The sequence below is a fragment of the Glycine max genome, chromosome 2 (assembly GCF_000004515.6).
Source record: "Glycine max cultivar Williams 82 chromosome 2, Glycine_max_v4.0, whole genome shotgun sequence".
NCBI classification, from domain to species: Eukaryota; Viridiplantae; Streptophyta; class Magnoliopsida; order Fabales; family Fabaceae; genus Glycine; species Glycine max.
The window spans coordinates 22,448,189-22,520,277 of NC_016089.4; the positions used below are offsets into that span (position 1 = coordinate 22,448,189).

The window sequence follows — 72,089 nt, forward strand, 5'->3', positions numbered from 1 at the left end:
TTTTTCGCGCTGTCCCTCCAGGGCCACTCTCCTCTGTAGAGTCTGCCTTAGACGCTGACATAATATCCTCTGGTAGATCAGGGGCGTCCATAGCAGGTTCAGGAGATAACTCCTCTGGGTCCTCTTCAAGATCCTCTTCAGAGGATGACACCTCTATCACTTGAATCGGCTCAACTAGTCGATATGGAGTGGGTGTAGGTAGTATCCATTCCACAGGCTGCTGAAGTGTGCACGCGGGCTGCTCCGGATGTACTAGCGAAGTAGCAGTGAGTCGAATTGTGCCACGGAATCGGCACCTCTCATTGCCTTCGAGGGTCTCCCAAACACCCTCTAGGCACTCCATCACAACACGATCATGGATCAACTGTGCTGCCATCGCGATCTACAAGATATAAAAGAAAGAGGGTAGACTCTTTCACAAGAAATCTAACTATACAGGTAACCATACAATGCGTCCCATAACGGCTATGCATACTAAAAAAATGTCTTTTTCAAGGAATTTTCTCTCTGGCAATCGATTACCAAAGTATGTAATCGATTACCAGTGCCCAAAAACGAATTACTCAACCTTTGCACATTGGAATCTACAAGTTACACTGTGTAATCGATTACACATAAATGGTAATCGATTACCAGTAGCAGGTAGCACTATGTAATCGATTACACACAACTGGTAATCGATTACCAGTGCCCTATCATACTGTGTAATCGATTACACACAATTGGTAATCGATTACCAGAAGCTACTTAACATCCTGTCTCCATTTTTAAACCCTATAATCGATTACCCACGAATGGTAATCGATTACCAGAGGGTAATTTTCAGATACCACCCAAGATACATAGCTGGCCAGCCGCCACACAAGTCTCCTTGCTTCGTGGACTTTGTTCTTTTATTGGTTGACTGCCAGGAGCTCGCCTGCTTAGGTACGTCACAGGTTCTCACGGACTGACTATGCCCGGGTTGGGTCGGGATTAGCCAAGCTTGGTTTTGGACAATAGCACCCCACCTGATGTCCCCAAGGTCTCCTGACTCCCGCGACATATCTCCAGTTACCACTCTGTGGTCAACAAACAAAAGTAGGAAGACTGACTCTTTCACGCTTTCTCACATCAAGCTTATTGGATTATGGGGCACCCATCATATGTGGTACTAGGTGGTGATCGGGCGATGGCGTAAATCAATTCTCCCATTTCCACAAGTCAGGCATAAACACACTATCCCCAGTTGCCCACCTTTACATTGAGCTCACGCACTCCTACGTAGCCCTTATCCTCGTTCCTCTCAGCACCGGGTCCCCATCAACCCCTCCAAGCTTTCACAATATCCAAACAATTCAATTTCATTTGTCATGAAACTACCCTAAACCAAGAAAAAAAATTGGAGGCAGAAAACTCTGCACAAAACTCATTCAAATTCCACAGTTTTTCCTACTCACATACCCCAGTAACATTCTCTTCGTTCTGATTCTTTAACCGTTGGATCGCCTTGAATATTTAACTGGAGGTTCCTAATACATAAATCTAAATTTTGACCGTTGGGATCTGCTAGAAAATATCTAGAACACGAGTTTTACTGCCTTTCCCGTGACCAGCACTGCACCACCATTTTTCTGCATAATAGGCAAAATTTACTGCACAAATTTGACAGCTTTTGCTTCACAATTTGGCAGATTTCGAATTTTAGCTTGCTTGTGTCCAATTTCACTCAAATTGGATCCTACAAGTCCTAAACCATGTCCAAATCATGTTCAAAACAAAAACAAACTTCAAACCAAGGTAAATCAAAATATAGGTATCCAAAACCCACCAATTTAGTGCATTTTCAAGGTTTGAAAGGTGAAAATGAAAATTTGGTAATTTTGGGGTAAACTCTCATCTTCATCAAGTCTATAACATTGATTTAGACTTGCTCAAACTGGTTTTAAGGTGAAATCTCCACCTATTCCAAATTTGGTCTCTCAACACCCAATTTACCCTAGAAATGGCTCTTCCCTTCCACATTTGTCATTCATTTTTCTCATTTGCTCAGACCAAGCTCTCCTACAAGTTCTAATTGACATTTTAAACAAGAATCAACTCACTTTAGACTCCAATTTCCACTAACCCCAAATTTGGCTTTTCTAACCCTCACAATTTCACACTTTTCCACCTACAACACTATCATTCTCACATTTGACTCTAAGTTAGCTCTCCTCATCATCTCTACCGGTTTTCTATCAACATTTTAAGCATACACATATCACAAAGCATCATTATAAAACCCCAAATCAGAATGGGTAGTTTTGCTCACATCAAACATGTCAAGTTTAGCATGATTTCAACAAATTCCTTCACAAATAACTACCCTAAGGCAATAACCTAGTAGCACTACCCATTATAGCTCCCAAAAATCCAACACCCACAAATTTCAAGTGAGAAGAAGTCCACCCTTACCTGAAATTTAAAGCCCCACGAAGTAGAGGTGTGCTCCAAGACTCCGAAAATGGCTTCTCCTTGCAATTTGGGGTAGAAAGGAAGAGGAATTTTGGAGCTTCAATGGAGGCACAATGGAGAAGAAGAAGAAGAGAAAACCAACGTGGAAGAGAGGAAGAAGCTTCTGAAATTTGCTGAAGGAAGAGAGAGAAGAGTTGGGTTTTTTTTATAAAAAATGATTTTCTTTTCTTTTTCCTTTTCTTTTCTAAAAATAATTGTCACATGTCCCATTTTAAGTGGAGCAAAAGGGCCCACCTTTTTCCTTTGATTTGACATCATACTCATCCATAAGGAAGAAAAAAATTTGACCTTTTGGATGCTGAAATCCTGCCTCGGTTTGCGTGCCGCCTCTCTGGTTCCAGTTCCTCGCGTTTCTCTGCACTCGTCGGGGCCCGTTTTCGAAAGTAGGCAATATATATATCAAAATGCTCAGAATGAGACCCTGAGCGTGGTTCAGAGGTTGGTTTTGTTAAATTTTAAGTTGCACGCAAAATGATAATTTTTAGACTAATTAATTGCGAATTAATCTATAACCGTCCGGTTATGGGTTACTCTTCGTTAATTAGTTTAACCCGCGTATTTTTCCCCCAATGTACATACTTCTACCAAGAATATATATATATACACTGAATAATATATATATATATATATATATATATATATATATATATATATATATATATAATTATTTAAATGTAACACTTACAAAATTCCGGGTAGAAATTATAGGATGTCACACCCGTCATCTATTGCAAAGCTTGGGAGGGTAAATCTCCTAAAAACACTTTTTTTCCTTCCACTTTTAGCTTTTTTGACTCTTTGTTGTCAAGTATATATGCTGAATGCTAAAGATAGTTATATGCAATCTTGTAATTTTCATTGACATGTTTTCAAATTTAGCCGAGGGTGAGCCTTGGCATAACAGTGAAGTTGCTGCCTTATGACTTGAAAGTAACGAGTTTAACTCTTGGAAACAACCTCTTTGTATGCGGGGATAAGGCTGTGTACATCTACCCTCTCCCGAGACCGAGACTAATTTATGTTTTTTTTGTACTTGTTCTCATTTGGCTAATTGGCATGTCCCCAACTTTCAATTAAGGTCATGATGGAGAGGGTAATGCTAATGGGATAAATTCACCCAAATGCTTCTTCATGACGTTAAATAAACAAGTTTTATTAAAGCTATTATTATGACAACATAAATGCATATATAATAAGTATGCAACAACCAACTAGTATATTGCCAAATCATACGATTGGTTTATTCTTTGGTTTTCTGAGTCTGCCATAATAAAATATTTTCTGCCCATATTAAATTATCTTACTCATAGAACTAGCTGCTTGGAGAAGAAGTTTTGTGACTGTAATGTTTGATTGGGCCAGAGATCCAAGGAAAGGCCCTAGGATAGATTTCGAACCCATGGACTAAGTATGAGCCCGCTTATCTTTGTAAATATTAGAATAGGTTTTTCCTTCGTTTGGGCCTTGTATTTTGGCCATTCTAGTAGTATAGGGTTTTAGCCTTGTATTTCGAGGCATTTTGAGTAGTCTTTGTAGTAGGGAATTTTTTGTATTTTCATGTATTTTGTCATGGGGGTGAGCTTAGCTATTATAGGGGGTGTGTAGCTAAGCTCTAGCTTCTCATCTCAAGGAGGTGAGCTTAGCTATTAGAGAGGTGTGTGTAGCTAAGCTTTAGCTTCTTTAGGAATCTTCTCAAGGAAGCTTCTCAAGGAGGTGAACTTAGTTATTAGAGGGGTGTGTGTAGCTAAGCTCTAGCTTCTCAAGGAAGTTTTCTCAAAGAAGCTTCTCAAGGAAATTTTCTCAAGAAAGCTTCTTTAGGAAGCTACCTAGTCTATAAATAGAAGCATGTGTAACACTTGTTGTAACTTTGATGAATAAGAGTCTTGTGAGACACAACTCAAAGTTCAACTTCTCTCCCTTTTTCTTCCTTCAATTTCATGCTCCCCCCTCTCTCTTTCTCTCCCTCTTTCTTTTCCTCCATTGAAGCATCCTCTCCAAGCTTCTTATCCAAGGCTCATCTTGGTGGTGAAGCTCCTTTTTCCATGGCTTATTCCCTAGTGGATGGCGCCTCTTCTCCTTTGTTTTCTGCTGCATCTCCATGGTGAAAAATCACCATTAAAGGACCTCATTGAAACTCAAAGATCCAACCTACATAGAAGTCCCACAAGCAAGCTTCCATCACAGATGGTTGCAACTGAGGCTATACAAGAGGTTGTTGTTGCTGAGAGTTTGCTGCAATGTCTAAGGTATGAATATATTCATATGAACAACTTTACTATGAACTACTCAATGTCAGATTAGTACTTCCCATCATTAGTGTTTCTCAATATATAGTACTGGTATAGGTATATTTTGGCACCTCTAGAGGATATGCAAAAACTAAGTGGTTTATACTCATACCAATGAAGTAATGTTGATACTTTGTGATGTTTCTGGCAGTGTATATGCAGAGCTTAGTAATTCTGCTAAGGAACAAAACCCGCAGCCTGTAGTAGAGGAGTTCCTAACTCTTCATGCTAGCCTGAATATTGCGCGGATGATTGTTGACTTGCTATCTAAATCCAATCCAGATGATTCTTCTCCAGATAATGAAAGAAGCATAACAGAAGAGGCACTAAAACTCAAACTAGATAGACAAAGGCAAGCAAACTCTTGGGTCCAGGCTACTTTATCCACCAATCTATCATCCTTTTCTGTTTATAACCGCCAACCTCTATCATCCAAGCTTCCAGTTTCAACCAATTCTCAAAACCAAAATAATATCCTGGGAAGTAAACCAATGCTAGTCATGGAAAATTCAAGTGAAGATTCATCAAAATCTCATGGAAACAGGTGATATAGGGCATGAAAATCGTTTAGACTGCCCATTACGCGGTTTCGCAATCTCCGCTTTGTCTTCCTCTTCACTCTTGATTCCATCAACGCTTCTCTCGTCACCATTTCCAAGAGGCTCAACAAGACTTGCGATTGGATTGTTGCCATCAAAGCCCTCTTGGAGTATGAGCATTGTGTTGTTGGATTGGTGTGTGAAGGCCTTTTTCAATTCAGTCCAAAGACTTGTCACATGAGTTTGCTTACATGGACAAAGACTTGTCACATAGACATATGACTAACAGTGGAAATTAGATTTTAAAGGTAGGGGCTTAGTTGCATAATGGATGTAAAGATAAAGACTATTTTTTACATTTCAAAAAGATAGAGACTAATTTACAAAATGGGTCAAAAGTCAGGGACCAAAATGCATATTCACTCCAGAGACATTTGATAAACATCAATTTCTCTTTAACTCATTAAGGTTCTTTCAAGTGTAAAATTGTCCGGCTGAGACTAATGTCAAAGTAGATAATTCTCTGAATGCAATGATCCTAACTGTTCTAAACCATATCTCGTTATGATCACTTGCTGAGATCCTCTGTATCATGCCTGACATGCTACCCAAACCAACATTGCGTTAGGTTGAGATTTTTTCTCGCACTGACATGTTTCTCGGAAGGGTAGAGCATGTAACCCTAGGGTGAATCACAAGATCCGTAACTGTCTAACTAGTTTTCTTGCCAAAATCTAAGTATATAAGGCACCCGTAAGTATGGAACTAACTAGATCTAACATAGCACACTATTTTCCTTCTAAGATTGACTTAATTGTGGAAGTGTTTATAGCTAGGTACTCAAACTGGTGTAGAAGTGAATCAAAGATGTTGCCAACTTTTTTAAAATAATAAATTTACAAAAATTATTCCCTGTGTAACATTATTGTATCGATAGATATTTGGTGCGTGGAAGGAACGCGCAGCAAAGGAAGTTGTGGATGCAGTTTGGTACGAGAAAGATGACTTGTGTGAAGCAGGGAAGAGGAAAACTGAGATGAGACAGATGCAACGATTCTTAACTTTGTGGTGATTTATTGTTTAATGATAGAATAAATTGAGCTGGAGATTGGCAATTGGCACTCTTACTTTAAAGATAAAAATTGGACTTGAATGTTGATAAGGGATCTATTACAATCATGCCAATTGAGTTTAGTTTAGATTCCCATTAATAATTAAGCAGAACAAACAAATGGTGGTGACCTACATGTCTATGGCAGAATTATTTTAAGGACTAATCACAAAGGGGGTAATGATAAAAGGTACAATGAATCAAAGATTTTTTTATTTTTTTTACTAAGAGTAGTTGATAAAGTGGTTCATTATTTTCTCTTAATGATTGAGATTTGAATTTTTATTTGAAAATGAAATCACGATTGAATTTTTTTATATTTTAAATGGGTCTACCCCATGGAAAAAACAAAATTAGATATTAGTATTTTTGTTATATAAAATTTGTTTAAGTTATGAAACTTATATATAATTTTAATAAATTTATTTTGAGAGAAACATAAGAGTGAATTCAAAAGTGATCAAAATGTGGACTAAAATTTGAGAAGTTGAATGGGTCGTCGAAGAATTTATTTTGATTGAAATCGATGACTTCAATATTAAGGCACGTGAGATTTGAAAATACTGATAAGCAAGATCTTTTCAAAATTCAAGATATTAGTTAAAGTGACTACCAAAAAGTTACACGAAAACATCAAATAACATTAGATATGTGTATTTAGGAATATTGTCGTACTCATGTCGAAATCATATAATTCGGCCATTAGAATTAGAAGTCTATAGATAAGATCTTTGACTGTCAATATTCAGTTGATTAAATTGTATCATTTAACTCTTCAAACAAACACCGATAATGTCTCACATTCAAATTGGCTATGGTTCAGAATGCCAACATGCATGTATTCATTCCCACCCTTTATGAATTCATGTCTTTTTACTTTATTGCATCTTTTTAAACCCTTTACTTTTTCCAATTTTTATTTCTTCCCAAAACTTTTACTTTTCTAATTCCTATTTTTGGCTACTATTAAAATTACTATCAAAGTATAATAATTATCAAAATTAATTTTTTAATAAAAAATATTATCATAAAATCTAGTTATAAATCATCGTACAAACCGTTATACAATATTACTATAATTATCTATAAATATCTTTATTGAAATTACTATGATTATATGTATTAAGTATTTGACAATTCTTTGATAAGTTAAAAACTATGATCTTGTTTGTTTAATTAAAAAGAACTTATAATTGAGAATGAATTCTATGTTGCATCTTTAAACATTTATTTTTTAATATAATCATTTAGTAAAAATTACTCAGTTTCGTATAAAAATATATTTCTTTCGAGGAGTAAGTGTAATTTTCACAATTAACAAATGTCAAATAAAAATATCAAATACCATCTAATTGCACCAAAAGAAAAAAATGGACATGTTTAAATACAGTTTTTCATAAACACAGAAGAAAAACATGAAATAATTTTTTTATAAGCTAAAATTAGTTTATATATTAGTTAAAAATAAACCTTTGAAAAAAAAATAATTTCTACAAATTAACTTATATAGAAACTAATTTTCTTTGATGTAAAAGTTTATCTTCTCCTTCTTATCTTCTCCTTCTATAGTTACTTATATAAAAAGGTTTATTCAAACATTTAAATAAATGAACAAAAGTTTAGTATCTTTTCTTATAGGAGTTGGAACAGAAAGCCCAGAACAAAAGCATTGCAAGAATATGTTGGCTTCAAAAATCAATTTAAAGCACAATCACACATGGGACACTAAACAAATTGAGGAAGAGATAAAGGATGCAAAGGATTCGGATTTATGTCTTCCTATTATTAGCAAAAATAAAATAAAATAGAGTGAATAATTATTGTCGCAGGGCTACTTTCTTTGGCAGCTTATTTATACACTTATTGAAGTTTGACAAGAAGGGTAGCCCCATGTGACTCCAATGTTTCAATTCGAAGGACATTATCATGGTGACAAGTGTATCTCTTGTAGCTATTATTACTTTTTGTGACATAAATATCCATGTTAGACGAATTGTCAAATAGTTTTTTTCTTCTTCATCATAATATTCTTTTTCAGATAATATTATTGCGAACTTAATTATACATGTTAAAGCTTATCACTTGCCTCTAGAGGTATTATTTTATAGGGATAAAACCTCTAACTCTTATCATAAACTTTGCCGGTAATCTCAGCTCTATCACATCCATTAAGTTCAAATAGTTTTATTGCACATTTGAATATATGTTAGATAATTTAAACTCATGTAAAAATGTTTGTGAACCACCAAGCGTGTGAACTAGAGTAGGGTTGTTTTATTAATGGTTTTGAATTTGACTACATGTCATTGCATTAAATATTTGACAGAAATTTTTATTGTTCACCATAGTTTTATCCGCCTTGAATATAATTTACTTTAATAGAAAATATACCTGTAGTCTAAAAAAATAACTAACATATCTAAATAATTTTAGATAAACATTCGCATGTATAATCTTATGTTAAAGAATTAATTTCAGATCCTAAGTTCATTTTAAATTGAAATCATTTTAGATTATTTTGTGTTAGATAAAAAATATTATATTAGTTACTTTATAAAAATATATAAATATAAATTACTTTATTTAAAAAATCATTTTCATTTAAAATTAATTAGGCAAATGTCGCGTTGCAATATACGATCACTACTACAAATGTGATGTTTTACGACACTGGTTCTAAGGCGGTTCTATGAGAATCGTCTTAAAAAATATTACAGTGGCAAATTTGTAATTAATGAAATGAGAAAAACTTTTTACGACTGACATTCTAATGCGGTTATTAAAAACCGCCTTAGAATGTATGTTAGTGGCGATCCTGTGCTTCTGTGAAATGAAATTACGACGGGTTTTACTTAAAACCCGTCTTCCTTCGCATTCCCAACATTAAAGTCCTACATACCTCTCTCCACCTGTTCGTTTTCCCATTTTTGCATTAATTCTCTCATATCTCAATCTCTTCTCTATACTTCAATTCCCTCTCATGTCTCCGCTGCAGCCCAACCGCGTCGACCCCAAAATCTGGCGGGCATGTGCCGGTGCCACTGTCCACATGGAGCATGCCTCTCCCTCGCATCACCTCAGCCCTCTCATCCGTGGCGCGATGGGGAGAGTGACCGCGGAGGCCGTGGCTAGAGCTTCTACAGTACAGACTAGCTTGAGCTCAGTGATTGGAGTTCTCTTTCGCTAGCTCGCCCAATTTCTCTCTCGTTGGTTCATTTCTCTCATCTCTACAATTCCTCTTTAATCCGTAATCTAGGGTTTATTGATTCACGCATTTTTTTTTGTTTTTTTTATTTTGTTAACAGAAAATAATAAAGTTGCAAATAACTCTCTCCCTATCCCTGGTTCGTCTCTCTCTCATCTCTGCATTTCTTCTCAAATCTAGGGTTTAGTACGGTTTTCATGGTGCACAAAAGATTTCATATGTTTATCTTGACCCATTGCATTTAAATAAGTATTTTATTAAGTCTGTATCTTTTACTTGTGACCTACTGTATTTGTTGATATTATACAGGTCATAATTCTATGATATATTTTGTTGATGATGTTGGTCCTTCTCCTTTGGCCCAAAACGTTGTGCTCCGTGATGTGGGTTAGCATTCACTCTGGCTAACCATTTTTAATTTCCCATGGCCTTTTCACGGATAATTTACTGATATTTATGGAACTGGTGGATCATTGTATTACATGTTTTCAGGTATTATTTGTTTCGGATATTTGACTGTAACCCAATGATTTTTGCCGCAGATGAAAGGGAAATTTGGTATGTTCAAATTCACATTTTGGTTTTCTAAGATTGGCGTTATCGATGTGACTTGTCGAATTTGTGTGCAATATCTAAATAATTGTGCTTTTGATTATCTTTCTAGGTGGAAGAAAAGCGATTATTTTGGTTCCTCATTTATTTTTCCTTCTCTTTTGATGTGTTTTTTTTAGGAGTTTTGTCAGATATTTGGGAGAACGAAAAGCAGCATCTTCTGGACCAAGATACGGCTCACAGGTAACTGAATTTCTTGCAAAAGATTCTTTAATATTGAGCTATGAGAAACACGAATTTCCAGCTCGAAATCAATTTCATTAATCTTAATGCCTGGCATGGAAATACTCATGGAGTTGTAGCATGGGTAGCTTGATATAGAGAGAGTTCTTGATCTCCGTAAGTCCTTAATACATTTAGATTTGACAAATTAGAAAGATCAAAGAGAAATATCAGGGAAAAATAATTCTGCTAGCTCAAGGGCACTATAACTTCCATTTTGATGTCTAATGAATATACTCTTGTCATGACAACATTTAGTAGAACCCCACTAACCATGAATTTTTTTTAAAGAATCTATAAATTAAAAAAGTTACTAAGGTACATGGATAGGAATCTATAGTTGAGATTTGCTGATTTGGCTTCTAGTTGTCCTACTCCCTACACAAGGCCTGACATCACTTCATTGGTACTTAATTTGCTGTTTTCACAATTACTACATTCTTTTCTTCTCGCATTTACCTTCCTTCTCTGTTTATCCCCTGTTTTGGTTGGAGGGATCTTTTTAGGAATAGCATTTAACATTGTCATTTTGATTTTAATAGGATGAAGGAGATACTATTTTAGAAGGTTGCAGACACCCTTGTGTAGAGCCACAAGACTAGGTGAATTTTATACCAAATGATTGCAAGCTTGTAAGTATTCGAGACTCATGAGATTCATGGAAAGTAAGCATTTGTTCATTTAAATTGGGAACTTATAAGTTTCATTAGTAATTTGTTTGGAGTGATTTTGGCATGTAATCAATGTTGAATAAGTTACCCCTACTCCGTAGTCTAGATGACAGAGGGCCCTCAGGAATTATAGATGTCAGGATTGTTATATTCTACTGCCAGTTACCCTTGAATATGAAAGATTAACATGGTTTACATATTGTCTTGATCTTCTCTATGTTGTTTTCTTTCCCTTACCTTAAGTGAAATACTTGTAAAGATGAGGGGTTGATCTAATTAAAAAATGATAGATGAGGTGTAATTAATAAGGCAACGTGCTGGCCTAGTTTTCAATAACTTTTTATTCAATTTTAGTCTTCTCATGGATAAAGTTTTCATTGTGGTTTTGAAATAGGTAATAGTATAATAACTTAGGCTGGCACATGTGTCCCACTTTGATCAATTAGGTTTGTCTATGGCAATTGGAGATGATGAGAAATTATACTACATACTTGTCACTCTCTCTGGCATAGTGTTATTTATTTTTATTTTTATTTTTAAAAGCCACTCTCTCTGATAAATTTTAGGGAGTTTTCGTTTTATTTGTCAGTCATGTTTTAGCTCTATAAAGAGAAACAACCTGCTTGTAATTTGTGAGCTGGTTTCAGATTTTTTTTTCTTCCATATTCTTTCAATATAACAACAATTTTCTTGATTATGTATGAAACAGATTGGTCTGCAACAGTATCTATAGATGATTTCTATTTGACGACTGAAGGTCAGGTATATAGAAGCTGCTATTTATATTTGTCTTGATTGTTGTAGCTTCTCTTGCTCTTATTTGTTTGGCATGACAAATAGTGTTTGGACTGTAGAATAAACTAAGAGAAGCTAATCCAGGAAATGCTCTTCTTGAGGTAATTATTCCCCTATAAGCTAAGGGATAATTGTTTTTTTTAAGTATTTAAGGCATAGGCATAGTATAAATAAGACTTCATTTTAAAACCATTCATTAAATTAAAATAATTATATGTCAATACATCCACGTGTTTAATGGTAACAAATAAGTTAAAAATAAATAAATATAAATGATACACACTAATAATTAATGGATATACATAAAAGAAAATAGTCCAATTTACATAGCTACACGGAATTAGATTATTTCACTGTTTAGGATTGGATGCACGTTTCAGAGCGAAAAGAAGTAGAGGAAATTGTTTGATTATTTTAAGTAATTAGTTTTTTTTTTTTTAATTTGAATGATATGAATAAAATAAAAATATTATATAATTTTTTTAGTTATTTTTATGTTATTTAATTTAAAATTAAAAAAGTAACCATTGATATTCTATTTTCTCTATTTCTTCTATCCAAAGGTGTCATTTCTCTTGTCCAGAATGTGCCCCCTCCCATTCTCCTTAGGTTCCTGCGGGAGCATAGATCAGAATGGGCAGACATTTACTAACGTCTATCTTATTCATGCTAGTTTTTGGAAGTCATTAAATTGGGAGTTGCTCATTCTCCTGGAGACTCAATAATGCCCAGAGAAATGTTTCTTTTCCAAGTAAGTTATTTTTGTCTCATGTTGCTTGCTCTATGCTTCCCTCTTCATAGATGCCAGTTGCCAGTTTCCTTGTTCTGATTTATGTATATTGCACTAATATGTATAGAGCATGTTTTGATACACTTAGTCATAACACTTAAGTGGAATTTGGTTCAGGCCTTAGTGTTCATATTTTTTTTAAGAAAGTAATATTTGGATATTTTGAGTTATAATTGATTTTGAGTATAAAATTATTAAAATAGGCTTTAATGTCTTTGAATACTTATTTGCTATTATAATTTGCTGTTATATAAATAAATTAAAATTAAATAAATATATAAACCCCCACTCATTATAAAAAGATAAAATTAGCATGAGTCTCATACACAAATGCATCTATTTCAGTACAGTATTTGTAACACCCCAGCCACAAGATTCCAGCACAATATTTGTATTACTCTTTCAATGGATATCCTATGAAGTGGTGATAATAATCTTTCTTTAACTGAGAGAACAAGTAAATGTAATAATAAATTTTGAACTACCAAAGTCCTAAGAAAATATAATAAATGCAAACAAGAAAAAAGAAAGAATGTATATTTCCAACTATTCAACCTATCACATAAAGTTTTATATTTTCTTGAATCAATTCAAGTTGAATTGAAAGTTCTCTCTAGTGGCGTCAAAGTCACTGTGGGTTGGAGAGCCTTAACGTGAAATTGAAAATGATATCGAAACATATTTTTATATAGTCAAATCATGTTTGACCTGGTTGATTACACCCAAACCAAATATGCTCTCAATGAATTGAACTAAATTTCATTAATTAACAACTAAAGTTTACAACTATTCCTCCTTGGATGTTGCCTTTTTAATATTTCCCCAAACCTTGTCACTGTAGCAAATAATATGTGGTTCATATTACTTCTATTTTACACTTTTTAAAATTGTTAAATCATTTCGTTAAAAAAATTGGTAAATCATTTGATGGGAAAAAGCAAGAAAAAAACACAATATTATAGTTGTAAGAAAATCAAAACTTAAAAAAAAATAAAAATCCAGAAGGTTGTAATTGGAAAAACGCAAATATTTAGAAAGTGCCAAGATTAGAGGTAGTTGGGCCTGTGTTGCTATCAATATTGTCTTCCAATCACACTTATATATTTATTTCTTTTGTGTTGAATAGATTTTTGAATCTAAAATTACACACCGCTATGCAGCTCCAGAATATATCATGACAGGTAACCTTACAACTTTCTTTGTGTGTTCAGGACTTCATCATATTCCCTTTGATGCATAGCATGGTGAACTTCTTGGAATTTGGATATGACCCCTGTTTCATGGTTCTTTGCATTGGATACTTGCATGTACACAGGGAAAAAACTTCAAAAATGGAGCTTTTTATAATTTCTGGTGCTGCTTGCTTGCCTCATCCCTCTAAGGTACCTTCCATACTTCAATATCATGACTCATTCTGCTCAGTTAATAGGAATGAGAATGAAGCATGTTAAGCTTACAAATGACACTGTTGGGATTTTAGTATCATAGTTAAATAACACTGCTTAGTTAATAACAACTTTGCTCCTCTATTTCATGCTTCTTGTTAAAAAATATTGTACAAACCTCAAAAGTGATAAAAACAAAATTCGTATCCCATATGTGAACCTCAATAACCATGTAAAAATTACTTGACCTTTTCTAGATAAATACATTTCTAGTCACGTGCAGATAAATACCTTTCTAGATATATAAAATTACATTTTAAAAATATTATACTTGAGCTTTTTTATAAAAATTAATGAACAAAAATTAGATATAGTTATTAGATAATTTTTTATACTGTTTTTTTAATTAAGATTAAAACTTTACTTTGATAATTTATGGAATTTATCCTTATTAAATAACTTAATTCTTATACTTACCCCACTAGCAATGATGTATTAAATTAGAGTATATTTGAAAAAATATATATTAAATTAGAGTATCATAATTTGTTACAATATAGAAATAGTGACTTGTCAAATCCCAAGATGCAAGAACACAGTGTTTTCAATTTAAAAGTAACTTTAAATTAATTTAAAAATTTTGATCTAACGATTCATACAAATTCAAACTTCCTTTACATAGATAGATATATTAGATAGATTCAAATGAGTTAATTATTTTTCACAACTAATGATAATAATTTTATATCACTAGTTAACAACTCTAAATCTATTATACCATATCGTTCTATAAGATTATTGAATTTTAAAAAATGAATGGTTGAAATAAAGAGTAAATATTATTCTTAAAATAATTTCATCCCTCCTCGTTTTTTTATACTTTTTTATAAAATAGGAGAAGGATTTTATTGTTAGAAATATATGATTTTCCTGGAAAAAAATTCTACAAGAGTTTTCCAAATATATGATTTTCCTAGAACCATTATTCTCTGAAGCTTTAACAAATAAGTCTTAAATCTTCACATGATATTTATTTTTGAAATTTCTGTCGATCCTCACTAAACATGTGACTTATTTTTTAATTCTTTTTATCGTTAATATTTGGATTGACCACTTACTTTTTGTTTATTCTGCAGAAAGCATACATAAGTAAACCAGTGCCTCAGAAAGATACTGCTCCTGGTCTTGCATATTTCCACATCCCTCTGCCAGAATATGCTACTTTTGACTCATCAAACATGAGTGGTGTGAAACAGGAACCGGATGGCAATGGCATTAGCTCTCCTTCTGTGAACTCCGGCTTCTTCACAACCTTGCTTGCAGCAGGAGATGTGAAGGCAGTTTTCACTGGCCATGATCACATCAATGACTTCTGCGGCAATCTAATGAATATACAACTTTGTTATGGTGGGGGATTTGGATACCATGCGTATGGAAAGGCAGGGTGGCCTAGGAGAGCAAGGGTGGTGGTAGCTAGCTTGGAGAAAACGGGGAAAGGAAGTTGGGGAGATGTCAAGTCAATTAAAACATGGAAACGCCTTGATGATCAACATCTTACTGGAATTGATGATGAGGTCTTGTGGAGCAAGAGCACTGGTGGTAAGATATCCTTTGATACTTGTAGTCCTATTCTTGTTTTGAACAAAGCAATGTTAAAAATGAATATGTAAAGTTGAAAAGTTGAAAAGTTGAAAAATTAGTATAGAATTTTAATTTTTAAATTAGCACTGAGTTGAAAAGTTGAAATATTAGGAAAAATGCACAATATATAATTATATATATATATATATATATATATATATATATATAGTAGTTAAATACTAATACAATTTAAGATAGTAATTAGCTCTAGTAAGTTAAATTAGCACGTAGTTTGTGATTTTTCTATTACTGGCTCAAATATGTGTATTTTTTCATTAAATAAACCATAATCATGCACTTTAACATCACATCAATATTTAAAGGGGAAATTATAAATTTTGCACAAATAATAAAAAAAAATCATTATTCTACATCGGTTGAGTGATAAACGATGTATAAACCCTTCAAATTCTACATCGGTTGACTTATAACCGATGTAGAAACCTTGCCATTATTACCCATTCTACATCGGTTGACTAATAATCGATGTAGAAACCCTACCATTCAACATCGGTTTCAACCTTAGAACCAATGTAGAAATCTCACATTCTACATCGGTTTACTTATAACTGATGTAGAAACCTTGCCATTATTACCCATTCTACATCGGTTATCAGTCAACCGATGTAAAAACCCTACCATTCAACATCGGTTTCAACCTTAGAACCGATGTAGAAAGCTCACATTCTACATCGGTTGAGCTACACAACCGATGTAGAAAGTTCGCCCTGTAGATGCAATTGACTTTGATGTTTTGATGATGATCATGATGATGTGTTGCAATTGATGCAAATGGGCTTTTCAAGATTAAATTCAAGACAATACTTCAAGATTACAAGGCACAACATGAAGATGATCACTAGAATATTAGGAAGGGAATTCCTAATTGAATTAGCAAAGGTTTGGCCAAGTAATTTAAATAAAAAGTGTTTTCAAAGGTTTTACTCTCTGGTAATCGATTACCAGAGGATGTAATCGATTACCAGTGGCCAAATACATTTTATAACAGCTATAAAAATTTGAATTCGAAATTTTAAAGCTGTAATCGATTACACAATTTTGGTAATCGATTACCAGCAGTTAGTAAACGTTTTAATTCAAATTTTAAAAGCTGTAATCGATTACACAGTTGCTGTAATCGATTACCAGACAGGAATTTCAGAAAAATAATTTCAAGAGTCACAACTTTTCAAAGGCTTTACTCATGACCACCAATGGTCTATATATATGTGACTTAAACACGAAATTGCTCAGAGATTTTCATAACAACAAAGTGTTTATCCTCTCAAAGAGCAAATTCATTTTATCCTCTTAAGAATTCCTTGGCCAACTTGATTGCAATTCTTTAAGGAATTATTTGAGTGCTCAATCTGTAAAATCCATCTCTTTCAAGAGAGATTTGTTCCTCTTCTTCTTCTCATTCTCTAAGGGATTAAGAGACTGTGAGTCTCTTGTTGTAAAGAATCTCTAAACACAAAGGAAGGTTGTCCTTGTGTGTTTAGAACTTGTAAAAGGAATTTACAAGTTAGTGGAACTCTCAAGCGGGTTGCTTGGGGACTGGACGTAGGCACAAGGGTGTGGCCGAACCAGTATAAAACTGAGTTTGCATTTTCTCTTCCCTTAATCTCCTTTATTTATTATTGCTTTATATTCATATTCAAGTTGCTTCATTTGAATTAATATTTAAGAAGATTGTCTTAAGGGAATTCATAACTTAAGTAAAAAGTAAGATAGATTTTTAATTAGAAGAAAAGTTTCGAATATCTTAATTCAACCCCCCCTTCTTAAGATATCTGAGGCCACTTGTCTAACAAGTGGTATCAGAGCTTCATTCTTGTACAAAGTTTAGAAGCTTCAAGAAAAAGATGGCCTCAGCAAATTCCTTGTTTCCAGAAGGGAATTCTATAATAGACCTCCAATCTTTAATGGAGAGGGTTACCACTACTGGAAAACCCGAATGCAAATTTTTATCGAGGCAATAGATCTAAATATCTGGGAAGCCATTGAAATAGGGCCTTATATACCCACCACAGTAGAAAGAGTTTCAATAGATGGTAGTTCATCAAGTGAAAGCATAACCATAGAAAAACCTAGAGATAGATGGTCTGAAGAGGATAGAAAACGTGTACAATACAACCTAAAAGCCAAAAACATAAATAACATCTGCCCTAGGAATGGATGAATATTTCAGAGTTTCAAATTGCAAGAGTGCTAAGGAAATGTGGGACACTCTTCGATTAACACATGAAGGAACTACAAATGTTAAAAGATCTAGGATAAATGCACTAACTCATGAGTATGAATTATTTAGAATGAATACAAATGAAAATATTCAGAGTATGCAAAAGAGATTTACACATATAGTAAATCATCTAGCAGCCTTAGGCAAGGAATTTCAAAATGAAGATCTTATAAACAAGGTGCTAAGATGTTTAAGTAGAGAATGGCAACCCAAAGTAACGGCTATTTCTGAATCAAGAGATTTGTCTAACATGTCTCTTGCCACTTTATTTGGTAAGTTGCAGGAACACGAGATGGAACTATTGAGATTGCACCAAAATGAAGAAAATGACAAGAAAAAGAAAGGAATTGCTCTTAAAGCATCATCCTCAATTCAAGAAGAAAGTGATCAGGATAATGATGCAGATGATGATGATGATCTAAGTTTCTTTGTAAAAAGATTCAACAAATTTCTTAAAGTAAGAGGAAATCAGAGGCGACCAAATTTTAAATCAAAGAGAAGGACAGAAAATTCATCCTCTACTCTAAAATGCTTTGAATGCAATCAACCTGGACATCTGAGGGTTGATTGTCCCATCTTCAAGAAAAAGATGGAAAAATCTGAAAAGAAAAATCATAGTGAGAAGAAACTAAAGAAAGCATACATCACATGGGATGAAAATGATTTGGAATCCTCTGATGATTCTGAAAATGAAGAGATAAATCTTTGCCTTATGGCAAGAAGTTACGAAAGTGATGAAGAGGTAACATCTTCAAACAACTTATCTATTTCTTTTGATGAATTGCAAGATGCATTTGCTGATTTGCATAAAGAATCAATTAAACTTGCAAAATTAGTTTCATCATCAAAGAAAACAATTTCAAATTTAGAAAATGAAATTTCAAAATTAAACAAAGAATTAGATCTTCTTAGAAATGAAGTTTCAATCTCTAAAACAAATGAAAAAGTTAATATCTCCACTATTAATGACAAGAAAATAACAGATTCTTGTAGTTGTTGTGATAAATATGTAAAAGAAATTAAAGAGTTAAAAAATTCTCTTGCAAAATTTTCATATAGTAGAAATAATTTAGATGTTATATTAAGTAAACAAAGATATGTGTCAAATAAAAATGGACTAGGGTATAAATCTGAAAAACTACAAAAGGTTTATAAAAACTTTTCCACTTCCACACAAAAATGTAATTTTAATTCCATCACTTGTTTTTACTGTGGAAGAAGAGGACATGGCATATCAACTTGCTACTTCAAGAAAAATTACAGTAATATTAAAATGATATGGGTCCCAAAAGGATCCTCAGTTTATACTAACATGCAAGGACCCAATAAAATTTGGGTACCTAAGTCAAAAACTTGATTATGCAGGTATCTTTGAGAAAGAAGTGGTACATAGATAGCGGATGCTCAAAACATATGACTGGAGATGCATCAAATTTTACACACATATCTCCAAAGAAAAGCGGGCATGTAACATATGGTGACAACAACAAAGGTAGAATTCTTGGAGTGGGTAAAATAGGTACAAATTCTTCAAACTCCATTGAAAATGTTCTACTTGTTGAAGGTCTTAAGCATAGCCTGCTTAGCGTTAGTCAACTATGTGACAAAGGCTATCTAGTATCATTTGATTCTCAAAAATGTCTTATTGAACATAAGCATGACAGTAATATAAAGCATGTAGGACATAGAGTCAATAATGTTTACATGATAGACTTAAGTATAAAACAAGAAAACAATCATTGCTTTCTTAGTAAAGATGATGATCCATGGTTATGGCATAAAAGAATTGCTCACATAAACATGGATCACTTAAATAAATTAATTTCAAAAGATTTAGTAGTTGGTTTGCCTAAATTGAAATTTGAAAAAGATAAATTATGTGATGCATGTCAAAAGGGCAAACAAACAAGAGTCTCATTCAAATCTAAAAATGTTGTTTCAACCACTCGACCATTACAGTTATTGCATATGGATCTATTTGGTCCATCTAGAACCATGAGTTTTGGAGGAAATTACTATGCCTTAGTTATAGTTGATGATTTCTCTAGATATACTTGGACATTATTTATTACACATAAAAGTGATTCATTCCATGCATTTAGGAAACTTGCTAAAGTCATACAAAACAAGAAAAATCTCAAGATTGCATCCATTAGAAGTGATCATGGGGGTGAATTTGAAAATAAAGATTTTGAATTATTTTGTGATGAACATGGTATTGAACATAATTTTTCTGCACCAAGAACTCCTCAACAAAATGGAGTTGTTGAGAGGAAAAATAGGTCATTGGAAGAAATTGCAAGAACTTTATTAAATGATACTTTTCTTCCAAAGTATTTTTGGGCTGAAGCTGTCAATACTGCATGTTACATCATGAATAGAGCCTTGATAAGGCCTATTTTAAAGAAAACCCCATATGAGTTATTTAACGGTAGAAAACCTAATATTTCTCATCTACATGTTTTTGGGTGCAAGTGCTTTGTACTTAATAATGGTAAAGATAATCTAGGAAAATTCGATGCAAAATCTGATGAAGGTATTTTTCTTGGATATTCTTTACAAAGCAAAGCATATAGAATATATAATAAGAGAACTATGAATATAGATGAATCCATTCATGTTACCTTTGATGAATCTAATGCTATATTGTCAACAAAGAATATGCTAGATGACATTGCAGATTCTTTAGAACATATGAACATTCATGAACAAGATTTCAAAGGAAATGACAAAGGAAACAATGAAGATCCTCCAGAAGAAGGCAAATCCAATGATGTACTCCCAAGAGAATGGAAAACTTCAAGAGATCATCCCCTCGACAACATAATTGGTGATATCTCAAAAGGGGTAACAACTAGACATTCTCTTAAAGATTTATGCAATAATATGGCTTTTGTATCTATGATTGAACCTAAAAATATAAAAGAAGCCATAGTAGATGATAATTGGATCATTGTCATGCAAGAAGAACTAAACCAATTTGAAAGAAACAATGTATGGAAATTAGTAGAAAAACCTGAAAATTATCCTGTCATTGGAACAAAATGGGTTTTTAAAATAAATTAGATGAACATGGATAATTATTAGAAATAAAGCTAGATTAGTAGCAAAAGGGTATAATCAAGAAGAGGGGATAGACTATGAAGAAACATATGCTCCTGTTGCAAGATTAGAAGCCATTAGAATGCTTTTGGCATATGCATCCATAATGAACTTTAAACTTTATCAAATGGATGTTAAGAGTGCCTTTTAAATGGCTTAATTCAAGAAGAGGTATATGTTGAACAACCCCCTGGTTTTGAAATTTCTGATAAACCAAACCATGTTTATAAATTACAAAAGGCTCTTTATGGTTTGAAACAAGCCCCTAGGGCATGGTATGAACGATTAAGTAATTTTCTTCTTGAAAAAGAATTCTCCAGAGGTAAAGTGGATACCACATTATTCATAAAGAGAAGGCATAATGATATTTTGTTGGTTCAAATATATGTTGATGATATAATTTTTGGATCCACTAATGATTCATTGTGCAAGGAGTTTTCCCTTGATATGCAAAGTGAATTTGAAATGTCAATGATGGGAGAACTAAAGTACTTTCTGGGATTACAAATCAAGCAAACTCAAGAAGGTATATTCATCAATCAATCCAAATACTGCAAGGAATTGATCAAAAGATTTGGGATGGATAGTGCAAAACACATGTCTACACCGATGAGCACTAATTGTTACTTAGATAAAGATGAATCTGGTCAGTCTATAGACATAAAACAATATCGAGGTATGATCGGATCTCTTCTTTATTTATCTGCTAGTAGACCTGATATTATGTTTAGTGTATGCATGTGTGCTAGGTTTCAATCCAACCCCAAACAATCACATCTAAGTGCAGTAAAGAGAATCATGAGATATCTATTAGGAACAATCAATTTAGGATTATGGTATCCTAAGAATTCAACATGTAACTTAATAGGATATTCTGATTCTGATTTTGCCGGATCTAAAACTGATAGAAAAAGTACAAGTGGAACTTGTCAATTTATTGGATCGGCTCTTGTCTCATGGCATAGTAAGAAACAAAACAGTGTTGCTTTATCTACTGCTGAAGCGGAGTATATCTCTGCCGGTAGTTGTTGTGCACAAATTTTATGGATGAAGCAACAATTATCTGACTATGGCATCATTCTTGATCGCATACCTATTAAGTGTGATAATACTAGTGCCATAAATCTATCCAAAAACCCAGTTCAACATTCAAGAACTAAACACATAGAGATTAGACACCACTTTCTTAGAGATCATGTCTTAAAGGGAGATTGTGTATTAGAATTTGTTGATACTAAGAATCAACTTGCTGATATTTTCACTAAACCTCTCCCCAAGGAAGTGTTTTTCTCTATTAGAAGAGAATTAGGTCTCTTAGATGTAAGAGATTTAGAAAAATAGGAATTGATTGGTTGATTGATTAGTTGATTGATTGATTGATTTACTTTTTACCTTTTGATTGTAGATTATTTTGTTTGATCTTGTTTGAATTCTTGTTTTTATGATAGAATTTATAATTTCTTGTGTATATAGTAATTGAATGATTGAATTTAGTGTATTAGTAGTGAAAATTAGACATATAGGATGTATTTGAGCATAAATATAGATATTCTCTTAGAAACTAGCCTAGGATAGGCTCTGGTAATCGATTACCAATCAGTGTAATCGATTACACATGAACAGGCAGCCTGTAATCGATTACAACATCCTGTAATCGATTACCAGAAGGCTTATTGGGCCTGTAATCGATTACCAATACCTGTAATCGATTACAATGCGTCATCTTCTATAAATACTCACGAAATCGGAGCTCGTGCGCAGCCAAAGCTTCCTCCACGTTTTCCTCCATACCTAGAACTTCAAACCTTCGATTCTCACTCGATTCTTCACCAAATCACGTCCCGTAAAGCCCAATCTTCCTCTTTTTCACTCCTCTTTCACTTCCACCGATCAAAATCCAGAAAAACTTCATCAAATGGCAGAGCCATCAAAGAAGAGAAAGGGATCATCTTCCACCGCCACCGCTGCTGCCCATCGCCGTCACGGCCCATCCGGAGCACCCACAGCACCTATTCCTCCTTCTTTGTCATCTCCAAGATCATCAACACTGTTTTCATCCGATGATCAACGTCTACGGTACCTTTCTCAGTTTTCTTCTAGAATAATCTTAGACCCTAAGTACCTAGACGTAGAGTTCTTTAATGATGAAACGTTTGATTGCTATCAAGTGTTTCAAAATTCTGGTCTTGTTGATTTCATGTCATTTAAATTGCCATATTATCCTGAACTTGTAAAGGTCTTCTACTGCAATTTAAAAATTCAGGATGGTATTATTATGTCTGAGGTGCATGGTACTTCTATGGTCATTGATCAGTCACTTTTCTTTTCTTTGACTCATTTACCCAGTCAAGGTGCACCTTTTGAGGGCACCATTGTTGATGACTGGAAATTCGATTATTCGAGTCATGATGCTCGTCGCATGGTCTGCAATGATCAAGCTGACATGACCGGTAGATTGTTGGCCGGGTCATTAACTTTTGATAATCGCATCATGCATTATATCATTGTTAGAATTTTGCTTCCTCGGTCTTCAAATTTAGCACAAGCCTCTGAGGAGGATTTGATTCTTATGTGGGCTTTTCTAACCGGTCGTCAGATCGACTGGGCCCATTTGGTTCGGTACCGAATGCATAAGGCATTACGGGCCAATGCACCTCTTCCTTATCCACACTTGATTACTCTATTTTTGCGTCATTTTCAAATTCCGCTTGATGATGAACCCTTTGTTCAAGTCAAGCGTTCCTTTGCAATTGGTGCTGGTGCAGTGACCTCCTTTGGGTATCGTAAAGATCGGAATGGACAATGGCTGAAGAAGGATGCACTCCCTCCTCAAGATGAACGTACTCCTTCACCTCCTCCTCAACGTGAGGATTCCGCTCTCATGAATGAAGTCCTCTCAGAATTACGGGGTCTTCGTTCGTATGTTGGTGACCGCTTTGACTCGTTAGATTCACGTTTTGCCGGTATGGACATTCGTCTTACACAGCTTGAAGAGGATGTCGGATACATTCGTCAGAGTTTCGATCTTCCACCACCTCCTCCGTCTTCTTAGATTTTAGGTTCTGATTATTTATCTTTTATAAGCCGTGTATTTTGGCTTTTAGTTTCTTAGAATTTACATTATTATGCTAAGTACTTTGCTTATTTTTCTTGTGTTTCAGTCTTGGATATTTTGTGGTTGTTGACATTTTATGTTATTTGAATTCTGGTTTGATTATTTCCTTGATTATGAGTTTGGCTTATTGGATTTAATACTCTGATACTTATATCTTGCTACTCCATTGTTATAACTGTGTTGATTTCCGAGTTCTTTGGCTTTTTGATGTTGCCAAAGGGGGAGAAAAAGGTTGTAGCAAAAGCTTAAGAAAAAGCTTAACAAGCTTAGAAATCAAGTGATCATGTATTCCGAAATATAGGGGGAGAAAACGGATGCACATTTTATCTATATACAATTGTTTGTTGCTTGCTTGAATCTTGATTTCAGGTATTGTATTGTCATCATCAAAAAGGGGGAGATTGTAGATGCAATTGACTTTGATGTTTTGATGATGATCATGATGATGTGTTGCAATTGATGCAAATGGGCTTTTCAAGATTAAAATTCAAGACAATACTTCAAGATTACAAGGCACAACATGAAGATGATCACTAGAATATTAGGAAGGGAATTCCTAATTGAATTAGCAAAGGTTTGGCCAAGTAATTTAAATAAAAAGTGTTTTTCAAAGGTTTTACTCTCTGGTAATCGATTACCAGAGGATGTAATCGATTACCAGTGGCCAAATACGTTTTATAACAGCTATAAAAATTTGAATTCGAAATTTTAAAAGCTGTAATCGATTACACAATTGTGGTAATCGATTACCAGCAGTTAGTAAACGTTTTAATTCAAATTTTAAAAGCTGTAATCGATTACACAGTTGCTGTAATCGATTACCAGACAGGAATTTCAGAAAAATAATTTCAAGAGTCACAACTTTTCAAAGGCTTTACTCATGACCACCAATGGTCTATATATATGTGACTTAAACACGAAATTGCTCAGAGATTTTCATAACAACAAAGTGTTTATCCTCTCAAAGAGCAAATTCATTTTATCCTCTTAAGAATTCCTTGGCCAACTTGATTGCAATTCTTTAAGGAATTATTTGAGTGCTCAATCTGTAAAATCCATCTCTTTCAAGAGAGATTTGTTCCTCTTCTTCTTCTCATTCTCTAAGGGATTAAGAGACTGTGAGTCTCTTGTTGTAAAGAATCTCTAAACACAAAGGAAGGGTTGTCCTTGTGTGTTTAGAACTTGTAAAAGGAATTTACAAGTTAGTGGAACTCTCAAGCGGGTTGCTTGGGGACTGGACGTAGGCACAAGGGTGTGGCCGAACCAGTATAAAACTGAGTTTGCATTTTCTCTTCCCTTAATCTCCTTTATTTATTATTGCTTTATATTCATATTCAAGTTGCTTCATTTGAATTAATATTTAAGAAGATTGTCTTTAAGGGAATTCATAACTTAAGTAAAAAGTAAGATAGATTTTTAATTAGAAGAAAAAGTTTCGAATATCTTAATTCAACCCCCCCCTTCTTAAGATATCTGAGGCCACTTGTCTAACAGTTATGATCATTTGAATTGCTAACCGATGTCGGTATTCAACGACACTATGTTATCACCACGCGTCATAATCGATGTAGAAAAGCCATTAGAACCGATGTAGAAGACCTTTTTTTTAGTAATGGATCAACAAGAGTAAAAAGAAATGCTACGAGATGAGCTGGACTGGGATCATCCCAGTGGGATGTGTTATTACGGTGTGATCAAGATAAAACAAATGGCCCATTGGGATTTAAAGGGAATTTTAACAAGAATACTCAAGTGACTTTTTCTTAAGCATCATTTCTTACATATAACAACATCGTTAGATTCATGTGAGCCGACACAAAAATTATATATTATACACAGGGAACCATTTTCTTTTTTAGTTGGACAGGGAACCATTGCATTAAAAAGTGGACCAAAGATCATACACAATTCAGAATGCACTAGGCAAGTAAAAAAAATATATTAAAAATAGAAATTAATATTAAGTTACTGATTGAGATTTAGTCTTATAACTTATCCAAAAGATCGAAAATGTTGAGATGCTGTTACTTGATGGTTCGAGACTCAAGCAATCTCCAGAATCTTCCTTCACAAACTTGAAGAACAAGAAGAAGAGAGAATTCGAGAAAGAAGAGAAAAAAACTTGAGGAAGAAGAAGAGGGAATTCTGGTTTTTTATTATTATGCCTTTCCTCGATACATGGTTTAGCTTTTATAGACATGACTAGCTCCTAACCGCCTAACTAACTCCTAACCGCCTAACTACCATAATTGCTTTTGCAACTCACTCATATACTACAATACAGCTCGTATTATTCTACGTACATGAGCCATAACCATCTTCTTCCTAATAGCGTATGTAATCCTTCAAGTATGCTGGAGGAATACTCTTGCGCTTGGGTCGATCCCTTCTATGCTCCTCCTCTTGAGCCCCTTGAACGCCTTGGTCGCTTTTATACGTAACATTCCCCTCCTCTTCAAATACCGCCTTGTCCTCAAGGTGGTAGGTGTCCCTCCAATGGTTCGTTCTACCATTGAACCAGAACCATGCGCCTAGGCCCTTCATTCGACGGAACAATTTTAGAAGTGACTGCCGCTAATGGTTTGGCCGCTGGAGCGCTCGTGTCTTCCAATGGAGGTAAGTCCATGCCGACCAACTGTTCTCCTTTATCGACCAACTTCTTGAGAATAGAAACATGGAATACCGGGTGAATTTTTGCATCATCTGGAAGCTTCAATCGATATACAACCTTGCCCAGCTTCTCTGTTATTTCAAACAACCCAAAGTATCGCTTCCCCAGTGGCTGACGTTTGCCTATATGGTCGGAGCTTGACCCACACCTTCTCCCCTACCTGATAATCTGCTTCTCTTTTATGTTTATCAGCCTATACCTTCATCCTGTCTTGTGCTTTAAGTAGCTTCCAGCGTAACAGCTCGAAAACTTCTTCCCTCTGGCTGAGCAGGTCATCAATGGCTTCCAGCTTAGAAGACCCCATGAGATATTGAGGAATGGAGGGTGGTTTCCTTCCAAATGTCACTTCAAACGGTGTCATGCCTGTGGCGGAATTATAGGATGTATTGTAAGACCATTCAGCCCACATCAAGTACCTTCCCCACGTTGATGGCTTCTCGTGGACAAAAGCTCGAAGGTATTGCTCGATCACGTGATTCGCCACCTCTGTTTGCCCGTCGGTCTGAGGATGATAGGAAGAACTGAATCACAACTTGGTGCCACTAAGGGAGAAGAGCTCTCTCCAAAAGTTGCTGATGAAGAGTGGGTCTCTGTCGGAGACAATGCTGCGAGGCATACCATGGAGGCGACTAATCATTTCCATGAACAACAAAGCTACTGAATGAGCAATATGCTTAGTAGGCAGCATTCCTAAGTGAAGACCTTTGGAAAATCGATCTACCACTACAAAGATGCATGTATGACCTTTGTAAGCTGGCTGTCCCACGATAAAATCCATTGATAAGTCCTCCCAAGGTCTCGCCGGAACTGGTAAAGGGCAAAGCAAGCCCGCTGTTTTCCGATTATCATATTTAGTCGCCTGACAAGTCGTGCATCCTTCCACAAATGCTCTTGTGTCTTCTCGAATAGACTTCCACATAAAATTCTCTTGAAGTCTTTGGAGAGTTTTCTGGACTTCGAGATGACCTCCTGTTGGTGTTTGATGAAATTCTGCTAATAATAACTTGATGAAGGAGCAATCGGAAGGCAGCCATATCCGACCTTTGCAAAGGATGAGATTCTCTGCAATGGTGTATTGTGATGTTTCAGGAAGATCATTTTGGATTTTGTCTTGTAATTCTTGGTATTCGACTGAACTTGCCAACTCTTTTCACAAATCATCTAGGAAGGCAAATTGAGGCATCGATATGAGAAAAAATTCAGCTGTTTCTTCCTCATTAACACGCGATAATGCATCTGCAATGACATTATTTCTTCCCGCTCGATACAAGATGGTATAATCAAAGCCCAGCAATTGCACCAAGTATCTATGTTGTTCTGGAGTTTGAATTGCTTGAGTCATCAATTCGTGCAAGCTTCTGTGATCAGTGAGGATGAAGAAGTGGTGGCCCAATAGGTAGTGGCACCACTTCTTAACGACGACGGTGATGGCGGCAAGCTCTCTCACATAAGTTGAAGCACCCATCAACTTTGGACAAAATTGCTTACTGAAGAAAGCAATTGGATGACTAGCTTGTGTTAATACTGTCCTCATGCCTGAACCTGAAGCTTCTGTCTCCACAACAAAGGGAATGCTAAAATCGGGTAGGGCAAGTACCAGAGCTGTGGAGATGGTTGTCTTTAATTGTTGGAAGGCCGCCATGACTTTAGGTGTCTATAGAAAGGGAACTAGACCAAGTAGTTATGTTAATGGGGCGGCCATTGAAGCATAGCCTTTGATGAATCACCAGTAAAACCCAGCCAATCTTAAGAACCCCCGCAAGGCTCTAATCGACTTTGGTGGTGGCCACTGCAAAATTGCATCAACCTTTTCCGGCACTGGTTTGACTCCTTCACCTGAAACAATGTGTCCCAAGTATTCTAGCTATTGTTGTGCTAGAGAACACTTAGAAAGCTTCAAGGAAAATTGCCCTAGCAGTAGCAATTGGAAAGCGCTTTCTAAATGGAGGAGGTGATCTTCCCAAGTTCTACTGTAAATCAAAACATCATCGAAGAAGACGATGATATATTTGCACAAATATGGCCTGAACAACTCATTCATAGTTTCTTGGAAGGTTGATGGTGCATTGCACAGTCCAAAAGGCATGAAACGAAATTCATAATGACCTTGATGTGTTCTGAAAGCTGTCTTATGAATGTCTTCTTCCTTCATCAGAATTTGGTGGTATCCCTACATAAGATCAAGCTTTGAAAACCAGTGAGCTCCACCTAATTCATCCAACAATTCATCCATAGTAAGGATTGGAAATCGATCACGCATCATAATAGCGTTGAGTGCTCAATAATCAACACAAAAATGCCACGATCCATCGTTCTTTTTAACTAAAAGCACCGACGATGAGAATGGACTAGAACTTTGCCGGATAAATCCTTGGTTCATCATGGCTGCCACTTGTTCCTCAATCTCATGCTTTTAAAAATGAGGATAATGATAAGGTCTCACATTTATTGGTGTAGTGTTTGGTAAGAGATTGATACTATGATCGATAGCTCTGAATGGAGGTAAACCTCGAAGAGGTTGAAAGAGAGAAGCATACTTGGCCGTGAGCGCTGCTATCTCCGGTGAGGGACAATCTGGTGAATCAGTGGCCTGTACTGCTTCCAATTGAATGTGAAAGAAAGTGCTAGCAGAGTGTGTATGAAGCAAACGACGCAATTGAGAGGAAGGCATGGCGTCGATGCTTGTGTCGTGATCACCATGGAGTTCAACTACTTGACCAAAAAGTATGAACTTCATAGTTAATGTGTTATAATCAGTCAGAACCGGGCCTAGCATCTTTAACCACTGTACTCTGAGCACCACATCGGCTCCACAATTTGGTAATATGTGGAAGTCGACAGAGAAGGTATGGTTTTGGATGTAAACTTTAACTGTTTGGCACATTTGGTGACAACACAGTTCATCACCCTTTCCTACTGTGACTCGTAATGGAGTTGTCTCTTGAACCTCCAATCCCATCAACAACACAATTCTATGATGCAAAAAATTGTGAGTACTACCACCATCAATCAAGATACTAACCTGTTGATCATTTATGCTGCCTTTTAATCTGAGTGTTTCCGGTGCGACATGACCAGAAAGAACGTGTAAGCTCAGCTGTGCCGATGACAAATCTGAAAATTGTTCTGGATCACCCTTAACCGTTAATTTCGGTGACTGCTGTGACTGAACCTCCTCATCATCAGCGATCAACAGAAACATAGTAGAAGAACACTTGTGACCTCTCGAGAATTTCTCGTCACAATGAAAACACAGTCCCTTTTCGCGCCTAAAAGCTAACTCCTCTGGTGTCAACCTTTTGAAAGGGATTGAGGCGGTTGCTGGTCGCACTGGAGTTGGAAGCAATGGAGGTGATGGAGCTGTTGGCACAATTGCTGAACGTGAATTGTTCAGGCTTGGCACCGCTGTGGGAGAACGAAATGTCGAAATTCTCCTGGCGTCGTCGTTCTTCTCCTCCTGCAAACGAGCATACGCTACTACCTGAGCCAAGGACACAGGTTGGAGAACCTGAACCTCTCGTCGAATCGCCGGCTTTAGCCCTGCGATGAAGCAGCTCAACGCAAATGGCGCCGGTAATCCAATTATTCGATTAGCTAAGGCTTCAAACTCAGCTAAATAGACACTCACCATGGATCGTTGCTGCAATTTGCACAACAAACCTGGCATCTTCATATGGAGTCGCTGCAAATCGTGAATGCAAAGCATGAAGAAAAGCTTGCCACAACGATAACTATGAGTTGCAATGCATCCACTGGTACCATGCCAATGCTTGACCTTCCATGTAAAAGGAAGCTATGGTGAGGCGTTCATGTTCTGGTGTCGCGTGATACTCGAAGAACTGAGTGATCTTAAAGATCCATCCCGTCGCATCAGAGCCATCAAAGCGCGACACATCCAGTTTCATTCGATAAATTGCCGATTGCATCGCCGGAATTGAGCTTAGCAATGGCGTCCTCCATGCGTTCCGATGAGGATGACTTCAATCGTTTACCGTCTTCCATGGCCAAGGAATGAAAGCACCAATTTTACTTGATGGTTTGAGACTCAAGCAATCTCCAAAATCTTCCTTCACAAACTTGAGAAAGAAGAACAAGAAATAAGAGAGAATTCGAGAAAGAAGAGAGAAAAACTCGAGGAAGAAGAAGAGGGAATTCTAGTTTTTTATTATTCAGATGCCTTTCCTCAATACATGGTTCAGCTTTTATAGATATGGCTAGCTCCTAACCGCCTAACTAACTCCTAACCGCCTAACTACCATAACCGCTTTTGCAACTAACTCATATACTACAATACAACTTGTATTATTCTACGTACATGAGCCCTAACCATCTTCTTCCTAATAGCGTATGTAATCCTTCAAGTATGCTTGAGGAATACTCTTGTGCTTGGGTCGATCCCTTCTATGCTCCTTCTCTTGAGCCCCTTGAACACCTTGGTCACTTTTATACGTAACAGATGCTTTGGGTCCCACCAAAAAGATAAAGGCCCTAATTACCATGTGTTCAAGTCGAAGAACACCAAGGAGAGAAAATAAGGTGCTCTAGCTCAGATCACCATCGATCGATGTCTTCTCCTAACTTTGCCTAATCATGAAGCTGAAATGGACCATGCAATTCATCTCTATTTATACATGGTGCTCTCCGACAATGGTGTCCATGTATAAGGATCTTGTTGGTTCCTTTTTGCTATGCAATTGTGTGGATTCAGTCTTGTCCCCCTCGTACATGATACAGGGTGCGAGTTTGTGTGTGTTTGACCTATTAGGTCACAGTGTGTCCCCGACCTTGCCGCTGCATGTTGTAATTCCTATTGTTCCATTGTCTCGGCCACAGTAGTCGAGTGTCTCTATGTCTTCTCAAGATTAAGAGTCGGCCACCTAGAAGAAGTCGCGGTTACGAGAGTCAGGAGTCATCATGTCTCTCGGATATTACTAGGATATTCATCTTAGATAGTATGCATCCCTTGACGCATTAAGCCTTATGGCATGAATGCTTAAGGATAAGCCAATATTTTGGAGATGAGTTATGTCTTCCATGTATTTCCGGGATAGTCATCCTAGAAGGTGTACATCCCTCTAAGCATTAAGCCTTGTGGCCTAAATGCTTAAGGATAAGCTGGTATTTGGAGATGAGCCATGTCTTCCATGTATTATCGGGATAGTTATCTCGGAGGATGTTAGAGATATGATTGTTAGAGAATTGGGTTAATAATGCTTTAGATATTATAGATGAATTGCATTTGATCGAGCGAGTATACTGAGTTGAATCTCTAAATATATGAAATCATTATTGTTCTGTATAATTCACCATATCATGTGTTGTGGTAAATTATTATTCCTGGACCTTTTGTGTGAATGTTCGTGATTATATTTTTTTGTTACTTGTACACATATATACAATGAAAAAAATGTGATGAAGTCATTCCCTGATTCATGTCTTGAGTTAATTATGTATTGGATTTGCCAATTATGCATTGAAGTTTTGCTTACTTCAATAGTGTGCATGTTGCGTTTGTTATCATTTATGATATATATATATGTGTGTGTGTGTCTGTGTGTGTGTGTGCGCTTTTACATATAATATAAACATATTGCATTGCATTGTTCTTATTAGTTAAATTGTCTTTATAGTGTATATATAGTGTTGCCATTATGACATTGAGAAATTAATGAAACATCTCCATCTGAGATGGGAAAAAGATTCTGGATATCTCTATCTATAATGGAAAAAATAGTGAGATGTCATTGCATAGATAATTTAAAGAATTTGAGATCCACATTGATTCTAGGAACTAAAGAGTTGAGTCTAGTAATTTCATAAATTACTGATTTGTGTCTGTGATATTTATTTGAATGATTTAAGGTATTGATGTTTATTTAAATAGTTTTATATGTTATTTGAATAAAGTATGATATATATATATATCATGGTTGATTTTTTGGACACTAGTTGAGAACAACAATATTTATGAACCTTTTTTTAGAACTTTTTTATTTACTAGAATTATCATCTCATTGTAAGTGTTGTTTTCAATGCACATGTAAGAAGTTGTTGTATTTGAGGAGACTTGAAGACATAGTTTTCTTAGTTACATTTATTTTAGTTTGATTAGGACTTTAAAATAAGACACCGGATGTGGCTGCTTTCTTTATATTTTTAACGTTCATTTAACTTAGATGCCCATATTTTAAGGATAATGTTTTATTTATGTAAAGACAATTTTATTTGATTTTATTGATTAATACATGAGGTACTTTCAGACTATTATGATTTTGAGATTTTAATACTCTTTTTAATATGTTTTTACTATTGGTTGTTATTGAAACAAAGGGCATTAAAATCATGTCTAAAATGGCACACAACATTAATCACACTAGAATTATTCAAAGCCAATTGTGTCCGAAAGGGTGGCACTCATCATTCACATTGGCAACATGCAACTCAAACTATTTTTCAAGCATTCTCAAATTGTCTTCAAAGTCATGCAATACTTAAATTTTCTCATAACACAAACACATCCAAGCTATGCGAATGAAACGTTCAACCACAAAATAAGCATTCAAACCATATTTTGCAAACACAATTTTTCAAAAGCGTGAAAATCATGCTAAGATCATGTTAGGATGACATTTTTTATGGCCATGAAGCCACTAAACACATATTTAAAAACTAAAAACAACACTAGGTTGAAACCTAGGATTGAACCATGCGGCCAATATCAAACAATAGCCAAACTTGTTTTAAAAAAGAAACCATTTTTTTGAAAAAACCAAGTGCAAAGTTCATGCAAACCAACTAAAATTAAAAGTGCAGAATTTTAAAGGTAGAAAATTAAATTGCAAAAATTTAAAATGCAGAAATTTATAGTGGTGTCCTTTAATTTAGGAGATAAAACGAGCAATCCCTTAAGCATCATCAAACTTGCTCCCAGAATTATCGAAGCCATCATCATCGTCATAAATTCCTTCTTCTTCACTTCCTTCCTCATCCTCATCACTCGAGCCACGTCCTTCATCATCCTCGATCTCTTCCTTGCTAAGTCTTTCTTCTTCTGCTTGCTCTCCTTCTCCAGCCACAAGTCTAGTAGCCTCAGCATTTGTAGCAACACTTACGACACCGACACCCCCATGAAAATGAGTTGGCCCCCAAGCCAAGCAACCAGAGCTTCAAATTCCACAAGGGCGAGCCAATTAAAATGGCGAGGATAGGGTTAAGGAAATGATAAATTGAAGCATTGAGAATTTGCATGGACCGGTTGACGACGACATTCTATTGGAATAAGAGCATAAAGGTAGCATCCATTTGAGCATGATTGAGAGGCTCAATAGTAGGAGGGATTGGAGGGTTTGTCTTCATCAAACTCTACAAGGTTGCAACAATGTTGATCAATGTAGTGCAAATCAATTGCCTTCTTGAGGATGAGGAGGTGAGGATGGTTGACATTTACACATTGGTAGGCCAAAAGAGTTGTGATTAAAGTTGGAAAATTAAGAGGCTTTGGCGGGTTGGTTAGAGATTTGGTCATTACAAACTTGTGCATCTCCCTTGAGAATACTCATCCAATGTTCACTCCTATATTGCTCATTATGTGATAAACAATATAGGAGTGAGACATGCTAAGTTCAGAAGTGTGAGTGGTGGGTGTAATGTTGCAAAAGAGGAAGCTGGTCGAATTTGAGCAAGGGTCTTCAAAGACGAATGCTTAAACCTAAGCACTTTTGTAGCATCGTTATCCATATAAGACCTCCATGGGAGGCAAAGCTTGTTGCTAAGGTCAGTGTTGCTAAAACCACTTCTTCTAGCATACATGATGAAGTAGGCACAATCTTGGCTTACAGGCTCTTGAAATGTGTTCTCTAAATATTTGTTAATGGTGGCAACATTATATCTCATTGGTACACCATGGATCTATGCTCTTCTTGTAGGTTCACTAGCTCTCCCAAGGTAAGTGTTTGCATAAAACTCATGTACCACCTCCTCATTGATCTTGAGAGGAAAATTAGTCACTTAGACCACTTCCTCTTGGCGATTTAATCTTGGAGCTCTTGAAATTCCCCAATCAAAATTTTAACCTCCCTCTCCTTGATGAGACCTCAGTTGACATTGTTCTTAAACCTCTCTTAGTTAGGAAGGACCAAGAATTTTCCCTTTTGGAAGCCCTAAGAAGAATGTTTGGTGGTAGTGGTGGTGGTTTTAGGTGTTTGTGATTAAGGTGCTGATTGTGGTTGTAGTGGTGGAATCTCTTGGACTTCATCATCTTCATGAGTGGTAGGAGGGGCTTGGGAAGTAGCACCTACTCTAGTTACTCTTCATTTCTTGTTGGAAGTGGTCAGAGTGTTATTTTCTTGAGAGGTGCCATGTTGAAAAATAAGAAAACACCATTGCATTTAACATATTTGATAAATACCAATACAAGAAAAGAAAACATATTGGAATTAAAAAGAGAAATATCAAACAACCACAAGAAGAAAGGTAAGCGTAACAACATAAATTGATACTGGGGACCCTGAATCAACACAAGGATGTCTCTATGTGTGGCAACCAACACTTGTTGTGGCCAAACTTATGCACTTACAACTGCAACAATTTTCAATAGGCAAGAAAATTTAGCTAGGCAAAAAACTGCTACAAGTGTCATTTTGATATTCAATTGAAACTTCCTTTAGCACGTGTTGGTGGTTACAAAAACATTAATCAGACAATGGTCCCATTTCTAGAACTAAGAAAATAGTTGAAAGAAAGTGAAAAGACAAAGGTTTTCCTTTTAGAGTAATAGAACATCTTGCATTACCCCTATGTGCTTCCCTCATTCACAACAAAAAAGCATTAAGCAATACCATAAGCATAGGGATCCAAAAGTGGTCCCTAAGGGTACATTCAAAAGAAACTTCTTAGAATATCCAGACAAGTGCAGATCTTTGAATAAGCAAGTGTTATAACACTCAAAAGGACAAACCACATCAATCCACAGTCAACAACAATAAGTTATACAAAGTCAAAACACGTACAACGCAAAAAGGATTTGATTTTCATTAGGCTGAACCAAAACAAAAAAGGAATCATATGAAAATGCAAGAATCTTAAGCATGCAAAACACCAAAACCCTTTACAGTTGAACACAAATCTCAAAATCTCAACAAGGACAACCATGATGTTCCTTCTTTGAGACTCAAATCACAAAAAAGCAGAACAAAAATGCTAAACTCTTCCTTATGAACAAAAATGGTGAAAAGATAAAGCGAGGGTAGAAGGGCTTGCGTATTGACAAAAAAGAGCTAGATTCGTGTCTGTTGCGATGATGCCCGTGGCTTGGAGTAGGTGTAAGGGAGAAAGTCAAGGTCACTCTCTCTCTAATTCTCTATGAATTAGAAGAGACACATAATAGTAGTAGGAGAATAATGGGAAGAGAAAAGTAAAAAGGAATGGGTGGCAAAAGTTGAGGCAACATAGGAAGTGTGCACAGTAGTGGGAAAAGTGAATTTGAATGTGATTGATCAATAGGTGATGTGGGAATATGGAATATTAAAAGTAATGGAGAATGTATGTGCATAAGTATGATGGGAAATTGGGTTGAAAAAGTGGTTTGGAAGAGGGAGAGTTTCAATGAGAGGTAATCTTCAAAACTGACTAAGGGGTCTCGTAATTGAGTTTTGGCTCGACCATTATTTATGGCTTGGAAGAAAACTTGTTTTTGGAAAATAACTAAATAAGAGGTGTTTGGCTTGGAGTGGCCATCAGTGATTTCCATCCAAGACAGACTAATACTCACTCTACTATGCATTTTTGACAAAATTGAACTTACTGCACAATTGGATGAAATTGCTATCGACACACATACAAATGGTGTCTATCTAATCATAGAAACATGTATTTATAACATTCAAACAAAAATTTCACAAATTTCAAACATGAACAACATAGAACATACCCAAATTGCAAAAACTTGACTAACAAGCAAGCACAACAAAAAATAACTTAAACAATGCAGTAACTAAATGCAATAATTAAAAAGGGAAAAGAAAACTAGGTTGTTGTTAGTCGTCGTTTATGACTAACTTTTGTATAGAAAAGTTTTCCAAAATGTATATAAATCTCCCAATTTATGGTTCTTTTTGGTAGGATTGTAAATAAATTTTGCTTTGTTTTGATCTCTGTTCGTTAGAAGCCTCTTTACATGGACTTAATGTTAAATTCTCTTCTATTTCAGGCAAAAAGGAGCAAATTTGAAGAAGTGCCAAAGTGGATGTCGCGCTAAGTGAGCTCCGTGCACTTAGCGCGTATCAGCGGCTAAGCCCAGCATAAGAGTGCTTAGCGAGTCAGGGGAATCTGGAAGGGCATCTGCTACGCAAGCTCACGCTTAGCGCAATATCAGCTCGCTAAGCGAGTCATCTGTCGCTTTCCAGGCTCAGCGTGAGATTAGCGCTAAGCTCAAATTCACTTACTCGCGCTAAGCGCGAAAATGGCGCTGAGCGCGATGTCTAGGTTTTTGAGCCCTTTTTAAGCCTAATTTGCACAGAATTGAAGAGAGCTTTTTGGAGAGACTCATAGAGCCTGAAGGGTGAATTGCAGAGAGCGAAAAAGTAGAGCAAGAAGCCAAGTTCTCAACTTTGAGGGAGATTAAGGAGTTTTTGAGTGATTGTGAGGTTCCTAGAGGTGGAGGAGACATCCCCACTCCTTTGTAAGTAAGCAATTTCTCTTGATTCCTTTTCTTTATTGTCAAAGGAGCTTCTTTGCCATGGAAGGCTAAAACCCTTAGTTGGGGATTCTTACTGAGCAGTTGATGTAAAATTTTTTCCATATCTAATTAAGGTTGTTTTATGTGTTCATTGCTTCTATCAGTGCTTTGTTGTTGCATGCTTTTGGTCTGATCACCCATTGGTGTGTGCTGTTAGGAACTTTAGCATTGGGAAATGTATTGTTTCCTTAGAACTTGGTAGAGTAGGGCTAGGTAACTGCATTGCTAGGGATAGAGTGCAAGGTTTTAGTTTTTTTATTATGTTGTAATTATAATGCTGTTTAAATTAAGCTAAGTTCAACAAGAGGGATCTGCGAACGAAGTTTAGTTTAAATTAGTCTAAACTCACGAGACATTAGGGTTTAGTACTTGAGCCTTCGGCATAGAACACAAGAACTTCTTTAATTAGAGAAATATCTTTAATTGCATCAACTTGTTCAGTAGGAAGACCCAACGCCTTTAGGTAATTTGTTTTTTACACTTACTTGCTCGCGTTTATTGTTTTCATTAGGATAGAACACACTTTTACTTCAATTCACCCTTATTAATTTCTGTTTACAAAATGCTTGATTATTGAACAAAACTTTGCTAAATGAACAAGTTCCCTGTGTTCGATACTCGGATAATTCCATTTTAATTAAATACTTGACAACCTGGTGCACTTTCCAGCAATCTACTTTTGCACAAAACAAGTATTACCAATTTAGAAGAGGAAGTGGAAGTAAGAACAAACAAGTATTTTGGCGCCGTTGCCGGGGAACTTTTTCCATTTGGAAAGTTTAGTTCAGTTTGAAGGCATTAATTCATTATTCTTTGATTTATTAATTTTTGTTTTTGTTAATATTTGTTTAGTTCATAATTTATTTTCTTCTTGAATTGGTTAACTGTTGTTCTTGTTAGTCTTTGCATGCGTAGATCTTCTGCAGGTGAATTGGTTCCATTAGATTTAGAAATTGAAGCCACCTTTAGAAGAAACAATGCAGAGAGAAAAAGAAAGCTATTGCACGACAGAACAGTAGCATCAATCCTTGAAGAGGCTCATTTTTCTAAGTCATCATCTTCTAATTCACCTACATCCAGGGAATCTCAAACAACAGAATTTGAAGCCGAAGTCATGGCTGAAGAGCAACCTCGACGAGTGACCTTGGAAGATTACTCAAGTACTTCGGTGCCGCAATATTTCTCAAGTGTTGCACGGCCAGAGGTTCAGGCACAAAACTTAACTTACCCACCTTCATTGATACAGCTAATACAGAGCAATTTGTTTCATGGTTTACCAAATGAAGATCCATACTCACACTTGGCAATGTATATTGAGATTTGTAATAGTGTCAAGCTTGCCGGTGTACCTGAAGATGCTATTAGGCTCATCCTGTTTTCATTTTCTTTATCTGGGGAGGCCAAAAGATGGTTGCATTCATTCAAGGGCAATAGTTTAAAGACATGGGATGAGGTTGTTGAGAAGTTTCTATAAAAATATTTCCCAGAGTCTAAAACTACAGAGGGAAAAGCTGTAATTTCTTCATTCCATCAGTTTCCTGATGAATCTTTGAGTGAGACATTAGCAAGATTCTGTAGCTTGCTGCGGAAAAATCCACTCATGGTTTTTCAGAGCCTATACAGTTGAACATCTTCATTGATGGGTTATGGCCGCAGTCAAAGCAATTACTCGGCGCTTCTGTAGGAGGAAAAGTTAAGTTGAAGACACTTGAAGAAGCCATGGACTTAATTGAAAATATGAGTGCCAGTGACCACATAATTTTGCATGATAGAGTTTATATTCCTACCAATAAGAGTTTATTGGAGCTTCCATCACAAGATGCCTTGTTGGCCCAAAATATGTTGTTGTCCAAGCAACTTGAAGCTTTAACCCAAACACTAAGTAAGTTGCCAACTCAATTGCATGCTAGTCAACCTTTACCTTTATCTGTTTTGCAGGTTACAGGTTGCACACTTTGTGGTGGAGCTCATGGGTCAGGCTTGTGTATTCCCACTGAAGAAACATCTCATGAAGTTAATTACAGGGGAAACCAGCCTAGACAAAATTTTAATGCAGGTGGATTTTCTGGATTTCAACCTGGCCAACCTTATCAGTAGCTAGAGTGAGTGTGCTAGAGAGAAAAAGATAGAAGCATCTTTAGCTGAAGGGAGAGAAGTACCATATCCTTTGGTACCTTTTAGGAAGGACAAAGAAAAACATCTAGCTAGATTTTTGGATATTTTCAAGAAGCTATAAATTACCATGCCCTTTGGAGAAGCTCTACAGCAGATGTCGCTCTATGCTAAATTTCTGAAAGACATGCTAACTAGGAAGAACAAGTATATCCATAGTGACACCATAGTTGTGGAGGGAAACTGCAGCACTATGATTCAACGTATCCTTCCACCAAAACATAAAGATCCAGGCAGTATCACCATTCCTTGTTCTATAGGTGAAGTTTCTGTTGGCCAAGTTGTTATTGATTTGGGAGCCAACATTAATTTGATGTTGCTTTCCATGTGCCGGAGACTTGGAGAGTTGGAGATAATGCCTACCAAGATGACTTTATAGTTAGCAGGTCACTCCATCACTAGACCTTATGGAGTGATTGAGGATGTTATGGTTAGGGTCAAACATATTACTTTCCCTACAGATTTTGTGGTTATGGATATAGAGGAGGATCTTGAAATTCCCATAATTTTGGGACGCCCTTTCATGTCCACCGCCAGATGTGTAGTAGATATGGGGAAAGGTAAATTAGAACTGAGTGTGGATGATCAGAAAATTTCATTTGACTTATTCGAAGCAATGAAGCACTCAAGTGATCAGAAGGCTTGTTTTGATGTGGATAAGGTAGAACAGGAGATAGAATTAGCAACTACAGCCATGGTACTACAGTCTCCTTTAGAAAAAGCACTGAATAATCATGCAAAATGTCTAATTAAAGAGGAGGAAGATGAAGTGAATGCTTGTATTGAGGAGTTAGATGGTGCAGGAGAAAATTCTGTTAGAAGAATTGAAAAACAGCAACCCAGTAGGAAAGCCTAAATTGGAATTGAAGACTCTACCAACACACTTTAAGTATGTATATTTGGAGGATAATGAAGACAAACAAGTCATAATTAGAAACTCCTTGAAGAAGGTAGAAGAGGATCAGCTGATGCAGATTTTGAAGAAACACAAAGTAGCAATTGGATGACACATCTCTGATTTGAAAGGGATAAGTCCGTCTTACTGCATGCACAACATTAATATGGATGTTGATTACAAGCCAGTAAGGCAACCCCAAAGACGACTGAATCCAGTGATGAAAGAAGAAGTGCGCAAGAAAGTACTTAAATTGCTAGAAGCAGGACTCATTTATCCTATCTCAGATAGTGCGTGGGTTAGTCCTGTGCAGGTTGTTCTAAAGAAAGGTGGTATGACAGTTGTTAGAAATGAGAAGAATGATTTGATTCCATCAAGAACTGTCAATGGGTGGAGGATGTGTATAGACTATCGAAAGCTGAACGATGCCACTAGAAAGGACCACTATCCACTTCCCTTCATGGACCAAATGCTTGAACGGATGATAGGACAATCGTTTTATTGCTTTCTTGATGGATATTCTGGATATAATCAAATTGTTATGGACCCAGATCAGGAGAAGACCACCTTTACTTGTCCCTTTGGCATATTTGCTTACAGGTGAATTCCTTTCGGCCTTTGCAATGCTCCTGCTTCTTTTCAAAGATGTATGATGACAATCTTTGCAAATATGGTGGAGAAGAGTATTGAAGTGTTTATGGATGATTTTTTTGTTTTTGGATCCTCATTTGAATGCTGTCTATCTAATCTGGAAAGAGTATTGGAAAGGTGTGAAGAAACCAATTTAGTTCTTAACTGGGAGAAATGCCATTTCATGGTGAAAGAAGGCATTGTGCCAGGACATAAGATTTCTGCCAAGGGGATAGAAGTAGATGAAGCAAAGATTGATGTGATAGAAAAATTACCCCCTCCAGTAAATGTCAAAGGGATAAGGAGCCTTCTAGGGCATGCTGGGTTCTATCGGCGATTCATTAAAGACTTCTCAAAGATCGCCAAACCACTCAGCAATTTGCTTAACAAGGATACTGCGTTTATATTTGATGAAGAATGCCTGCAAGCATTTAATACTCTCAAAACAAGACTAGTATTTGCTCCTGTGATTATAGCACCAGACTGGGGTCAAGAATTTGAGTTAATGTGTGATGCAAGTGACTATGCAATTGGTGCTGTGTTGGGTCAAAGGAAAGGCAGAGTTTTCCATGCCATTTACTACGCCAGTAATGTGTTGAACGATGCACAAATCAACTATGCTACCACTGAAAAAGAAATGTTGGCAATTGTGTATGCGTTGGAGAAATTCAGATCATATTTGGTAGGATCAAAGGTCATAGTTTACACAGATCATGCAGCAATCAAGTACTTACTCAATAAAGCTGATTCCAAGCCTTGTTTGATTAGATGGATTATGTTACTTCAAGAGTTTGATTTGGAGATTCGGGACAAGAAGGGTTCTGAAAATGTTGTAGCAGACCATTTGTCAAGATTGGTTAATGAGGAAGTCACTTCAAAAGAAGCAGAGATTAGAGATCAATTTCTTGATGAATCCTTGTTCATGGTTAATGAAAGACCTTGGTTTGCTGATATGGCCAACTTCAAAGCAGCAGGAGTCATCCCTAAGGACTTAACTTGGCAGCAAAGGAAGAAATTCCTACATGATGCTCGATTTTACATTTGGGATGACCCTCACTTGTTCAAGATAGGAGCTGAAAACCTTCTCCGAAGATGTGTGACAAAAGAGGAGGCCAAGAACATATTATGGCAGTGTCATAACTCGCCTTGTGGCAGCTATTATGGTGGAGATAAGACAACAGCTAAAGTTTTGCAATCCAGGTTCTTTTGGCCAACATTATTCAAAGATGCACATCAACATGTGTTGTATTGTGATTGATGTGTCATTATTTTCTCCTATTTCATAACCCTTTTTGTCACCATTTTAATTACTAATTAGCCTTAATTGTCAAATTAATTATGCAGTTTTATCATTTGGGCCTACTTGACTAATTTGGTGTTTTTAATTTAATTTCAGGAGAATTATAAGCAATTGGGCTTGAATCCGGAATTTAGCTTGGACTTGAAGAGAACAGACAATTTTATTTTATCAAATCTTATCTTATCCAGATTTTATTTCATCTAGATTTTATTTCGTCCAGATTTTATTCCATCCAATCTTATCTTATCTTGTCCAGATTTTATTTTATTTATGGACTTGGACTTAAAACAGATTTGTAAGCTTTGGGGCTGAGGACCTATATAACAACACCAAGGTTTTAGTTTAGAGAGTTTTTTGGAGAGGAGAATAATTATAGGATTTTAGAATTCCAGTTTTTACTGTTCATGCACACTGTTCACGTAGAATAAAATTCGTTTTCTGCAATTTCATTTCTTCTTCAATCTATAATTTCGTTTTTTGCTAATTAATGGAAGGCGAAGTCTCTAGCGTTGTTTTCTCTTGAAGATCAAGCACAACTCTCTTTGAGGTTTTGTTATTATTATTGAATTCTGATTAGTTTTTCCTCTTCACCAATTGCTCTGTAATTGTTACTATTAATCCATGCATGCTTAGTGCTTGATTAATTGTCTCTGTGCTTAATTTACGTTCATGCTTAATGATCAGTTTCGTTCATGATTAATTGGTGTATGTGTTGCTTAATCACAGAATGACAACCTTATGTTAAATTTTGCTTAGTAATTTAATTCAGGGTTGGATTAAGTGGTTGAACTAGTTAAGGATAAATTCTCGTAACCTAAGATAAGAGACTTGTTTGTGAATCAAGGGGAAATAACATGTTTTAATTCTGTTATTTTCTAATTCAAATTTGCTTGCTGTTTAATTTACGAAAACAAACACCCCCCAATTCGTTACTATTCTATTACTATCTGTTATGAACGATTGGTTGACCATTGCTTGTTGGGAGACGACCTAGGATCACTTCCTAGATACTGCATTTTTAATGTTTATTTGATTCGGGTATGGCCTCGATCAAATTTGGCGCCGTTGCCGTGGAGCAGTGGGCCAAAGGTTCATAATAGTGTTTAGTTGTCTTGTATTATGTAGTGTTCTGTTTTGCATTTCAGTTGCGTCCCCTGTTTAGCGACCGTTTCAGCTTTGTGTTTTGCTTTGAACAGTGATGAACAGTGATTAGCAACTGGGATTTAGCGACTGATTTTGCAATTTAATTAGCGATTTTTGTTTTGATAGTTAGAGTTTTTATTTTTGGATGATTTTTTGTGTTAGTTTCTTTTGATCCATATTTTGTGTGAAAAATACTAGGAGCACTTGGTGTGGCAGTATTTGAGAGAGACAAAAATTTTGGGAACTTGTTTTTAGCAAAACTAAAACGACCATAACTTTTGCTTCAGGTATCAGAATGACTATTATTATATATGCATTTGGGGTAGAAAAAAATTTCCCATACTGTGACAATTGGATATAGCTGGTTGGGGTCTCCCAAACTCCAAAAATCAGCCATTTACTAAGTTTTTTTTTCAAGTATTATTGTCCTATTTTTCTAAACTTTGCTTAGGTAGTTTTCATAGTTAGACTTCGAATTTTTGTTTGAAATTTTTTGCTATCTTTTCATGATTTTAGGGTGTTCCTCACAAAATTTCAGCTCATTTTGATATCGTTAGAGTATAGCTGTAGTTTTACCCCCTTGTTAGGTGCTTGTTGAGAACACATTATTTGCTGCATATAGTGCATGACTAGGGGCAATCCAGGTGATTTACAACCCTTTGATCCTGAAATAGATAGAACCTTTCATAGATTAGTTAGGCATAATGTGTATCCTGATCATTCTGTGCATTTTGAGCATTTTGAGCATCCTGATCATTTTGAGCATTCTATTGCTGGTGATTTTGAATATTCTGATTTTGAGCATTCGACTATTTATTTTCATACTGGGAACATGGCTCAACCTCCACCTCGTGAGAGGACTCTTAGGGAGATGGCTGCACCTGACTTCACTTATGAAAGCCTGTGCGTTCAATGTCCTGATGAGGGTGTTCCATATGCTCTCAAGACTGGACTAATACATTTGCTGCCCAAGTTTCATGGTCTTGCAGGTGAAGATCCTCATAAGCATCTTAAGGAGTTCCATATTGTTTGTTCCACCATGAAGCCCCCTAATGTCCAAGAAGATCATATCTTTCTAAAAGCTTTTCCTCATTCACTGGAGGGAGTGGCAAAAGATTGGCTATACTACCTTGCTCCCAGGTCAATTTTCAGCTGAGATGACCTTAAGAGGGTGTTCTTGGAGAAATTTTTCCCTGCATCTAGGACCACTGCCATCAGAAAATACATTTCAGGCATCAGACAACTTAGTGGAGAAAGCTTGTGTGAGTATTGGGAAAGATTCAAGAAATTGTGTGCAAGCTGTCCTCACCACCAGATTTCTGAGCAACTCCTTCTTCAATATTTCTATGAGGGACTTAGCAACATGGAGAGGAAGCTTATCCCCACAAGAGTGTAGAACAGTTGGTGAGTCTGCATTGATTATAAGAGGCTGAACCAGGTAACCAAAAAAGATCATTTTCCCCTGCCTTTCATTGATCAAATGCTTGAGCGCTTGGCATGTAAGTCTCATTACTATTTTCTTGATGGTTTTTCTAGTTATTTGCAAATTCATATTGCTCCAGAGGATCAAGAAAAGACCACATTCAGCTGTCCCTTTGGCACTTTTGTCTAGAGGAGGATGCCCTTTGGTCTATGCAATGCCCCTGGTACCTTCGAGCGGTGTATGCTTAGCATTTTCAGTGATTTTTTAGAGAGTTGCATAGAGGTGTTTATGGATGATTTTACTGTTTAAGGATGCTCTTTTGATGCATGTTTGGATAGTCTGGATAGAGTTCTTAATAGATGCATTGAAACTAATCTTGTGCTGAATTTTGAAAAATGTCACTTCATGGTAGAACAAGGTATAGTTTTAGGGCATATCATTTCCAGTAGGGGCATAGAGGTAGACCCTGCAAAAATAGATGTTATTTCACAATTGTCTTACCCCTCTTGCGTGTGAGAGGTTCGTTCTTTTCTTGGTCATGCAGGGTTTTATAGGCGCTTTATCAAGGATTTCAACAAAGTGGCCCTTCCACTATCCAATCTGCTGCAAAAGGAGGTGGAGTTTGATTTTGACAACCGATGCAAAGAGGCTTTTGATTGCGTCAAGCGTGCGGTGACTACCACCCCTATCATTTAGGCACCTGATTGGACAACCCCATTTGAGCTAATGTGCGATGCATCCAATTACGCATTGGGGGCTGTCCTTGCTCAAAAGATTGATAAGCTGCCTTGGGTGATCTACTGCGCTTCCAGAACTTTGGATGCTGCTCTAGCAAATTACACTACCACAGAGAAGGAGCTATTAGCGATAGTTTTTGCTCTTGAGAAATTTCGTTCATATTTACTTGGTACTAGTGTTATTTTTTATACTGACCATGCAACTCTGAAGTACCTGTTAAAGAAGGCTGAATCAAGGCCTAGATTGATCAGGTGGATGCTTTGGCTCCAAGAGTTTGATTTGGAGATCCATGATTGGAGTGGTGCACAGAACCTCATGGCTGACCATCTGAGTAAGATTAAGCGTGTGCTTGAGGACTCACCCATTCGGGATGATTTTCTGGATGACCATTTGTACATTTTGTATAGTATTTCTGATTTCTTCCCCACTCCTTGGTTTGCTAATATTGTGAATTATTTGGTTGCTTATGTTTTTCCTCCCATATCATCTAAAGCTCAAAATGATAAAATTAAGAGCGATGCTAAGCATTATATTTGGGATGACCCCTATTTGTGGAAGTTGTGCAGTGACCAGGTTATTAGGAGATGCATTCCAGACCATAAGATTGACTTGGTCCTACAATTCTGTCATTCTTCCACACCAGGTGGCCATCTTGGCATATAGAGGATAGCTCGCAAGGTGCTTGACTGTGGTTTCTATTGGCTCACCATCTTCAAGGATGCGCGGAGAATCTATAGCACTTGTGAGCCTTGTCAGAGAGCAGGCGGCTCACTTTCATGGAGACAGCAAATGCCTCAACAACCCATGTTATTCTGTGAGGTGTTTGATGTGTGGGGTATAGATTTTATGGGGCCTTTCCCTGTCTCTTTTGGTTTTGTTTATATTCTCCTTGCTGTTGATTATGTTTAAAAATGGGTGGAAGCCAAACCCACCAGAACTAACGATGCTAAGGTTGTTGTGGATTTTGTTAGATCTAATCTGTTTTGCAGGTTTGGAGTCCCTAGAGCCATCGTTAGTGATCAAGGCACCCATTTTTGTAACAGATCCATGTATGCCTTGCTAAAAAAGTATGGGGTCGTGCACAAAATTTTCACACCTTACCACCCCCAAACTAATGGGCAGACTGAGATTTCAAACAGGGAGATAAAAAGGATCTTGGAGAAGATTGTGCAGCCGAACAGAAAGGATTGGAGCACCAGGCTGGATGATGCTCTTTGGGCGCATAAGACTGCCTACAAAGCACCCATAGGAATGTCTCCTTATCGGGTTATCTTTGGCAAGGCATGTCATCTTCCTATAGAGATAGAGCACAAAGCCTACTGGGCTATAAAGACCTGCAACTTCTCTATTGGTCAGGCTGGAGAGGAAAGGAAGTTGCAACTAAGTGAGCTAGATGAGATCCGTTTAGAAGCCTATGAGAATTCCAAATTCTACAAGGAGAAGACCAAGAAGTTCCATGATAGTTTGATAGCTAAGAAGGACTTCGTGGTTGGACAGAAAGTTTTATTGTATAACTCTAGGCTTGGACTCATGAGTGGTAAGTTGAAGTCAAAGTGGATTGGTCCTTTTGTGGTGACTAATGTTTTTCCTTATGGTACAGTTGAGATCAAAAGTGAATCCACAGATAAGAGCTTCAAGGTCAATGGACACCGGTTGAAACCATTCCTCCCAAATCCCTGCTTAGTGGATGTAGTGGTGGAGGAGACCTCCTTACTTCACCCTACTTCTCTTCTGCCATGACTTAGGGAGTTTTCTTTTTTTGTCTCCTTCTTTACTTTTATTGCACTTGTCCAAATTTATTGATTGTTCTTGATCTTATGATTGTGCTACATTGAGGACAATGTGTTGTTTAAGTGTGAGGGAGGGGGGGGGGGGGAAATTGTTCTTTAATTCTGTTGGGTATTCTAGTTTAATTTTAGTAGGGTTTTCTAGGGTAATTTTGTTATTTTGGGTTTATGTTTTGGGTACAACATTGCATGTTTCTCTTTGAATTTTGGGTTATGTACAGGGAATGGGTAATTGTTTTTGAAATAGGAGTTTCTTGGCATTTTGTGAATTGAAACCCTTGTTTTTCTCTACATGTCAAGTTAATTTTGAAAGTTCGAATTGAAAGTGATAAATTTACCCTTGGTGAAAATTTGAACCCTCATCATCTATTTTATTCGGTGTGTTTTGTCCTATTGATTGCTTGCACAATAGCCTTGGTTTGACTCTGGTTGATACTTCTTGCTTCACATGCATGTTGGGAGATGATTTAGGCATTTTGTTCTTATAAGTCTCTAGCCAAATGAGCCTACCTTGAATTAATTCCTTTGATAGCCCCTTTGAGCCTATGTTCCCCTTTCTTTGTTTTAAAGCTCATTAGAAGCCTTAAGTGAAAAACCATGATTTCACCCTACCCTTAAGGAATTTTGGAGCTTTGGAATTGTTTTGGGAATAAGTGTGGGGGGGTATGTTTCATTGGATGATATGTTTTTGTTGGCCATGCTTGATGATGTATTTTGGCCATGCTTGATGTATATACATATATTGCCTAATTGTTGCTTTATTTTTCAATTGCTTTCAAATGCTATTGTTCACGTTAAAAAAAAAGAAAAAGAAAAAAAAAACAAAAAATGAATGAAGTTGAATACATGAGCTCTTAGTTTGAGGACTTGGTTGACTTTGTTTTGGGTTTACTTTTTATGCTTAATTTTTAATTTTGGTTTTGGGGTTTACTACTTTTTCTTAGTTCTCACTTATTCCCCATTGCTCCTCTATTCCTTTGGGTTTTAGCTACTTATCCCATACTTTCCTCTACCTTGTCCTTGGCCCCATTACAACCTTAAAAGACCTTTTGATCCTCATATGCATGTGTTTGTGATGTGGTTGTCAATTTTAGAGTCTTGCCAAGTCTATGTGGTGTTTGTTTTCATGGGTGTTTTGAGAGTAAACAGTAACCTAGACACTTGAGAGATAAAGTGCATATCTTATGAGGCTTTATCACTTTTCATTCTTGAGCTGATTGACTATCTTGCCATGTTTGAGATGCTTGGATGATTTTCATGACTGTCTTGATTCTTTAACTCTCTACGTGTTGGATGTTGCCCATTCCTTTCATTCCTTGAGATTCATTGAGAAATATGTAATTGTTTTTGTGATTGTTTGTTTCTCTTTAATGTCTCTGGATTTGTTCCTTACTTTTTTTTTAATTTTTCCCAGGAGTGCAAAAGGCTAAGTGTGGGGGGATTTGATGTGTCATTATTTTCTCCTATTTCTTAACCATTTTTGTCACCATTTTAATTACTTATTTGCCTTAATTGTCAAATTAATTATACAGTTTTATCATTTGGGCCTACTTGACTAATTTTGTGTTTTTAATTTAATTTTAGGAGAATTATAAGAAATTGGGCTTGGACTTGAAGAGAGCAGACAATTTTATTTTATCAAATCTTATCTTATCCAGATTTTATTTCATCTAGATTTTATTTCGTCCAGATTTTATTCCATCCAATCTTATCTTATCTTGTCCAGATTTTATTTTATTTATGGGCTTGGACTTAAAACAGATTTGTAAGCTTTGGGGCTGAGGACCTATATAACAACACCAAGGTTTTAGTTTAGAGAGTTTTTTGGAGAGGAGAATAATTCTAGGATTTTAGAATTCCAATTTTTACTATTCATGCACACAGTTCACGTATAATAAAATTCCTTTTCTGCAATTTCATTTCTGCTTCAATCTACAATTTCGTTTTCTGCTGATTAATGGAAGGCTAAGTCTCCAGCGTTGTTTTCTCTCGAGGATCAAGCATAACTTTCTTTGAGGTTTTGTTATTATTATTGAATTCTGATAAGTTTTTCCTCTTCACCAATTGCTCTGTAATTGTTACTATTAATCCATGCATTCTTAATGCTTGATTAATTGTCTCTGCGCTTAATTTACGTTCATGCTTAATGATCAATTTCGTTCATGATTAATTGGTGTATGTGTTTCTTAATCACATAATGACAACCTTATGTTAAATTTCGCTTAGTAATTTAATTTAGGGTTGGATTAAGTGGTTGAACTGGTTAAGGATAAATTCTCATAACCTAGGATAAGAGACTTGCTTGTGAATCAAGGGGAAACAACATGTTTTAATTCTGTTATTTTCTAATTCAAATTTGCTTGTTGTTTAATTTACAAAAACGAACAACCCCCCTCCCAATTCGTTACTGTTTTATTACTATCTGTTATGAACGATTGGTTGACCATTGCTTGTTGGGAGACGACCTAGGATCACTTCCTAGATACTGCATTTTTAATGTTTATTTGATTCGGGTATGTCCTCGATCAGTGATCAATGTTAGAGGATGGGGAACATCTCAAAAAGGAATGAAATGCCTCTACAGAATATTATGGAGGTTGAAGTCTTTGACTACTGGGGGATTGATTTTGTAGGCCCTTTCCCTTCGTCCTTTGGAAATGAATATATTCTAGTAGTTGTAGACTATGTGTCTAAATGGGTTAAAGCAGTGGCTACCCCACATAATGATGCCAAGACTGTAGTGAAGTTTCTAAAGAAAAACATCTTTTCACGATTTGGGGTACCCAGAATTTTAATCAGTGATGGAGGCACACATTTCTGCAATAATCAACTATAGAAGGTGTTGAAGCAATATAATGTAACACACAAGGTAGCATCACCCTATCACCCTCAGACCAATGGCTAAGCGGAAGTGTCAAATAGGGAATTGAAGAAGATTTTAGAAAAGACTGTGGCCTCTACTAGGAAGGATTGGTCACTCAAACTGGATGATGCTTTATGGGCATATAGAACTGCATTTAAGACTCCGATAGGCTTATCGTCATTTCAAATGGTTTATGGCAAGTCTTGTCACTTACCTGTGGAGATGGAACATAAAGCTTATTGGGCCTTAAAATTTTTGAACTTTGATGAAGCCGCATCTAGAGAGCAAAGGAGGATACAACTATTGGAGTTGGAAGAAATGAGATTGACTGCATATGAATCTTCAAGACTGTATAAAGAGAGGGTTAAAACTTACCATGATAAAAAGCTGCTAAAGAAGAATTTTCAACCAAGACAACAGGTGTTACTATTCAATTCACAGCTGAAATTGTTCCCTTGGAAGCTCAAATCTAAATGGTCCGGACCATTTACCATCAACAAAGTCAGACCATATGGAGCAGTAGAGCTTTGTGATCCTCAATCCAAGGATCCAAATAGAACATGGGTAGCGAATGGACAAAGGTTAAAGTTGTACCATGGTGGAACGATTGAAAGATTAACCACTGTTCTATCCTTCAAAGAATCACAAAGAATTATGCGTCAAGCTAATGACGTTAAACGAGCGCTTACTAGGAGGCAACTGTTAGTCGATGAATACAACTAACTTTTGTGTATAAAACTTATGTAAACTGTATCAAACTCCTCCAATTTATGGTTATTTTGTAGTGTTATAATTTCTTTTAGTTAAAGATAGGTAATAAATACTTAGTAATTCTATTTTGTGTGTTTAATAATTATTTTCTCTCAATTTCAGGTTAATTAGGCAAGTTTGTGAAGTGTTGATTTTCACCTTCTCGCTAAGCCAATCTGCTGGCTTAGCGAGCCATCCGCTGAGCGTAACACTCCTCGACTGAGCGCGAGGAAGAATCTGGAAGAAGGATGAGTTGTGCATGTCTGCTAAGCAAAGGTTCATCCCGCTAAGTGCACTGCTTCAGTCCATCCACTGAGTGAGAAAAGCATGCGCTAAGCCGATATTCAGGAATGTGCGCTGAGCAGATCAGAGTTGCGCTGAGCAGATCAGAGTTGCGCTTAGCGCATGAGTACAAACAAAGCCACCTATTTAAGCCTGAAATCAGATTTAGAGAAGGAGTTTGGCCATTTTCTTGAGGAGCTCTTGCATGTCTTCAGTTCTAGAGAGAGAGAGGTCCAAATTCCAGAGAGTTTGAGAGATTTTGTGTGAAGATCTGCAGAGACCAAAGCTGGAAAAGGAAGCCGTCCTAAGAATGTGAGCTGAGTTTGTCAGTGATTGAGAGGTCCTAGAGGTGGATGAGAGATCCCCACCACTTGTATTTCTGCAATCTTTCAGCTTTCTCTTTTCTTTGTTGTAAAGGAAGCTTCTAAATTATGGAAAGCTAAATCCTTTGTTGGATCTTCCTTCTAGGTACTTGATGTAAATATCTTTTTATCTATTTAATGATGTTTTGTGTGTTCACTGTGCTATCAGAACTTCATTCTACCATGCCTTTACCTTGATCATGTAGATGCATGTGTCCTTAGGATCATTCAACAGTGGAAACTGGTCTGATTCTTAGAACATGATAGGACGGGGGTTGTTTGTTGTATTTTCACAAGGAATCGGGGTACAATAACCTAGTTGTTGTATGTTTGTCTTAATGCGGTCATGGTTGAGTTTAGTCCAACAAGAGGAATCTGCGGATGATGCTTGATCAGGATTAGGCTAGACTATCATGAGGAATCGAGGTTTAGCATTTCAGAAGACACCACAGAACACATAAGCATTGTTAAATAGAGAATATCCTTTGAGCATCAGGCACCTACTAGGAAGACCAACGTGTCACCTTCTTGTCTTCATGCATCATTTCTCACGTGATTTTTCCTTTTTAATAGTTAGTTTACACATCTGTTCATATAGATACATCTCTTTTCACACTAGACACATATTTACTGAAATAGCTTTACCAAGTAACACAAGTTCCCCGAGAGTTCGATACTCGGTTCTTACTGTTTTATACTACTTGCGCTATCCAGTGCACTTGCCGAAAGTGAACAAGTTTTTGGCACCGTTGCCGGATAACTTCTTGTTATTTGGAAAGTTAGTTCGTTTTTAGGTGTCTATTCTTTATTCATTATTCTTTGATTATCTGTGAATATTGGTTTTCTATTCCTATTTATCTTCTCTTATTGAATTGGATAACCGCTGTTCTGTTAGTATTTTGTATGCATAGATCTCCCACAGGAAATTTAGTTCCTCTGTATTTAGAAATTGAAGCTACATTAAGAAGGAACAGGGCCGAGAGGAGAAGTAAGCTTCAGTAAGAGAGAACAGTCGCATCCATTCTTGAGGAAGAAACTCATTTTTCTGATTCATTATCACTTAATTCACCATCATCAAGGGAATCCGCTACGCAATTGTCTGAAGCCACTACCATGGCAGACGAGCAGCACCAGAGGATTACCCTTGAGGATTATTCAAGCAGCTCAGTACCACAATTCTTTACTAGCATTGCACGTCCTGAAGTGTAAGCTCACAACATTAACTACCCGTATTCTTTGATTCATTTAATACATGGGAATTTATTCCAAGGATTACCTAATGAAGACCCCTATGCATATTTGGAAATGTTCATCGAAATATGCAACACTATTAAGATTGCTGGTGTGCCAGATGAAGCTATAAGACTCAGCCTATTCTCATTCTCATTGGCAGGAGAGGCCAAGAGGTGGTTTCACTCGTTTAAGGGTAACAGTCTTAAATCCTGGGAAGAAGTTGTTGAAAAATTTCTAAAGAAATATTTCCTAGAGTCCAAGACTGCAGAAAGGAAAGATGCAATCTCTTCATTTCATCAGTTCCCTGATGAATCTCTGAGTGAAGCATTAGAAAGGTTCAGAGGATTATTGAGAAAGACTCCCACCCATGGGTTTTCAAAGCCAATTCAATTGAATTTGTTTATAGATGGGCTGAGACCACAAACCAAGCAACTGCTAGATGCTTCTGCTGGGGGAAAAATAAAGCTGAAGACCCCGAAAGAAGCAACTGAATTGATTGAGAATATGTCAGCCAGTGATCATGCCATTCTGCGTGACTGGCAAGAGGGTTCGTGTTTACGTTTGGGCTGTCCTCTTGGAACGTCAACCACCCTGCATCGATCAAACTCTGGACCTTATGCTTGAGGGCCACACACTGCTCAATCGAATGTCCCAAGACACCCCCATGATAAGCGCATGTTGTGTTGGGGTTGTACCACTGAGAGAAAGGAGATTGGTAAATCCTCCCGGTGGTCACCACCACCATTTGGTTGGCGATTAAGGATGGGAGCAAGTCTACATACAACATCAGGATGAGAGCGAATTCTGGAAGTTTCTTCACTGGAAAATTCCTTCTCGGATTGGCGCTTGTGCTAGGATTGGAATTGCCAGTGGGAGCCGAGCTTTGAGTGGGGGCCCTTTGTGGTTGAGCGGATGCCCTTTACTGGACGGGTGCCGGATTGGAAGGGTTTCCAATGCGGGCCGAAAAGCTTGGTTGATGTTGGGCATACTAGTAAGTGTTGTGAGGGGTTTGTTGGGGTTTCGGCCAAGTAGGAGCTGAAGACACGGCGTGGGTATCCCTTTGCTTCTTCTTTGCCCCACTTGCTCCGAATCTTCTATTACTCGTACTGGTAGGAGCGACATAATTGAACTTCCCTCTTTTCAGGCCTACTTCGATCCTCTTGCCCGCAAATACTAAATTTGCAAAGCTAGAGGGCATCTAACCCACCAACTTTTCATAGTAGAACACTAGCAGTGTGTCCACTATCATAATGATCATCTCTCTTTCTACCATGGGGGTGCCGCTTGTGCTACCAAATCCCTCCACCGTTAGGCATACTCCTTAAAGGACTCATGCTCCCGCTTGCTCATATTTTGCAGCTGGATTCTGTTAAGAGCCATGTCAGTATTGTATTGGTACTGCCTAATGAAGGCAGTAATCAAGTCCTTCTATGAGCAGATACGAGAAGCCTACAATTTGGTATACCAGATGACCCCCACCCTGGCCAAACTTTCTTGAAAGAAATGCATTAACAACTTCTCTTCCTTGGAGAATGCCCCCATTTTTCGGCAGTACATTTTCAGGTGGTTCTTGGGGCAGGTAGTCCCCTTGTACTTGTCGAAATATGGTACCTTGAACTTTGGGGGGATGACAACATCAGGCACTAAACACAATTATGCCATGTCAGTGAAAGGGTAATCACCAAACCCTTTGACAACCCTTAATCTCTCCTCGATGAGATCAAGTTTCTCTCTTCCTTCCACTGCCAGAGGTGGCCCCCTACTGAGAAATGTAGTGGTTGTAGAGGACGGGGTTGAGGAGCTCCTACTGTATTAGGTTGAGGCATAACATTAAATGTCGGTCCCTCAGCGGTGAATGTGGGATATAGGTCAAAGTCACCTTGAGCATACTCACGAGGTTCTTCACGGATGCCCCCTACAGGCTGGGGTTGCTGACCCTCAAAGGTAATGGGAACAACATGATTAGCATTCTCGTTGGGCATGTTCATGGTGGGCGGCGTATAATTGGGGGGTAAGCCATAGGGGTAAGCGTTCCTATTATGCCCCATGTGTGGATCGTCGACGCTGCCAACACTTCTCCTCCTTGTCTTACCATGTCCGAGATGGGTTGGTGCGCTTGATTTATGGCAGATGGATGGGTAGGATCTGCCTCAGCGGTGACAATTGTAGTCGCGTTGCTTTCCATCATTCTCTTCATGCTTAACATGGCTTCCATCATAGAAGCCATTTGATCCTTCAAGGCCTCCATATCGGCCTTCATTTGTTCTTGCACCTATTCTATTTCACCCATGACTCTAGTTTTAGAACGGGTTCGATAGGGGTGCCTTAATGCATGTTTATTTATGGTGTTTACTGCTAAAAGAACAAAAATGCAGTGAGTAATGCGATAAAGAACTAAACATGAATGCATGCTAAAGATAAGTTGTCGAAGTACTGGACTCGTGCAGAATTTTGAGCAAAGACATAGGATTGAACCAAACTCATTTTTATTAAGGAACAAAAATGTTCATCTTGTCAAAATTAAAGCGAAAATACAAATGCCTTAGCGATTCCTAATTATGTGGGCCATCAAATCGATCATGTGCTGACAATAATCGAGGAGCCCATGAACTTCCTCGGGGGCCGAGTACACATCCGCCATCGCCTTAGCTTTGGCTAGTAGTCTTGGAAGCTCTTGACTCCCATTCAAGGTGAAAGCGAACCTATCCATCCACATCATTGCTTCTCTATGTAATGAATCGATCACTCTCTCCCTTGCTTCCCTTTCTACTTGCAGGACTGATACCTTTGCATACTCGTCCTCTAGCCTTTGCTCATGGGTTGAAGCTAGATTTAACTTCTCTTTGTATTGGTCAATGATGGCTCACATGTTTTCTTCGGTCCTACTCAATTGTTCGGACAAGCTGCTCTTTGACCTTTGACAAGCTTTCAACTTGTCTTCTAGTATCATGCCTTCGACTCTCGACTGGTCTCTCTTGGCCCTTTGAAGCTTAAGCTTGTTGTTGCTGCCCCACAACGCCCCTCAAAACTTGTTTCAGCCCCATTCTTCCTTTCGGGCCCTCTTTGTTTCCCGTTCCAATGCTTCAACGGTGGCCATATTGACGTCTCTCAGTTTGTCGCACTCTTTCCGGACCTTGATGGCCATCGTCTTGAACTTTTCCTTGACTGCTTGTGCCCTTTCAAGTTCCACCTTTAAGGCTTGCACCTCCTCGCTCTCCCCAGGGGTTTCAGCCTCTTCCTCACTTGAGGCCTTTAGCTTCAGGAGCCAATCTAGTTCTTGTGTCCAAGCCTTCAGCCACTTGTGATAGCCGCCAATGATCCCATTGCTGCTCCCCCTAAACTCCTTATCTTTTCTTTGCACCACGCTCCATGCCTTCCAGACTTTTTGAAATATCCTTGCATTGGGGTCACTAAAACCCCGGGCGATGAAAGGCATGATACTTTCTTCTGACGGTGCTCCTCTCATGGGATAGCCAAACTGTCTTATGACAAGGACGAGATTATAATTGATACAACCCCTCATTCCCATCAAGGGGACGTTTGAGAATCCCTTACATGAGGACAAAACCCTAGCTCTTCCTTCATTCCTTTCATCAGGGGAACCAATTAATGGATGCCCCTACCATACTAGCCAAGAGTTGCTCCCAATTGGCCTTCCCTTTCTCGGCGTATATGCGGTGACCTTGTAGGGGACAGACGGGTCTACTTTCATGACGAAAGAGGTGCAAGACCAGCCATACATAAAGAGCGGGTGTGCAACAGATGATCCTTACGCCGCTCCTTTCACATCTTCGATCAAATGTGTCATAGGCATCGGCCAAAACAACAACGACCGGACTTTCCTTGTTATGGTGATAAGCAAGGAAGGCATCGATCGCTGCTAGGTCCACTAGCCCATCCACATTTGGAAAGAGGACGACTCCAAATACCAATAGCACCAAGACATCAATGAATGAAGCCCATTCACCTTGATCCACCAATGCCTTCGCTTTCTCCTCCAAGTGCTTCCTTGGTATTCCAATAACCCCATTTCTATTTTGTTTTACTCGGTCCAATTCTTGCACCGAGATTTTGATCACCTTGGCTATCCTCGCCATGGAGGGGTAGAACCCAGAAAAAAGATATGGCTTTCTTCCTCCTAGCAGGCATCCCAAGATCTCTTCAAACTCTTCCACGGCCGGTACTAACTGAAAGTCCACAAATGTAAAGCACCTTAGCGACTGATCATAATACTGAGTGAGGGATGCAATGGCTTCAACAGAGACTTCTATCATAGCTAGATCCCAAATATTTCCATAGGTCTTGCGAAAAGCTTGACGTTGGAGCTGATTCATCAATTGCCCAAATTCTTGCAAACTGGCAACCTCTAGGCTTTTAATTTTGACATGATAGAACCTTTTCTTAAACAAGGGTGTTTGATTCGATCCCATGTTTTGCTAGAATGAAAAATTATGTTTGATCAATACTTCAACACCCTATCATGGAGGAAATATGATGAATGCATGAGGGAATGTTTATGTTGTGCATGACACAAATGCATTTTACAGACACAAGAGCCTAAAAGATCATCTATTCATACTCACAAACATTCGGGCATCATGATTCATTTACAGTCATTACCACAGTGCCCCATGTATGCATTTAAGAAGGTGATGTGGACCTTCCAACTTCCTGTGACAAAATGATGAGACCAATGCAATGCATGAGTGACGATGCAATACAAACATACATGCATGAAAGCACGTGATTGATAACACAAAATAGAAACATACTAGACAAACAAGCATGGTAACACCATCAAATAATGACATAATAACACAGCAAAAACACACACAAACATGTCATTACAAAAAATATGCATGGCAATATCAAGGAAACAACATGTAGCATGTTTGCTCCGTGCCCCTATTTCAGGAACCTAATGGGGGGAACTAAAAGCTCGCTATTTAGTGATAATTCCCAAGGTGGTTGCATCTAGCTTTCAAAGGTTTCTAGAGATATCATCCCCTTTGATATCAAATATTGTGGCGGTAGGGACTACCAGCGACAACGTATCATCAAAGAGAAAAACTCTAGATGAGGTTTCATTGTCATCAAGCAAGTTGGAGACTTAGCATGACCACAAATTCACCTCCACTTCCTATGTTCCCATGGACCCGGGTATAGGGCCCTTAACAAATCAGTGTGTGCAAAAAAGTGTAGGTGTCGTGTGTGCATCAAACGAACAAATATTTATCAAAGCATATATTAAATAAACAACTACACTAAAAAGCATCAAAGAGTTATATGCATACAAGAACATAAGAGAAAGAAAGGGAAACAAACAAAAGAGTGAGTCATGATACAAAATGCGCACAGATTAAAATGGCCTAACTCTCTAAAATAGTCCCCAATGGAGTCGCAACCTACCCTTCGGCAAGAGGGCGACGTGAGACTCACGGGTGCGTCTTCCAAGGAGAGAAAGCGCGTGGAGTCACCACCAACGTTTATTTGAGGAAAACGCTAGAAAAACCAAAAGTGGGTCTACGAATTTTGAGAACAAAGGTTTAGGAGTTGTTTACATGCGGGGAAGGTATTAGCGCCCCATGCATCTGTCACAAGGTACGACAACCTTTAATCAAATGTCCAAAATCATGACTTTAAATTTATTTTATTTTTCCTTTTTTACGTTTTTTTATCTTTTTGGGGTCGATAAGAGCGGGGCTCTTGCTCCTACGTATCCTCAATTGCGATGAGAAACTCAGACCTACGTAGTTCTTTGAAGAAAGAAAGTTACGCATAGAGTTGATTTTAGACTTTCAAACGGTTCATTTTAACCATTTAAAAGTAAAAAGATGTTAAGGAGTTGGACCTTGAACAGATTCAAGCAATTTTTATGGATGAATGCTTGATTATGAGTTGATTTTAGCTTTGGTTTCACTTGGTTATTTTCAAACTCATTAAAAGAGGACTTGCAAAGTAAATGATCGGTTGAAATTTTTTTTTTTCAATGATTAACCGAGGTTACAGCACAAACAATCGGTTGAATTTTATTTTAACGGTGATCAAACAAGATTACAACACAAATGGTCGGTTGAAATTCATTTTAACAGTGATTAAGTGAGGTTACAGCTTAAACGATTGGTCGAAACTCGCTTAAAACAAAGAAAAAGATCATCGATGGTAGAAGAATGAAGATGAAGACATGCAAAGCAAGGATAGACCCCTAAGGGTGCATAGAATGAATTCAAAGCTTCAAAAATAAAAACTAACTAGTCGAAGAACGATGAACGATGAAGAACGGACGAAGAACGACCACAGAATCGATCACGGAAACATTATGGAAGTGCCTCGGCCTTGATTTTACTTCTCTAAAGATGTTATAGAAAGCATTTATGATGCAATCCTACCCCCCAAGGGCATTAGATAGAAGACACCAAGAAGATTGGGCCAGAGATGCAAGAGAAGGCCCTAGGGTTCTCATGAGCCTTAGGGTAGATTTCGGGCCCATGGGCTAAGTATGAGCCCGCTTATCTTTGTACATATTAGATTAAGGTTTCATTATTTTTGGGCCTTGTATTTAGGGCTCCATAATATAGGTAAGGTACCCTAGAAATGTAGGATTTTTCAGCACTTCTATTTTAGGGCATCTAGACTAGTTTTTGTATTAGGGGTAGTTTTGTAATTTGATATGCATTAAGTGAATATTTGATGTATGTGGTTGGAAATAAATTTAATTGAATTTGGAGAAGCCCAATCCAATTAAATTTTAGAGGGGGAGGTGAGCATTTGCTTGCTACACCCCATTACCGCATCATATAGTCACACTTTGTGCATGTCCTTCATGCTTTACATGCCTCATGACACCTAAGCACACTTAGTGGAGAATCTTGGACTTGATCTTGGATTAGTGGGCTGAACCATAGCTAAATTAATTAGTGAAATTTTTTCTCCAAATTTGGCTTCACCAATTCAAATTCAAATTGATGTGAAATTTGAATAAAAATTCAAATTTCCCTCCAATTTTGTATGACACTTAGGCTATAAATAGAGGCCTTTTGTGTGCATTTTTTTTCAACTTTGATCATTTGAGAATTACACTTCAAAGTTCAGACCTCATTTGAGGCATAAAATTTCATGCTCCTTCTCTCCTTCTCCCTCCACTCATCTTCAACTATCTTCAAGCTCTTATCCATGGCTTCCTATGGTGGTAAGCTTGTTCTTGACTCATCTTCTCCTTGAAGTGGTGTCTCCATTCATCTTTCTTCCTTCTCCATTCTGCTGCCATTGATCTTATAACTTTCTGGATGATTTATTCCCATGTGTCTAATGGGTTCTCTTACTTCAGCTTGAACTTCTTGCTAAGTGGATGCTACTATCTCTAGATCTTGTTTGGATGAATTAGTTGCTATAAAGCTATCATCCAATCATAAATCTGCAAAAGACTCATCTAAATCTTTATCAGGCTTATTTTCATCAAATCTTATACGAATAGCTTCTTCAATAACTAGGGTTCTTGAGTTGTACACTCTAAATACCTTTGAAGTTTCCGAGTATCTAAGAAATATCTCATTATCACTTTTTGAATCAAATTTTCCCAGACCTTCCTTTATGTTGAGAATAAAACATTTGCATCCAAATGGATGAAAACATGATATGTTGAGTTTTTGTCCCTTCCATAGTTCATAGGGAGTCTTTTTCAAGATATGTCTTATATAAATTCTATTTTGAAGGTAACACGCAGTATTCACTACTTCAATCTAGAAGAGGTTAGGAGTTGAGTTATCATTAAGAATGGTTCTAGCCATCTCTTAGAGATATTTGTTCTTTCTTTCAACAACTCCATTTTGTTGAGGAGTTCTAGGTGTTGAAAAATTATGAAGAATTCCATTTTCTTCACAGAATAGTTGGAACCTATCATTTTCAAATTCACCCCCATGATCACTTCTGATTGAAGTAATGCCTACTCCTTTTTTTCGTTTTGAACACCTTTACAGAATTTAAAGAAGATATCAAAAGACTCCTATTTGTGGTTTAGGAACATAGCCCATGTCCATCTAAATTAGTCATCCATTATGACAAGTCCATACCTCTTACCATTGGTGCACGCAGTTCTAGTTGGACCAAACAAATCAAGATGTAATGGTTGGAGAGGTCTAGAGGTGGAAACAATGTTTTTACTAGAAAAAGATTCTTTTTATCTATTTCCCCTTTTGACATGCCTCACAAAGTAAATCATCCTTATATGACATACTTGGTAGACCTCTTACAAGGTTGTTTTTCTACAGTTTGGAGATTAACCTCCTATTTGCATGGCCATGCTTTCTATGCCATAACCAGTGATTTTCCTTGCTAGACAGTAAGCATGAAACCTTTTTGATTTGAGAGTTCACCCAATCTTATTTTGTAGCGGTTTCCTTTTCTCTTGGCAGAGAATAAATGGGACCATCATCACATAGGATGACACACTCATCCTTTTTGAAGGAGGCACCATATCCATTATCACATAAATTGACTTATGCTCGGTAGATTGTGTTTAAGACCTTCAAAAAACAAAATGTTATCAATGAATGGATAGGGATGGATACCTATCTTACCTATGCCAATTATTCTACCTTTTTTATTCCCTTCGAAAGTGATTGTTCCACCATGATAGGTAGTCAAGCATTGGAACATAGACTTTTCTTCCATCTTGTGTTGTGAGCAACCACTATTTAAGTAACATGATAGACATTTGTTTCTTTCTATCAAGGACATATGTAAAATGAAAAAAATATTTTCTTAGGTATCCAAATCTTTGTGGGTCCTTTTGTGATAGTCATGAAGGAATTGGATGAACCCTTCTTAGGATGATCCCTACATTTGGATATCATGTGTCTAGTTTTTCCATAGAAATAACATACAATTGTGTCCTCCTCATGAACATATTCCATCCCATCATATCGATTTCTAGATTTTTCTGAAGAACTTCTACAGTATCTAAACAATTTGTTAAGATTATTTGTTCCATTGACAAATTTGGATGATGTAGTCTTTAAGGTTCTTATTTCCTCATGAAGTTTGACAACATCTTGAGGTGGACCCTTAATTTCTTGATTCTTCAAAAGCTCATTATTCGAGAAACTCACAAATTTCTTATGTTATTCACATTCCACCCAAAGATTAGGTTTACTCATTTTGAGGTCTTCATAATTTCTGTGTGCTTGTGCACATTCTCTCCAAAGATCACATCTTTCTTCTTTTTGGTGATTATAAAGTTCATTCAGCTCCTTTAGATCTTTTTGAAGAACTTTCAGTTTGTTTTCCAACTCCTAAAAGTTCTTAAGAAGGGTAGCTTTTTCATTAGCATTTGTCTTAATCTCAAGACATAACTTGGACTCCTTTTCTTTAAGAGTTACGCAAGCTTCACATGTCTAGGTGGACTCATCCAGTTGTAGAAGCAAAGCTTCATGATGAATCAAGATTGATTCAAAGATGTTTTGATGATAACAAAGGTGATGACAAAAAGCTCAAAGGTCAATTCATGATAATCAAAGAATGAGTTCAAGATGTTCAAGATTGAATCAAGAACACTTCAAGGATCAAGAGGAAATTTGATTTCAAGAATCAAGAATCAAGAATCAAAATTCAAGGTTCAAGCTTCCAAGAAACAAGATCAAGATTCAAGAATCAAGAGAAGACTTAATCAAGATAAGTATGAAAAGGTTTTTTCAAAAACTGTGTAGCACATGGATTTTTCTCAAAACATGTTTACCAAAGAGTTTTTACTCTCAGGTAATCGATTACCAGAATATTGTAATCGATTACCAGTAGAAAAAATGTTTTTCAAAAACCTTTCAACTGAATTTACAACGTTCCAATTGATTTCAAAAAGTTGTAATCGATTACAATGTTTTGGTAATCGATTACCAGTGCCTTTGAACGTTGAAATTCAAATTCAAATGTGAAGAGTCACATCCTTTCACATAAAAGCTTTGTGTAATCGATTACACTGATTTGGTAATCGATTACCAGTGATTGTTTCTGAATAAATCAAAAGATGTAACTCTTCAAATGGTTTTTGACTTTTTCAAATTGGTTTTAAGTTTTTCTAAAAGTCATAACTCTTCTAATGGTTCCCTTGACCAGACATGAAAAGTCTATAAAAGCAAGGCCTTGTTTGGCATTTCACAACTAATCCAATACAATCCTTTACAAGCCTTGAATCTCTTTGAACTTGTTCTTCTTCTTCTTTGTGCCAAAAGCTTTCCAAGATTTTTCTGGTTTTCTAAACCTTGAAAACTTGTGCTATTCATTCTTTTCATCTATTCTCCCTTTGCCAAAAAGAATTCACCGAGGACTAACCGCCTGAATTCTTTTTGTGTCTCTCTTCTCCCTTTTCCAAAAGAACAAAGGACTAACCACCTGAATTCTTTTGTGTCTCCCTTCTCCCTTGTCAAAGAATTCAAAATGACACAGTCTGAGAATTCTTTTGATTCTTCCCTTTCCCTTATACAAAAGATTTCAAAGGACTAACCGCCTGAGAATTCTTTTGTATCCCCATTCACAAAGTTTCAAAGGTTTAACCGCCTGAGATCTTTGTCGTAACACATTGGAGGGTACATCCTTTATCTACTTGGGTTTGACTGAGAACAAGAGAGGGTGCATCCACTAGGTTCAAAGAGAACAAGGGAGGGTACATCCCTTGTGGATCTTTGCTTGTAAAAGGATTTTTACAAGGTTGGAAAAGAAATCTCAAGGACCGCAGGTCGCTTGGGGACTGGATGTAGGCACGGGTTGTTGCCGAACCAGTATAAAAACTCTTGTGTGTTTGTCTCCTTCTTCCCTACTCTTTTAATTTCTGGTTTTACTTTTGGTTAAGTTTCTCTTCTACTCCTTATTCACTTAACAAAATAGTAAAATCCTTAGTAGAGTAAATTTTAATTAGTAAAGGTTTAGGAATAACTAATTCAACCCCCCTCCCCCTTCTTAATTATTCTGAGGCCACTTGATCCAACACCAGTGAGACATCTACTTGATTTTGAAGGGTTTTCTCAAGTTTTAAATGATCTTTAAATATATTCTTGAAATATCTTCATAGGTTTTTATAAGCTTTTGAGAGAATAGATACGTTAGATAAAAGCTCATGATAGGCTTTTCTAAGAGATTCAGGGTCATCGAAATTTCCCCAGGCTTTTGGGAAGAACACTTTAATCTGAAGGCATACTAGAATAGGTTTTTCTATTTTAGGCTAAGGGAAGGTTTCTCTTAGGCTCTTATTCACAAAGGACCCTAAGGTTGGGTACCTTAGTCTCTTTTTCTAGGGTAGGAACTAAGATTGATTGTGATTGCTTGTAAGAATTGTATATGCATAGTGAAAATGTAATTCAGGTTTGGATTAGATAATTGGATTAGCTTCTCTAGAGATAAAGAGTGAACTAGTATAAAAATTGGTGTACTTCTTCTCTTGATCTTATCTTTGTAGAAGCAAATGACTTTGATGTTTTGATGATGATCATGATGATTTGATGCAAATGATGCAAATGCGCTTTTCAAGTTTAAATTCAAGACAATGATTCAAGAATACAAGACACAACATCAAGATGATCACTAGTATTTAGGAAGGGAATTCCTAATTGATATAGCAAAAGGTTTGGCCAAGTAATTTAAGTTAAAAAGTGTTTTTCAAGAGATTTACTCTCTGGTAATCGATTACCAGTGGCCAAAAATGGTTTACAACAGCTATTAAAAATTTGAATTCAAATTTTAGACTGTGTAATCGATTACACAATATTGGTAATCGATTACCAGCATTTAATAAACGTTTTAATTCAAATTTTAAAACCTATAATCAATTACACAAATCCTGTAATCGATTACCAGAGAAGATTTTCAGAAAATGACTTCCAAGAGTCACATCTATTCAAATTGTTTATGAATGGCCATCAAAGGTATAATTATATGTGACTTGGAAACACAAATTAAAAGAGAGTTTTCATTGCCCAAAAAGTTTTATCCTCTCAAAAGATTGAGAGAGTTTTTCTGAATTGAAATGTCTTATCCTCTCAAAGATTCCTTGGTCAAACACTTGCATATTCAATAAGGAATTGTGATTGATCTTCATTGTACAATCTATCTCTTTCAAGAGAGACTTCTTCTTCTCTTCTTCTTACTTCTGAAAAGGGATTAGGAGACCGAGGGTCTCTTGTTGTAAAGGATTCCTGAACACAAGGGAAGGGTTGTCCCTGTGTGGTATAGACTTCATAAAATGAGTTTTACAAAGAGAGTGGAAAATCTCAAGTGGGTTGCTTGAGGACTGGACGTAGGCACGGGAAGTGGCCGAACCAGTGTAAATCAAGTTTGCATTTCTCTCTTCCCTTAAACTTCTTTTATTTATTGCTATTTATCTTTGGCTTGAAAGAAGTTTATTTTGAATTATCTTTTGAGTAATTCATGTTAAGGGTGCATTGTTAATCTAAAAAAAGAGAGTGAAATTTTAATTGGGGAATAGTTCTTGTTATCTTAATTCAACCCCCCCTTCTTAAGATAACTGAGGCCATTTGTCTAACAATTTTTCTTTCTCATTCAGGTCTTGATCAATTTACTAAAGGTTAATATCTTTTTGAAGGAAATAACTTTAGTAAAGGATTTTGTGTAAAGGGTGATTGATTAAATATTGGTTTATCCAAAGTTTGTGATATGATCTGTGCAAAAGAAGTTTTCTTTTAACTCTGGTTTTAAAAGTTTGTTTTGAATTAGAAACCAATTGACCCCCTCTCTTGGTTTGTCAATTCCATCATCATGCTCTGTGTTAGTCGGTGAAAACGACTAACTTTTGTGTATAAAACTTATATAAATTTTATCAAACTCTCCTAATTTATGGTTATTTTGTAGTGTTATAAGTATTTTCTGTCAAGTATAGGTAATAAATACTTAGTATTTTCACTTTGTGTGTTTAATAATCATTTTCTCTCAATTTCAGGTTAATTAGGCAAGCTTTGGAAAGTGTTGTTTTTTACCTTCTCGCTAAGCCAATTTGCTGGCTTAGTGAGCGTCCGCTAAGCGCAACTCTCCTGGGCTAAGCGCGAGGAAGACTCTGGAAGAAGATGAGCTGTACAGGTTTGCTAAGTGCACCGCTTCATCTCACTAAGTGCACCGCTTCAGTTCATCCGCTAAGCGAGAGAGGCACGCACTAAGCCGAACTTCACTAATGTGCACTAAGCGGTCAATAAGTGCGCTAAGTGCACGAACACGAACAAGGCCACCTATTTAAGCCTGAAATCAGATTTTGTGAAGGGAATTTGGCTTGGGATTCAAAGCTTTGCATGTCTAGGGTTTCTAGACAGAGAAAGGTCCAAGTTCTAGAGAGTTTTGAGAGATTTTGCTGTGTGAAGATCTACAGAGACCAGAGCTTGAAGCAGGAGCCGGTTTGAAAGCTTGTGATGAGTTTGTGAGTGATTGTGAGATCCTAGAGGTGACGGAGACATCCTCACCACTTGTATTTTTGAAATCTTTCATCTTGTTCTTCTCTTTATTGTAAAGAAGGCTTCCTGGTACGGAAAGCTAAATCCTCTGTTGGATCTTCCCTGTAGGTACCTGATGTAAATATATTTTTATCTATTTAATGATGTTTTGTGTGTTCTCTATGCTATCTGCTTTTCATTCCAATATTCCTTTACCTTGATCACGTAGATGCATGCTTTGTTAGGGTCATTCAACAGTGGAAACTGGTCTGACTCTAAAGTCCTTGATAGTACAGGGCTAAGTTGTCGTACTATCATGAGGAATCGGGGTGCGATAGCTTAGTTGTGTATGACTGTCTTAATGCGGTCCTGGTTGAGCTTAGTCTTACAAGAGGAATTTACGGACGCTACTTGATTAGGATTAGGCTAAACTATCATAAGGAATCGGGGTTTAGTATCTCAGGAGACACCATAAGAACACATGAGCATTGTTAGAGAATATCTTTTTAGCATCAGGCACCTATTAGGAAGGCCAACGTGTTTTCTACTTGTTTTTACACATCATTTCTCTCGCGTGATTTTCTTTCTTTTTGCATAGATAGTTTATGCACCTGTTCATATTCACACTTACCTTTACACACCAGACACCTATTTGCTGAAATAGCCTACCAAATAACACAAGTTCCCTGAGTGTTCGATACTCGGTTCTTACCATTTTATACGTGCGATCCAGTGCACTTGCCGGAAGCCAAACACTCTGAATGGAGAGTATTGATCCATAGTACAAACAGCGCCATGTGTTTTTTGTCCATAGTGAAAGGGACCTTTAAGAGAATATTTTGTGGAAACCTTCTACACTCTTCTATATTGTCCTTTTCTTAAATACAAACCTTAGCAAATAAAAAATAAGAGAGGCAAATAGAATTTGAATGAAACAAAACATGTGCACTTTGTTTTCTCATTATACTCAGTCTTTGAGACTAGACACACGAGTTTAGTGTAAGACAGTCTGTTATACTAAGTGTGGACGCTCACTAGATATAGTGTGTTGTATGCTAGATTAAAATAAAGCATACTTTCTATAGTTGTTGATGATACTGAATGTTGTAAATTCCTTTAACATAATGATCCTGTCCACTTGTCAGAACTCATTAGAATATCAATAATTTATACTTATTGTTATGCATCAAAATCCAAGGTGGATGAAATGCATGGTTGTCCAGACCTAACAAGAATAGGGGAGTTAGAATTGTGCTCAATATTGGATCCTGAAGATGGTAACAAAAGAGTGTGTACTCCATCCCTTTAGAAGCCACAAACATGGTCATTAAGTCTCATACATGACCTACACAACCACCACTTGTGGTTTTCTAGCATGCATCACTCACGACATTCTACTTCCCATTTCTATTGAAAAAAATGATGGGACTCGCAAACCAAGATGGGGGTGAATTGGTTTTAAAATCAAATTGAAAGAAAAATAGAGTTTTAAAAACTTTTGCTTCACAATGATTGTGTCACAACCTTTCAGTTTAAAAACAAGATTGAATCAATCACTTGCACGCAATATCCTTTTGTTAGAGTGCATCAATTTGAAATATCTGTAAACTCAACAAATTGATAAAGAATGCAATAGAGAGAGATGAGAGTGAAAATAAATTTAATTGAATTGGGAGAAGCCCAATCCAATTAAATTTTAGAGGGGGAGGTGAACATTTGCTTGCCCCATCATATAGTCACACTTTGTGCATGTCCTTCATGCTTTACATGCCTCATGACACCTAAGCACACTTAGTGGAGAATCTTGGACTTGATCTTGGATTAGTGGCTGAACCATAAATAAAATTCACTAATCATAATTAGTGAAATTTTGGCTCCACAAATTCAATTTCAAATTCAAGTTAAATTTGAATAGAAATTCAAATTTCCCTCCAATTTTGTGTGACACTTAGGCTATAAATAGAAGTCATGTGTGTGCATTTTTTTTCAACTTTGATCATTTGAAAATTAAACTTCAGATTTTAGAGCTCTTTTAGAGCACAAAATTTCGTGCTCTTCTCTTCCTCTCCCTTCATTCATCTCCTTCTTCCTCCAAGCTCTTATCCATGGCCTCCTATGGTGGTGAGCTTCTTCTAGACTCATCTTCTCCTTGAAGTGGCGGCTCCTCTCTCTCTTCCTTCTCCATTCCACTGACATTCATCTTCCAAGAAGCAAAGGAATCCATTGATGAAGAAGATCCTAGGCCTACAAGCTCCAATGGAGCTTACATCATGTGGTATCAAGAGCATCTTCATCTAGGTGATGTTCTTTTGCTTCCTCTATCTTTTTGTTCGGTGAATTCTCTTTAATTCCTTGTTCTTCATTTTATTCTCCATGTATATCCTCCATTGTCTTGTGGTTTGGTGCTGTTTAGAGTAGATTAAAAAAAAAAATAAACCGATTAAATCTTAGATCTACACTTGTAATTGCATTTCTATGGTTCAAATTTTATAGATCTACTCTTGAATCATGTTTTTGTGTTGATTTTAGGTTCTATCATTTTTCATTCATAATATTATTGTGCTGAACCTTTAGATCTAAATTTTCTTCCAAAATATTGATTAGAAAAAACAAACACAAAAATCTAAGTATAAATCACTTAATCCATGTTGTCTTAGAGTCATGTTTAGTTATAGTAATTGTCACATTATGTTCTATGTTTGTGTTGAATTTTTATTTTGTTGATTAAATTCTAGATACATTTGTTCATGTATTCTTGTTATTCTTAGCCTATCTTTTGAATTTTGAGTCTAATTCATGCATGTTATTTAGTTCATAACATGTTCTAAATCAATTCCTAGAAGTAGTCTTGTTGTTCAACTCTTTTTTTTTGTTTTCTAAGTTTCCTACATGATGCCTATGATGAAGTTGAGTTGTGGTGCTGAGTTGTGGCTGGATTTGTGAATCAAAATAAGTCTTAAGCTCTCTTGAATTGTGTTATTCAATTTAATTGAGCATAAGCAAACACAAATTGTAACTTTCCAAGACTTAAGCAACATAAACACTACTCTTGATTTCTAGGTTGAAATCGCTGGTGCTAACAGCTTGAACATACAAACTTGTATAAATTAATGGGAATTGGTCACTACGTTTTTTGAGCTGAAATTTTTACTGAATTTTCTAGACATCTGGAAAAAAAATTATGAAAAAAGAACCAAGGGATTAAAGGAAAAAATAAGAAAAATCACAAAAGTTGGCAAAAAAATCAGTGTCCAGGAAAAAAAAAGTGAAAGGGAAGTGTGCTTGTTGTTTTGGCTCAAAATTTGTTCTATAATTGGTGCCTATTTTATACCAATCCTAGTTCTGAAATTTCAATTGAAAATTACTGTGAATACAAGTTCCAAAACTAGAGGTTTCTAGGGTCTTTTTTTTAGTTGTTTTTACTCTACTCTAGAGCCATTCTATGTTTCTCTTTGAGTCCTAGCTTGCTTTTATGTGCTTTTCATTGCTTTAATTGTTGAATAATCCTTGAAAATTTGTCTTGTTAAAAATCTATTGGTTTAGCTTTAATTTCATTTTTTTTGTCTTTGGTTATTGCTTGTCTCTTTGTTTCCTTGCTTGTGAGTTGCCATATAGGGAATTGGAAAGGAGGATTGGTGCCATACCTTGAAGAATTTGAGTCAAGAAGCAAGGGGCCAACCACCTTAAGAGCTATTGGACTAAGAAGCACTCCAAATTGAGTGAAACACCAAAGAGAGAATAGTCACCACAATTGAGGACTTTTTTTTTGTAATTGTGTAATTGGCAATTTGCTTTTCTTTCAAATTTTGTAACTAAAAGGCCTTTCATTGGAAGTAAGTTGGGTGCCTCCAATAGGTCACCCTACTTTCATTTGTGTGTAATAATTTTAGGCAATTTTCCCTTAGGATAGTGAGTGTTTTGTTGGGAATCATAAATGAGGTCATCCAAACACTCTTAGGATCCGCCTAGTTTGCATTTCTTGCACTTTAATTTCTTGCTTACTTTCATAGCTTATTTCCTTTACCTTCCATTGTCAAACCGCCTAGATAGCTTTCCTTTTTACCAATTAGTTTTCACCTTATCTTTCAAACCTCTTTTATTGTTTATTTTGGCTAGTTTCAACCATAGTTTCTTTTACCTTTTTTTTTCAAACCCCCAACAAGAAAGAACCATAATTTAGGAACCAACATCAGTCTTCATTCTTCATCTAGTGTTAATGGTGAGGGTTCTACTCCTAAGGACCCCTTGTATAAGATATTAGATGAGTTGAGATCCCTTAAGTTGTGGAAAGAAAAACAAGAGAGTAAAGAAAAAGGTAAAAAAAGAGTGGAAGAAATAAGTCAAGACGAAAGAGAGAAAATAAGAGAGGAAAAAAGAAGAAAAGTAATGAAAGAAATGAAAAGAGAAAAACATGCCTCCTATAGTAGTCATAACTCTTGCAAGAGCCTAAGTGAAGAACTTCGTGACTATTATGAAGGAAGGCATAAGTCACATCTTAGACCTCACTCCCATAGGAGAGAAGATGAAAGAAAGCCTCAAGAGGCTAACATTAACCTCCCATACTTTCATGGGAAGGACAATGTAGAGGCTTACTTAGATTGGGAAATAAGGATAGAGGAAAAACTTAAAAGAAAGTCTACTTTAAAATCTTATGGCTCTCATTCTTATCCAAAGAAAGACCAAGGTCTAGGCATCTTAGGGGTAGCACCTTCTAAGCCCAAAGATCATAAGGGGAAGACAATAGAAAAGCAGCCCCTTAAGGCTAGTATGCAAGAAAAGACTAGCTCTATAAAGTGCTTTAAATGTCTTGGAAGAGGACACATTACTTCTCAATGCCCTACCAAGAAAACCATGATTATGAGGAGCCAAGACATTTATAGTAGCCAAGATGAGGCTACTACTTCACCTTCCTTTAGTGAAAGTGAAGAAGCAAAAGGGGAAGAATCTAGTGAAGAAATCTACCCCCAAGAAGAAGGACAACCTTTAATGTTCAAGGAGGAGTGTAAGGAGGTAAGTGTCTCCTCCAAGAGCTTAGCTAAGAAGGAAAGGCATTTTGAAATAAAGACAAATATTAAAGAAATTTCCCCTCTTAGACAACCTCCACATTTTCTCCTTTGTAAAAAGACACTTGTTAGCATTGCCACACCTCTTGGGCTTTTATTTATTCCTCAAGTAAAGGAGTTGTTGGATGAGGATTTGGTTCCCAAGAGCTTAAATCCTTATGCTTTGTTGGTGCCCAAAATAGGTATTATTAGGCACCAATTCCCTAAAATAGGTGGTATGATGAATGTTTTGAGTGGTGCAACCCTCTTTTGTAAAATCACTCGTACACCCAACATCTTCGTGATTTGTGTACATAGGGACTCATTATGTAGGTTTGTTCTTATTTTTAGTTTCAATACAAACTTAGGTACTCATATGGGACACCTTAGGTTTGTCATACTTTTTGGTAGGAATAATCAACATGAAA

The 72,089-nt window shown here is 36.7% G+C and overlaps 1 protein-coding gene and 1 non-coding gene across 11 annotated transcripts; one reads left to right on the top strand and one right to left on the bottom strand.

The window, feature by feature from the left end:
• The first annotated feature begins 9,303 nt into the window (after positions 1–9,303).
• LOC100816226 (probable inactive purple acid phosphatase 29) lies at positions 9,304–42,773 on the top strand. 10 transcript variants are annotated; one of them, XR_003264732.2, is made up of 13 exons: positions 9,304–9,640; positions 9,740–9,778; positions 9,949–10,026; positions 10,132–10,197; positions 10,371–10,434; positions 11,016–11,105; positions 11,854–11,906; positions 11,999–12,040; positions 12,613–12,690; positions 13,941–14,111; positions 15,251–15,713; positions 37,093–37,563; positions 42,714–42,773. XR_003264732.2 is itself a non-coding variant. In XM_014767641.2 (12 exons), exons 9-12 carry the CDS (start codon positions 12,664–12,666, stop codon positions 37,110–37,112), a joined length of 681 nt encoding a protein of 226 aa, XP_014623127.1. In that variant the 5' UTR covers positions 9,304–9,640; positions 9,740–9,778; positions 9,949–10,026; positions 10,132–10,197; positions 10,371–10,434; positions 11,016–11,105; positions 11,854–11,906; positions 11,999–12,040; positions 12,613–12,663; the 3' UTR covers positions 37,113–37,711. The 10 variants fall into 10 exon arrangements, 8 of the variants coding, with proteins under 8 accessions (XP_014623127.1, XP_025981474.1, XP_014623124.1 ...); XR_005887582.1 differs by having other exon boundaries at positions 37,093–37,567; positions 42,714–42,758; XM_014767641.2 differs by lacking the exon at positions 42,714–42,773 and having other exon boundaries at positions 37,093–37,711.
• Positions 42,774–44,970: 2,197 nt separating this feature from the next.
• On the bottom strand, positions 44,971–45,077 carry LOC113001030 (small nucleolar RNA R71). Its single transcript, XR_003266364.1, has one exon. It is a non-coding gene; the product is annotated as a small nucleolar RNA R71 (small nucleolar RNA).
• Positions 45,078–72,089: the final 27,012 nt, after the last annotated feature.

Coding starts and splice junctions, on each gene's coding strand:
- LOC100816226 (XM_014767626.3), top strand. CDS start 12,664: ATGCCCAGAGAAATGTTTCTTTTCCAA. Junction 12,691..13,940: donor GAGAAATGTTTCTTTTCCAA/GTAAGTTATTTT, acceptor TTGTGTGTTCAG/GACTTCATCATATTCCCTTT. Junction 14,112..15,250: donor GCTTGCCTCATCCCTCTAAG/GTACCTTCCATA, acceptor TTTATTCTGCAG/AAAGCATACATAAGTAAACC.